Source organism: Chondrus crispus, genomic scaffold (assembly GCF_000350225.1).
Source record: "Chondrus crispus Stackhouse genomic scaffold, scaffold_425, whole genome shotgun sequence".
In the NCBI taxonomy this organism is placed as follows: Eukaryota; Rhodophyta; class Florideophyceae; order Gigartinales; family Gigartinaceae; genus Chondrus; species Chondrus crispus.
This window is the reverse complement of record NW_005179323.1, coordinates 1-66,213: the sequence shown is the minus strand read 5'-3', so window position 1 is coordinate 66,213 and position 66,213 is coordinate 1. Positions and strand designations below refer to the sequence as shown.

Here is a 66,213-nt window from a genome sequence, read left to right as displayed (position 1 = left end):
GCTAGTGCTCGGACCGACAATAGCTCTGGCAATGGGGCGAGTGCTGAAAGGAGGCGCGGAGGTCGTCGTGGTCGTGGTCGTCGTGGTTCTCGCGGTGCTCGTGGTACTCGTGGCACTCGTGGTACTCGTGATGGCCGTGGTGGTGGTAGGGCGCGTGCTGCGAATGATGGGAGTGAAGGTGGAGAAGAAACGGCTTCCGTCGCAGGCAAGGGCGCCAGTGTTGCTGCACGCGGTGCGGCTGAGGATGCTGCGTCCATGGGCAGAGCAGCGGCTACGACTGCGATGCCCATATCCGTTGGACCAGTTGTTCTGCGCGTGCGCAGTCCACCTCGACCCCGAAAGAAGGGAGGCCAAACGATCAAGAGAGCAGCATCAAATTCCGCTGAGGAAGGAACCAGAACCCTAACCGATACGGAAACAGCAGGAAGGTCTGGTTACAGGCGGGAGGGTTCAGACGGTGTTGGAATATCGGAAGAAGCTGCTGACGTCATAATTGTGGACTCTGACGAAGAGGAGCGTGCTGCGCAGGACAGGCTTAAGAATGACAATCCCCTGCTGGCTCCTGAGGTAGATTTGAACAACTACCGCCAGTGTATTCTCGAAATCAATGTTTCTTTGATAAGTGAGCGAAAGCAGAGCATTCGTTTGGTGGATGAGGAGCACCTCAGAGAGATGCGCCAGTCAATCAAAGAAAATGGATACATGACCAGCTCCGGCACGCTATCGGTAACACTGAAGGAGGGCAACGGGTTAACCTGTGCCTTGGCTGAAGAGATGATTACGAATGGGAAGATCACCAGGGAGGTGTGGTTGATTGATGGGCGGCACCGGCTCATCGTGATCATCAGAGAGAGAATCCAAACTGTCAAAGTGACGCTGTGGATTCCTCGTCGAGATGTTCCGTGTCTCCACTCTGCGGAGATTGTTAGCATTGGTGCCTTTTTGAACAAGAGTACCTCTACGAACAGAGAGATGACCTTGCAGGACCAGATTCATGCTTGTGTGTCTTTAGCAAGGACGCTTGATGCCAGAGAAGACGTTGATATTCGCGCATCTAATTCTTCCCATCTGGCGACTGCCCTCTTCGCCGGAAAGACTTTGGGGAAGCAGAAGATGAGGCAGTTGCAACGTTACGGAATGATTGGCCTGAAACTTGCTCAGAACCAGGTCATGTTTGATATCTTTTTAGAGGAGACGAACACTCAATTGAATTTGAATCTTAGTCACGTGGCATCGGATGTTCTCCTTGGTATGGACTTGGAAGGGTTCAGGCTTGGACTGCAGTGCGTGAAGCAGAGAATTGAAACTGCAAACCAAACTGGATGGAGGGCCACTGGAAGGTTTGATCGACTAAGCAGAGCATTCTACAATGCAGTGGCCGAACAATACGGTGAGGTCAAAAAAGCTGCAGAGTTCTGCGGGTGGCCCGTCCGTGAGTTTTTGCAGCGTACGGTAGGAAAGACGAAGGTAACAGTTGGAGAGAGCATTCGGACGGGCATGGGAAGGTTTGACGAAGGTCAGAAGATGAAGGGCGTTATGAAAACCAAGCTGACGAATCTGAAGAAGCGTCTGAAGGCATTGCCTGGAGTCGAAGACTACGAGGCTGAGTCGGAATCAGATTCGGAGGTGGAGGGAGGATATATAACCCTCACTAACTCAGAATCGTCAGGGAGGAATGATGGCGACCATGAGCAAGAATCGGAGTCGCCTCGAGGAACACCTCCCAATTCCAAACCAGGAGATTCATTGCGGCCGAAGCAGACTCCGGACCCTGCCCAGAACTCTGAGCTGGCTAAGGAGCCGAAACAGCCACAAGGGAATGGGACCAAGCAAACTGAAGGCTCCAGTCAGCGACCTAAGCGAAAGAGTAAAAAGCGGAACTACAGCGAGCGCGGGGAAGATGAAGAGGATTTCGAGCCCGACTCCGGAAGGGGAAGACAGAGAAAAAATCCGAAGATAGCGGGGACAGGGAAAGATGATGTCAATCCTGCTGCCACGGATGAGGGGTCCGGGTATATGCCGCGAGATGATCTGGTGCGTGCTCTAGAAGGCTTGCCTGAGAACGAGGTTATTCGGATTATGGATGCCCTTGGTCTTGATGTCGTCTCTCGTCCGGAAAAAGAAACTGTTCGAGATGAAGGGAAGTTTGCCTCCACGGATGGAAGCGGCTTTAAAGATGAAGTTGCAGCTGTACTGCCGATAGGGTATGACGACCCGGTTCCATACGAAGGTTTAGAGCATCCGCAATGGTGCCGGTTTGCTTTTCTATTCCCTAGTCAATGGCCAAAGAAGAACCCTATTCGTCATGCTATGCCTTTTTTGGAGACGATACTCGTTCCGCATGAACACCGGGCGAACGTGTTTTTTAACAGTGCAGCCGATGTGCTTCGAGATAATCACCACTTGGTCTTCTGGCGTGCAGCGCTGAACTACCTCGTCGATCATCCACAAGAAGAGGTCGTTCCCGATGGCGATGAACGCTTTACTGAAGTCCCCAAGAACCTGCTTCCTTGGGCGTCTGCCATTGCAAATGACTACGCTGCTCTCGCATATTTCGCTGAGAAACGAGGAGAGCTTGAATCTCAGGGGTACTGCGTTCTGAGCAACTTTCTGGATGATGGACGCAACCCGGAGAAGGTGGGGTCGGTGACAATACCGCAGATGGATGGCGACCGGCATGTTTTCTCACGTCTTCGGGCTGAAGTGCAGGCCTCTTTTCCTGGCGCTCAGGCTCTGAGGGATCCCGACAATCGCACGGTGTGGAATTGGATTGTGAATGAGGGTTTCGATGTCGATGCTGTGAAGGGTGAGAAAGGGATTGCTCGCTACACCACTACCAATTTCGGAGTGACTACTCATCTAGAGCAAAACGCAAGCACGGTGCTGACTGCTCGGCTGAGAGCGCTTTTGGACATCCGTATTTCGCAAGCGCTGGCGGCGTTGGTGGTATGGAAAAATAAGAGCGGTAGCGAGGAGATGTATATTCCGAAGACCGGTGGGCGGTGGTTGCTGACGGCGAAAGGGTGCAAGCGCCAGGCACTGCATACGGATTTTCCTTCTATGAGCAGAACGGACACTGTTCGTGGCAAGAGAAACCCCGGTTACTTTACTATTACCACAGGCAGTTTAGAAGTGCCGGTCTGGGTTTGTCCGTTTTCGCATAAGACGGTATCGATGGCCCCAGAACGAGGTATTCGCGCTATGTCGAAAGGGAGTGTGGCAGGAATCCTCAGGATACCCCCGTACTCTATCTTCGTCGGTCGTGGGGACATGTTTCATGCTGGTGCCGGATATGGAGATTCAGCAGGGGACGGGAGCTGCCTTCGATATCACCTGTATTTCGTGCCAATGAGCCATCGCTTAGAGGATGGTGTTCATATGCTCCAAAAGTTTGATCCCATTATGAAGACCAACCTGGACGACGATACGGACGAGGACGTAAATGAAGGTGAGGATGATGCAACCGGCGAGGTTGTCGGCGAAGGGGATGTGGATGGGGATGACGGTTATGTGGATGATGTGGAAGCCGATGGGGAAGGGGATGATGTTGTAATGAAGGAGGGAGTACCTGCTACTCAGCCAGTGCAAATTCTCAAAGAGGGTAGCTCGACCGCGAAAGCTGCTGTTGGGCCTTCAGGTGGGAATCCTGTCCAATTGCCAATCCCTGATACCCAGGAACAGGAGGTAACACCAGATTTAGATGAGTATGAGGAGAAGAAATCTGACTAGGGTCGAAGTAGGAATGCCTTGAAAAGTTGGTAGTACTTGTTGTAAAAGTAGACCCTGCGCGCAGCGGAGAGTAAACCTCGCGCCTTACCGGTGAGGGTGTCCTGTAAAAGATATTTTCTATTTGGGAAGTCAGGGACAGCGGAAAAGAAGGGGTTCAAGAGCGTCTACATGGGGATTTAAAGGCAGGCTCTATACCCATGTCCGAACAGACGCGCGTTCAGGTGGGCTGAAATTAAGCGCAAATTTACTTCGGTCTGACGGAGTGCGCATTGGCTAGAAAAAAATCTGGAAAAATTTCAATGCGCACAGGGCCAAATTTGATTATTTTATCATACCGGATGGACGTCGAAAATTGCCGACATGCATCCGACCGCAACGGTTGGCCGGATGGACGTCATCCTCGCTGTCATGTCGCGTCATTGATCCCGTTCGTCGCTGTCACGATATCATTCGCGGTTCCCCTATTCACGCCCCTGAATCCCGACGCGCATCTACTGGCTGGCGCTCCTCGTACCGCGCGTCTATTGGTTCACTACTGATCTCACTTACTCTATCCGTTCCACTCCTTCCCCCGCCCTGAATGACCACATACTGTATGAGACAATCTCATCCGCACGTTCTCTGGAACCACACCGCTCCCCTTCCGTACTCCTGTTGCCCCTCCTCCAACGCGCCCGCCCTCTTACGACTATCCCTGTCCGTTTAGGGAATTAATGGGATTAGGCGGAATCACAGGTTTACGCATGTTGATATAAGGATGTAGGGACCATCTATTCCCATGTCCGAACAGAGGGGGAAGAGGACGTATATACTATAGATTAGGGCATTAGGTACTTAGGGGTGGTTAGGAGGGTTAGGAGGGTTAGGGGTGGTGAGGAGTGGTTAGGAGATTAGGAGGGTTAGTAGCTTAGGTGCTTAGGTGCTTGGGTGGATTAGGGGGTTATGTGATTATGTGATTATGTGCTTAGGTGATTACGTGATTATGTGATTATGTGCTGAGGAGATTACGTGATTACGTTCTTACGTGATTACGTGATTACGTGATTACGTGCTTACGTGATTACGTGCTTACATGCTTAGGTGCTGAAGTGCTTACGTGCTTACGTGCTTAGGTAGGGATGATGTACTTAGGTTTACTTTTGTGTACTTATGGACTTAGGATGCTTCGGTACTTTGGTGAGGGGGTGGGCTTAGGCTGGTGGGCTTAGGTTGGGAGGTGGGCTTAGGTTATGGTTGTGGGCTGAGGGTTGTGGGCTTAGGTTGGGAAGTGGGCTTAGGTTGTTGTTGCTGGGCTTAGGCTGGTGGGCTTAGGTTGTACGAATGGGCTTAGGCTACGGGGATGGCGACAATAAATACCTATGGGGACGGCGGTGAAATCCAATCCAGTGTAAGCAGTGCAGTTTGTGGTCCCAGTGTCCCAGTTGTCCGAGTTAGTGGCTGACAGTGTCTGTGGTTGCGAGTTCGATTCTAAGTCCGGTCCGAGTCCGATTGTGGGGGCCCTGTCAGGAGCAAGTTGACTGACTGAAGCGGGGAGTGTGCCACGTAACGACGGTGTGGTTTAGAGTAAGCTTTCTTTCTGTAAGTTGCGCAGATGTTGTTTTGTCATAAGTTTCTGACGGCGTTACGAGATTAATTTACTAATTTCTACTGTATGATCAACTGGAAACAGCGCTTGATGCGCAATTTACACCATTGCGGAAAGGGTGAAAACAAACCTGTACGGTGTGGGGTGTACTGCAATCAGCTCTTCCGCTTCAATACTCAATTTCTTCTTTTTTTATTTTTTATTTTTTATTGTCACCCACCCACCCGCCGCTGCCGCCCCCGCCCGCTGTCCGCACATCACCCCGCACCCCACCGTCCCGTCCCGTCCCGCCTCACCGCGCCGCGCCCCCCGCCCCACCCCGCCCCACCCGCCCCCGTCATCGTCGTCGTCGTCGCATCGCCGTTGCCGTCGTTGCCCGTTCTCCTCATCGCTCGCTCGCCCTTCGCCTTCGCCCGCCCGCCCGCTCGCCCGCCCACCCGCCCGCCCGCGCCAGACGTCAGGCGATCGAAACCAGTAATCGTGCAACCAGGCTCCACAGTTGCCACTTCACTGTCCGCGAGAGAGGGCAAGCAGAAGCATGCAATTTTACTCGAGATACACAAAGAACAACTCGTCAAGCATGTCCCCATCCCACTGTACACAGTGCCAAATCTCCACGTTGAAGATATTATTCTTTCGGCACAGTCAGGGTTGTCCCAGACAGATCCGGAGGGGCTGAACAAATTTTTGGAGGATACTGTCAACGACATCATCGAGAGACAGCAGGCTTTCTTTGATCGGATCGTAGCGATCTTTCGAGGTCGTCGTGGCGCTCCCAAAGACGTGGTGGTCCATGGAGTGCGGTATCCCCCACGTTCTTTCTATACTGAAAAACTTTGCTCCATAGTCCGGCAACCACTCATCATACTGCGAGTAGAACCAACCGGCAAATGGCAACTGCCCAATCCCACAACATTTGGTCAGACTTACATTGGTCGAGTAGCATCACCGGGAGATATGCTACAGTGTTACAGAAGCGAGAAGGAGAAGAAACTGAGAAGACAAAATGCAAAGGCCCCATTCCAGAGGAAGGCATCTGCGATGGCGAGCCAAGACGAGGAGGGCCTTCCTCGCAGTCGTCGCCGCGGCGCAGAAATTGTCATCGTGATAAGTGATGAAGAGGAAAACACGCCCTCTTCCGTGGGCGTGAGCAAAGCTTTCCGTAGAAAGCCTTCGCTTGGAACACCTGAATGACAACCAGATCGAGATTATCAAGCGACCCATCAAGCGATTGCTCTTCGCGCGTTTGCCCGCTTTTTTTTGCTCGTGGAGACGACGACGACGCCGCTGCAGCACTTTCATATCTGTCTGTCTCACTCAGTTTTCAGTCAATTTTTTACGCTGTCTTGCAGAACCGAGTTCTGAAAAGGACGAGGGAGGCGAAGGCGCACACGTTGTGGGAAATTCCCATGTCCAGTAGGACGAAAACAGCGGAGCAGAATTCGTAGCAAGTCATTTGAGAAACTGTTCTACACTACTGTACGAAACTGAGGACAACATATGTGTTGCGTGTCATGAACGGCATTGTATTGTACACGATGCCAATCACAGGCTTGCGGTATTTCGGGTACTGTTTCCGGATGTCTATATAACAAGCGAAGCCAAAGCCCTAGTAGACCTAAAACCTTACGACGATTACTTTATTTCCAGCTCACCATCCAACCTACCTCGTTGTCCGCGCTGGCGAGCTGCACACGCTGTTCGTGTGCAGTATTTTTTTGGGGAATGCTACGCGAAAACCCCGGAGAAGCATCACCGGGAGATATGCTACAGTGTTACAGAAGCGAGAAGGAGAAGAAACTGAGAAGACAAAATACAAAGGCCCCATTCCAGAGGAAGGCATCTGCGATGGAGAGCCAAGACGAGGAGGGCCGTCCTCGCAGTCGTCGCCGCCGCGCAGAAATTTTCATCGTGATAAGTGATGAAGAGGAAAACATGCCCTCTTCCGTGGGCCTGAGCGAAGCTTTCTGTAGAAAGCCTTCGCCTGGAACAGCTGAATGACAACCAGATCGAGATTATCAAGCAACCCATCAAGCGACTGCTCGTCGCGTGTTTGGCCGACTTTTTTTGCTCGTAGAGACGACGACGACGCCGCTGCAGCACTTTCATTTCTGTCTGTCAGTCTGTCTCAGTTTTCAGTCAATTTTTTACGCTGTCTTGCAGAACGGAGTTCTGAAAAGGAGGAGGGAGGCGAAGGCGCACACGTTGTGGGAAATTCTCATGTCCAATAGGACGAAAACAGCGGAGCAGAATGCGTAGCAAGTCATTTGAGAAACTGTTCTACACTACTGTACGAAACTGAGGACAACATATGTGTTGCGTGTCATGAACGGCATTGTATTATACACGATGCCAATCACAGGCTTGCGGTATTTCGGGTACTGTTTCCGGATGTCTATATAACAAGCGAAGCCAAAGCCCTAGTAGACCTAAAACCTTACGACGATTACTTTATTTCCAGCTCACCATCCAACCTACCTCGTTGTCCGCGCTGGCGAGCTGCACACGCTGTTCGTGTGCAGTATTTTTTTGGGGAATGCTACGCGAAAACCCCGGAGAAGCATCACCGGGAGATATGCTACAGTGTTACAGAAGCGAGAAGGAGAAGAAACTGAGAAGACAAAATACAAAGGCCCCATTCCAGAGGAAGGCATCTGCGATGGAGAGCCAAGACGAGGAGGGCCGTCCTCGCAGTCGTCGCCGCCGCGCAGAAATTTTCATCGTGATAAGTGATGAAGAGGAAAACATGCCCTCTTCCGTGGGCCTGAGCGAAGCTTTCTGTAGAAAGCCTTCGCCTGGAACAGCTGAATGACAACCAGATCGAGATTATCAAGCAACCCATCAAGCGACTGCTCGTCGCGTGTTTGGCCGACTTTTTTTGCTCGTAGAGACGACGACGACGCCGCTGCAGCACTTTCATTTCTGTCTGTCAGTCTGTCTCAGTTTTCAGTCAATTTTTTACGCTGTCTTGCAGAACGGAGTTCTGAAAAGGAGGAGGGAGGCGAAGGCGCACACGTTGTGGGAAATTCTCATGTCCAGTAGGACGAAAACAGCGGAGCAGAATGCGTAGCAAGTCATTTGAGAAACCGTTCTACACTACTGTACGAAACTGAGGACAACATATGTGTTGCGTGTCATGAACGGCATTGTATTATACACGATGCCAATCACAGGCTTGCGGTATTTCGGGTACTGTTTCCGGATGTCTATATAACAAGCGAAGCCAAAGCCCTAGTAGACCTAAAACCTTACGACGATTACTTTATTTCCAGCTCACCATCCAACCTACCTCGTTGTCCGCGCTGGCGATCTGCACACACCGTTCGTGTGCAGTATTTTTTTTGGGGAATGCTACGCAAAAAAACCGGAGATGTCATGGTCATCTCCCTTTTTCGCGTGATCCTCCACGTCGGCAGCACCAGTGGCTACGGCAAGTGCGCCGACTAGACTCCTTGCCGTGTCCACGTAATCGGTATGGTCAATACCGACGTAAGTCGATCGCAACTGTTCGGCGCTGGTGTTCATTTGCTGCGCCATAATGTCGAGGAAAGCAGCTTCGGTGAGAGTTGGAAAGATTTTCTTTTCGCGAAACGACTTCATCATCATGGTGCCATAGCTACTTCGCAGGGTCATAACAGTGCAATCCACCAACGTAGGCTCAGAGACACTCAAAAACCGCTTGAATGTCTTGGTAATTTGGGGAGAACGCAACTCGACACCACTCTCCGAATGGACAATGAGGGGTTTGTTCGACATGTCGCTCTCGTCAAGGCGTGCGGCCTTCAAAATTTGAGGACGGACAACAGCACAGTGAAACTTAATATACGGCAATATGTACCCAGGAAAAAGAACATAGGGCATCGCCAGGCTGCGGCGAGTCTTCTCCCGCACAGTGCGCAATTCCAGAAACCCTTTAACTCTCGCCATCTCCGACATGTCAACCAGGTCGCTGTCTGAGGGAACCTGCAGTTGGGTATATACTTGCGGACGCTGTCCACCGCCGGTCAGGACCAAAACGTTGATAATGTTAATGCACCATTTGTTTTTGAGGCGGCCATCTGCAAACATTGTCTCTGTGGCGGAATCCTCACCTACATCCGCCCGGAAATCGTCGAATGACGTCATGATATCGTCCAGGGACTTTCGAATTCTTTGCTTACATCTCCGAAAGTCGTCGGGCCAAAATAAAGCGGCGCGCTCTACTCTGTCATCAATCACTTGGCGATCTGTCGTCCTTTGGCGTCCCAATGCCTTTTGCACGTTGTATATCGCGCGGAGATGTATCCGCGAACGTTCAGCATCAGCTCCCAAGATTGCGTCCCTCCCCTCAAAGTAAATTTTTGCGTGCTCCGCCACTTTCTTCAGGCAGAAAACTTTCGTCATGACAGTTGTACATACAGTACGAATGCGGTAGTGCGAAACTAGTAGTTCTACTGTGCTCCGGTCGCAAATAGTCGTGAAGAGCACGCCGGACTCCCACATCGATTCAACCTCAACCTTTTGACACATGACGGCCAAGCGCAGCAACTGCCCTGCCGCCATGCACACTTGCTTCCAGGAACCATTCTAACCGCCTCCTGCAATTTTTGGCTCATACTCCAAATGGAATATTTCAGCGAGGTCGTCATTATTTTTTTCAGAGACTGGCACTGATTTGTAGGCGGGACGGCCTTGTCCAACTACTGTCTGTGTCTGGAGGGTGGCTTCCTGCGATGAGAAGAAATTCGGATCACACCGTACCAGGCTGTGGAGAGTGCAAGCCCAGGCATCTTCAGTTGACAAATCTAAAGCTCCAATTGTTCCTGACATGGGTGCGCCCTTTCTACGGCGATTGCGGCCTCCACTGACACCGACGGGTCGCATTTGAGGACGCACGCGCGAGACTCTTGCGGCCAAGACATCTGAATGTTGCCTCTGAACCGCCTCTATGTCAATTCGTGCCGTTTTGAACCGGGGGGGGCCTTTCTGCGTGTTGTCATCGTCATTTTCGGAACACACGGGGCTGTCGTCCGCAAATAAGGGAGGGGGGGGAATGGTGGCTGCACTGTGACGCAGGGCTTCTGGCTGGAGAGGTGTGACTGGAGAACACAGGTCCGGTTGACAGGAGCTCTGTGCGTGGGGTGTAACGTCCTCTGCCGTGCGTTCCACACGGTTTTTGTTTGTGGCGTTTTTTGCCTTTTTGTTTTTTTTGCGAAGCTTTTTCCCTTCGGATGTGAGCTGGGCACTTTCCGATCCATTCGCAGCCTCTCTTTTGCGACCCATGTTCAAGTAATGTGCGGGATGATGGGAAAAAAGTTGGTGTGGAGACGGGCCGGAAAGTGGATCAGGGGGTGTGAGGGGGGGTGGTGGTGGTGGAACGGCGTTAAAGTACAAAGGATAAGGAGCTGCAAGTGGTAGGGCATATAGAGTACACGCGGGATTAATGCAGTGAAAGGCCGCAGAGCTGGTCGGGGTCGCCAGGGAAAAGGGCGGGCATTTTTGAAAGCAGTGGGATTGTGCACCCACAGCAGTCTCAGAAGTCACCCAGCCACCGTCATGCTACAGATACACGACTTGTAGTGAGAAAATAAAGCAGCACGCGACTTGTTGCCGCGATGGAGCCAGCAGATGCCACGCTTGTAAACTTTGATCGCTCATCGTCGTGGCCGCACGAGCTGGCCACCGTAACATTAGTACGTGATCCGCATGATCTGTCTTTACCCGACGGTACACTACTCCCATTCCCAGCCGTGTAGCGCCACCAGATCATCAGAAACCGTATTCCATTAACCGTTACACACAGAGAAAATGCGATACTGTGTGGCGATGGGTGAACAAATTTCACCCATCGCTTATGATCAAGCATCGCTTGAGTACTGTAAAGGGGACAACGACAAAACATTATTATGAAAAAGGTACTCTTTCGCGGAGTGGGGGTTGTTTTCCGTCAAATCGGATGGGTTGAGGTCGGATGAGGTCGAGCAGACAGGAAATGACTGGCGAGTAGCGCGATTGAGGATACAGCTGGCGCCGCGAAAGGAGTGCGAGCAGCTACAGGGTACGTGTATTTACTCGTGGTCTAACGAGAACAAATGTCACCCATCGTTTATGATCAAGCAACTTGCTGGATCATAAACGACGAGTGAATGATTGAACGCTTGACTAAAGGGGACAACGACGAAACAATATCATAGAGAAGGCACTCCTTCGCAGAGGGGGGGAGGGGGCTTTACCCGTATGCAAAGAGCGCACTCTCAGACAACGTAGAGGGATGTCAGCGCAAGGGACGTTCTTTGGCGTTCGCACTGGCGTTTACGACTGTGAATGGGCACTGCAATGAAAAGAGCGTGAAGAAAAGGAATGGAAACCCTGCACGACCTGCATTGTCATAAGACTGTACTTGAATTAAAAAACCTTACACCGAAAGCTGTATGAACGAAAATAGTCACTTACTGTAAACGCACAGTGTATCACCCCTCCATCTCCGTCTCCTGCATCATTGGGACGCCACGTCTTCACCCAACGCGCCGCCACTCCAGCATTCCCATGGGTTGAATCCCTATCGGCGCGATTGCCGATCCTCCCCGCACCAAAAAAACCCTCCATCCCTGACATGGAAGCTGCACCAAAAAAACCCTCTATCCCTGACATGGAAGCTGCTGTCTCCCACCGACGTGCGAGTCGCGGCAGGCTTCCCACAACCCCGTGCGGCGCCATCGCCGGCTCCACCTCCTTCTCCGCTCGCAACGCAGAAGCCGACTGGAAGGCGTTTCGCCCTCTGCAATCTATATACCTAGACTCCGAGCTCGCCGTTATACGTCTCGCTGTCGCCGGCCACCCGATCTCCGACTACTTTCAGCGCTGCAAAACGGCGCGTCAGGCCCCGTCTCGTGACCTCGCCTACGAGATCGAGCAGATGTTCCCCCTCGCCGCTGCGAGGCACGTCACTCGTCTACGCCAGGTGCTCAACAAACGCTCTGTGCCTCATGAGCATACTGCTTGGGTAAAGAAAGCTATCATTACCATGCTGAAAGCACCCATAGCCGCGTTTCTCGAAATTGCGGATATGCTCGCGGAAAACGCGATGCAGAGTGTTGGCAAGCGCAATCATCATCAAAGGATACGTGCCGCCCTGAATCGTATGCTCATGTATCTGTCAGACTGCTGGCGGTATACGATGGATCATGACACCGCAAAAAATGCCGCCCAGATGCTCCAGGTTTTCAGCCCAAGTGATCCTGAGGCTCATTTCAGATTAGCTATGAATCTTGCCATGTTGTGCAACGGAAATCAAGCTATTCGCCCTTTCTTTCATTACTGTGTCTTTCTTGCTAACAGAAAAGTATGCGTCATGCATAAAGAAGCTACTGTGGTGAACAAGTTTGTGCAGGGGCTCTCGTGTCATTACTTGGTTGAAACTCCCGACCGACGCCGCCCTGTGCTAGAGCTAGAAAAGGAACGCTTCTTTGCTCTCCTCATCAAAACCTTGTGGACTCTTCTCGGAAACGATTTAAAAATGGGGACAGACTCTGTGCGACGAATGCTCCTTTGGGAATCCGCTGAATCCTTCATGCAGCAGAAGCGGAGTGTATCCGCCGAGGAAATGAGGAACGTCGTCGGTGCTATTATGTTTGTGCACCACAGATGCAGCGCAAAGGGCAGTGCCGGAGAAAAACTGCTTCCGCAATGGGATCTCGCAGACTTTCTTGTCGGCCGCTTCCTTCACATCGCATGCGTGAAATACTCACAGACACTGCATGCGGTGTACACTGCGATGGAGAAGCGCAAGAAGAATCGTCGAAGAACTATGCAAAAAAACGGCGCCTAGGAAACTCAAATATTGCGGACCGTGACAAGGATGTGGCCCTGGGGTATGAAATGTTCACAGAACACGTGAACATTGATGCAACTGCACCCTCCCTCGGAGCCATCAGCGTTTTAGCGCAGTACTGGTCTAACTCGCGTGCTGCTCCCTCTCCTGCATTAAAAATGAAGCCTCCAGATCGAACGCTTAAGGCCCTGCAAGATGTGAGCGTGGCATTTGAGAATATCGAAAAGCTGACGTGCACCGGCCCTCTCGCCAACCACATTGAGAATAAAATCCGCGGTGGGCATGGGGGACGCATCCCTGCTATGCCCGAAGACTTGACGTTCTGCCATTTTCTACCGTGTCAGGATCAGGACATGTTCCACCAAACAGCGTGTCATGAGGTACCTCTGGCATCCATTCTTGAAAAGACGGAAGAAGGGATCATCATGCCAGCTGTCAAGTCGATGTGTGATCAATCGAATGAATCACTCGTAGCCATGACTGCGCAGCTGCATTTAGAGGAATTTAGTCTTCTTGCAGCGAAGGAAGTCATGAGTCCAGACAGTGCTGTACGGCTCGACCGTCCTGCCGCATGCCACTTGGTGTGTATGACGATCCGAAAATGTCGGATTCAGATGCTCGTCAAGGACTTGAAGAAGAAGAAGAAGAAGGAGGCAGGGGGCGGGCATATTCGGAGACTATCAGAGGAATCGAGTTGTGAGCAGGCCGAAGAGGAAGCCGGCGGCACTGCCCAAGAAGGCGAACCGCATCCATCACTGGGACCGCCGAGAGCATCCATTGCTGAGCTAGAAGATGACATTCACGAAACGATTACCCCGGGCGGACTCGGTGCGCAGGTGAGGAAAAGGCAGCGCGTTTCGGGTACTTCCACGGCATCTCTCGTGCCGTGACCTATGCCCGTTTCCCTAACAAATCGGAGCAGTGCGCAGCATTTCTTGGGAGACGCTACAGTACTTTATAATTAAAATTGGAAGCTACAGCTCGCATTTAGAAATAAATACTGTAGTGTCCATTAGGTCCAGCTGTGCACTGCGGTCAACTGGAATTAGGAAAGAGACAACAAATGCAACACATGCTGGGTCGCGATCCGTAACTGATGAAATACTACTACTACACATTGCATCGCTTTGGCGGAGGTAAAGAAGCTTTTCAAATTGTAAATGCGACTACAGTACCACACGAACGCCAACAAGTTTTATGCGGAGAAAAAATACACACCCTACTCTCGAGATTCCAGTCCGTCTGTCCGTCCAGGGGACCACAAATGGTGAATCATTCGTTCCAAACTCTGACCGAGGACACAGAGATAGAGAGAATCAAGCCCCAGTCTCGGACGGTCTCTCATAACACCCGACTTCCCATTATTCACCGCAGAAACATCGCAAACCTTCACGTTGTCTACACCTCCTGGATAATATTCCGAGGTCGTACTACATCCCCATGAACTCCATCTCCTCATTGGTAAGGCCAGGTCCCATCCCGACAACCTTTTCCCTCTACCATATCACCTTCGCCAATTTCACGGTCCTGCCTTCCTGCGCGTCGCTAATATTCGTGTAGTCGAGCTACTACGGAGAGATTGCTATTGAACGTTTCTCTTTGAAACGCACCGAAAAAAGACGAATCGGGTTCAGAGAATCGAACCCAAAAGAACCATGACGAGGTTGGCAGTCTCGCAAAATGGTTTCTTATCATTGGTGGCATCGCTTTTGTCACGTCCCTCTTTCAGGTCAGGTTGCAACTCATGGTAGCACATCGCGTTTGTGCGAGACTGAGAAGGAAGTTTTTTGAAAGTCTAATGTCTCAAGATTACACCTGGGTCGATCAGAACGATGGTGGAGAGCTTACCGCACGAGTAGCGGGTGATGTCAATTTGATCCAGGCGGGAATTGGAGATAAAGTTACCAGTGCAATTCAATTTACGTCCATGTTTGTCCTTGGCGTCATCGTTGCCTTTGTGTATGGCCCCCTGCTCACACTCGTCATACTCTAAAAGGCTGAGAGTTATTTGAGGGACCCTGTGATGAGGTCTGACGATCATTGAAGTCACGACAAGGCAGCCAAGTAGGGTTGCGGCAGGACTCATACGTCGCAAAGTATTTCCTTGACGAGTCCTTGTTCAAATGGATCCCACCCTCCGTACCCTGTCCGTCATGGTCAGAGGACTGCACCGAGCATGTGACGTGCGCCGAAACGCGACGTGATGCTCTACGAAAGCGGTTCGAATTATTGAATGTGCTCTTGCGTAATTAAAACAACACTGGACGCTTACGCTGTGCTACTACAATTGTATGAGTGGAAACGAATGCATGATCAGATCCCCTTGAAGTCGAACGATTGAGCATCTTCGACTCAGAAATCAGGCCGATGCCAGCGTGTCGGCTGCGATCACAACATCGTTGGACACACCCAAGCATGAAGATATTTTGAAGAAGACGTACAGTACACACGCATTGTTTGCTATGTTTTCATATTATAATTTAGCTCAAAACATGATCACTGTGTAGAGAGGATTATTACGTCATGCTCAGCACACTGCGGAGCATGACGTCATGGTCACGTTTTGTAACGCAAATTGAGGCACAGTACAGTGTATCAACCCTCGTGTTTCACGACAAATTTAACCTAAAAACATTGATTCGTTTTGTATCAGCTAAGGGCACGACAAGCAAAGTGCCAATGGCGGTACGGCTGCAAGATGATCATGCTCCTGGGGCTTTTTTTCTTCATATTGTATTTTTAATTCAAATCCTCAACACTGTAGAAACTGGCGGGGTAGAAACTTGAATATTACGGAATACTCTGCAGATCATTGCGTCATGGTTTGTAAAGAAAGTATTTGAAATAAAAACATTAATAATAGCAATAATATGTAATTATAATGTATCGATAATGTATACATGAAAAAATGTCTCAAATAATATACGAACAATGACTCCAGGGACTCGAATACTCGACGAATTTCCAGTGACACAAAATTCACATGCAGGAAAGCATTCCGCTCTGCCAAACATACATAACTGCAGCTCCACATAGAAAGCTGAACAAATGTCGGTCCGCTGCATCTTAATGAGAATAACATTTAACTAAATTACCAATGGTGCCGTTGAGCTACAAAATGTCATGATATCACGAGAGGTGCGCAAATTTAAATTCTATTTTTAAAGCCTGCAAGGTTTTTCGTACGAAGTACGCCACGTACATGTACGAGTGCATGAAAAAGACAGCCAGCACCATACCTCCATCACGACATTCTCATCAATACTTGGACTGGTTGTGGTTATAGATAGGAATCTAGTAAACATTAAATATGCAAAACATCCTTGCCCCGAGAAATGGACCTCTTAAAGCCCATTTCCTCGCACTGCTGTCGTCTTCTGACGCCTCTCTCTGTCATCGTTGCTCTTCCATTTCGATATGTCTCTGAATAAGATTTTTGGACATCACGCGGTTTGCATCCGTCTTTTACAAGTTCAATCCTGAATAAGTCATAGCACTTCTGCATCACTTTGAGAATGCTAGTACGGACCATGAATAGCTTCTTTCTTAGAGTATCCAAGTTGCGGTTTTGCTCGCATAACGTACACTACGTGTCATGCCCTCTCATTTGCCAATATTAATAAAGTTTAAGAAAACACGTCAACTGAGCACCTTCTCACTATCCCCTGTATGACTGAGTGTCGGATTACAACGTTAACAAATGATTTGTGGCTACCAAAAACCCATTTATCCGCATTGATTGGTATGCAAAGTTCTGGAACTAACAAGTACCCAAATCATTTCCTACTTCTTCCATCGAATTCGGCAGGAAATCTCTTCACAGGAAGGTCAAATCAGCCTATCGGAGGCAATAAAAAATCGGCGCAAATATTTTGGTCCGGGCCAGCAAAAAATGTGTCATAAATGTAGCAACGCTTGTTGATTTCATGTCGCGATTTTGCACATTTTTTACCAATAACGCCATTGGCTGAAAATCGGAATAGTTATGGCACAGCGTCTCTGCCTGGCCTGTGGCGGTAGATGACTGGCTGGCGCTGCACACGGGTAAGTCTCGCAGTGCCAAACGCCATTGGCTGAAAAGCAGCATAGTTATGGTACAGCGTCTCTGCCTGGCCTGCGGCGGTAGATGGCTGGCTGGCGCTGTACACGGGCAGGTCCCGCAGGGCCAACCGCTTTTACATTGATGCAATGATGAGACGGTGATCATCGCTGCATATGCGCAGCCACCGACGACCATGTTTTGCTGCTCCAGGGCAGTGAAAATATGTCTCCATTCGCAGCTCCAATGCAACACTACACGTAATGCTCCGACCTACTCTCAGTCAATGAAATGTTAATCCAGTACCTTTCTTGCAAAGGTGACATCACCCCGCCGGTCCAGAAACGGTCCCAACCCGAAGGATGAAACCGATAGCGGTTCCAGCGGCGTTCACATCACATTTATTTGTAGCAACCAAAGAGTATTGTTACGGCTACATACACTACATCTACCCCGTCCAAATACCGGAATACCGCAGCAGTGGTTCATTGCGCTTCCGTTAAATACAATAATCAACGCCAAGAAACATAACAAGAGAGGTCAGTTACGGTCACAGTACGTCATGATGGTGGATTGGAATTCTGATAGACCAAGGAGGGTGTACTGATGGCTTACCTGATCCTGAGTTAGAAGACGGGCGGGTTGACCTGCAGTGAGACAAGGAACGCTGTGAGGCTTGGTCAGAACAGTTCTTCGAAACTTTCAATGTGTTAGAGAATGTGCGAACTTACGTTACAGCGTTGTAGGTAATCGCAAAACGGCATTGCCTAGAGAAAGCGCTCACTTACCAAACGTCTGCAGCGCACTCGTGTCTCCGCATGACATTTCAACCAAACACGCAACTCGCAGAAAGCAAACTGTCAGAAACGGGGATGCGCGGTGGGTCATGACTGTAGCAGAAGTGGCGTCACTTACTATGGATGATATCTCAACCAAACACGCAACTCGCAGAAAGGAAACTGTTAGAAAAATGGATGCGTGGTGGGTCAGGACTATGGGAGAAGTGGCGTCACTTACTGCAGAAGATATCTCAACCAAACACGCAACTCGCAGAAAGGACACTGTTAGAAAAATGGATTTGTGGTGGGTCAGAACTATGGGAGAAGTGGCGTCACTTACTGTGGATGACATCTAAACCAAACACGCAACTCGCAGAAAGGAAACTGTTAGAAAAATGGATGCGTGGTGGGTCAGAACTGTGGCAGAAGTGGCGTCACTTACTGTGGATGACATCTCAACCAAACACGCAACTCGCAGAAAGGAAACTGTTAGAAAAATGGATGCGTGGAGGGTCAGAACTGTGGCAGAAGTGGCGTCACTTACTGTGGATGATATCTCAACCAAACACGCAACCCGCAGAAAGGAAACTGTTAGAAAAATGGATGCGTGTTGGGTCAGGACTGTGACAGAAGTGGCGTCACTTACTGTGGATGATATGTCAACCAAACACGCAACTCGCAGAAAGGAAACTGTTAGAAAATGGATTCGTGGTGGGTCAGGACTGTGGGAGAAGTGGCGTCACTTACTGTGGATGATATCCCAAACAAACACGCAACTCGCAGAAAGGAAACTGTTAGAGAAATGGATGCGTGGTGGGTCAGAACTGTGGCAGAAGTGGCGTCACTTACTGTGGATGATATCTCAACCGAACACGCAACTCGCAGAAGGGAAACTGTTAGAAAAATGGATTCGTGGTGGGTCAGAACTGTAGGAGAAGTGGCGTCACTTACTGTGGATGATGATATCCCAAACAAACACGCAACTCGCAGAAAGGAAACTGTTAGAAAAATGGATTCGTGGTGGGTCAGAACTATGGGAGAAGTGGCGTCACTTACTGCAGATGATATCTCAATCAAACACGCAACTCGCAGAAAGGAAACTGTTAGAAAAATGGAGTCGTGGTGGGTCAGAACTATGGGAGAAGTGGCGTCACTTACTGTGGATGACATCTAAACCAAACACGCAACTCGCAGAAGGGAAACTGTTAGAAAAATGGATGCATGGTGGGTCAGAACTGTGGGAGAAGTGGCGTCACTTACTGCGGATGATATTTCAAACAGACAAGCAACTCGCAGAACGGAAACTGTTAGAGAAACGGATGCGTTGTGCGTCAAGACTCTGGGAGAAGTAGTTTCACTTACTGTGTGGATGATATCTCAACCGAACACGCAACTCGCAGAACGGAAACTGTCAGAAAACGGGATGCATGGTGGATCAAGACTGCGGACGACGGGCGTGCAGAGAGTTGGATCTGGTCCTGGAACTATATTGCTGCATATATATATGCAGTGTTCAGAAAAAACCGGTAGCTAGATATTTCAAACTGTTCATGGGCACGTGTCGTACTGAAATCTCAATTTGAAACTACCGAATTCGGTATGGCATGGCTGTCCTTAACGACAGCCATTCATTGAGCTTTTGCATGCGGCATCACATCAAAATGCGAGTAGGAGCATATCCTTTTTACCGTTTCTATTCATTGAACCAAGCTTTAATATTAACGGCACAACCGTATGCATCGCCAAATGTAACAAAAGACCTTCTTTCGGCTGTAGAGCAGTAAGCTTGCTGAAATCTTGTTAATGCCGAGGTCCATGCCAAACTTCACTGCAGCCCCACTTCTAGTTGCGGACCTGGTCGAAACTGTCACAGATGGGGCGTCAAAGCAAGAGTCGTTGGGTTCTTAAAAAACGCGGACCTTATGCAAAGCGTTCCGAAGATGTTGCATCACAAGGGACTACTTCGGGTGGGCACGCACCATCTTCTTCTGAACCTCAGCTTGAAAGAAATCGAAAAAGAGCAAGGCCATGTAGGCAACTGTGTACAAAGCCAGCTAAACGTCCAGGAGATGGGTTCATGTTACTAGACGGTCAGTCAGAATCCTACGCTTCCCTTCTGAAAGACGGGCTTTTAAGCGACCTCCAAGAATACCAAGGCGTCATGCATGACGGTGTGGAGGCACTTCCATCAAGTCCTCACCCCGAACGAAATAACACGATCTGTTGTGAAGAAAGCAAAGGAATTTCTGGATTAGACATTGGATTGAGCGTTGAGCAGGACAATGCCTACGAAGCTGAGGAGTCTGAGGAGCTGATAGACAGCATGTTCGAAAGCGCTTCTGGTGGAATTCGATTGACCTGGACAAATATTGCATCACTGATAACAGCAACTGGGAGCACGCGTCTCAGCGAGACTGCGTATCAGACACTTGCCAACTTTAGGAACTGGAGACCGAATGAAAGGCAGCTCACTCTCAAACTGCCAAGTACATCTACTCTGAAGAGACGTGTTCGTCCATTTGCGAAATCCAACTTCTTCGTTCCTTGTCATGTAGAAATGTTTACTGTGGATTTGTCGAAGTCTGGGTCGAAGGCTGGCGTTGGAAAGTATACCTCACAGGACAGCGCTCCGACCATGATTGTAAGACCGAGCAACTGGGCAAAACTTGACTTTTCGACAGCAAAATTGCGGGAGATGGTGCAAGGAAGACGGCATGATATGGATCCGTCAATCGAGATACCGAGGTTCTCGGATATTGAGGACACTCCAATAATCAAGGATAGGGCTGGGAGTCTATCTGTTTATCGGATTCCAACCGAAGATGGTGTGACAGTGAAACTGCGAAAAGGGCTCCTTCTTAACATTACGGTCGAAACAAGTGACGCGGTGAAGGGCAGATTGATGCAAGCCCAGTTTGCAGTAACGTCCTCAACGAACATGAGATTTCATGCAGTTGTATCTTCCTTCTTTGTTTACGATGAGCCAAACTGGACAGAACCGCAGGCGGAGTCCAATTCAAAGCGTACCAAAACGATGAAGACGAAGAGACCAGAATCTCGGGCATTCCTTCCCAGTGACATGGTCGTCGAACTTGCACTCCTAGGACAGCCAGACGCCGAAGATTCGGAAGAACCAACGCAAACACCCTTCCTTGTGTATAGGATGTGGAGAAGACAGAACTGTGATGACGACTACGCCACCAGCTTGGTTGTATCTTCTGAAAGAAATCTTTCGAATCTCACCGGAACGAATAGGGGCGTTTACAACCAGATGTTTGACAAAACCGTAGTGAAACGAGTATCTGCCGATGATAATCCAATGAACAAGGGTCATCGCGTCGATGCGGAAAGCAGTGGACGTTTGGAAGATGGAAGAAAGTACGTTGTGTATAGAATGTTTCTGTACTCTGATGGATTTACGCCGTACATTGGAAAGAAAGGAAGCATGGGTGGTGTATACATGCTGCCAATAAGTATGGCTCCGGAGAACCGCAATGGAGCAGGAGCCATCAGACCTATCGGGCTAACTCCTCCAGGGGTATCTACAAACGAGGTACTGGCGGCAGTTATTGATGATATCATTGAGGGGACAGAAAAGGGATTTGAGTTGACCACTGCAAAAGGAGAGAAGGTTGTTCTTTTTCTCGATGTCGTCGGGTACGTTGGAGACTATCCTGCAGTGTCCCACACTTTGGACCTACTAGGGCACTGCTCCAATGTTCCATGTCACTTATGCAGCTATGGTAGGTACGACAAGTCTGGATTTCAAGGAAGCAAGTATTGTTACACAACCCGCATCCATTCCGACCATCCATCTTTCGCGAGAGATGAGAACCGGGCTACTGCATTGAGGAGATCCAAGTTATCCAGGGAAGAGTTGAAAGCCCTCGGAATGGATGACGCAGATACGTTTGAGACAAGTTTGCAGGCACTTCATCAACTCTCTGAGAAACTGCGACAAGTTCGCGCTCGTGTGCCTCGTGTACTCGGCAGTAGCAAACCGGTTGTTCCTTCTGTTTTCGATTCGTATCGCTCATGCGTTGTGGCTCCCGATCATCTTTTCCTCGGGATTGGTCGCGACATCATGAATCTCTGTATAACAGCTACCAAAAGATGTACGCAAAGATGCCGAGGCAATTGCCAAGATGGCTTTGAAGGATGGCTATCTCATATATCAGGAGAGCCTAATCAACCATGACAAGCATGTGCTACATTCAATGACGATATCGTCTATGTACTGCCTGCTCTTGGTAGCATCACGGGCGATGAAGAGTGCTTGGTACGTGAACAAAATCACAGGCGAGAGAGAGAGCGGAAACTGTGCTACTATCGATGAAGCTCTCGACCTCCTCGACCTGTTTTCCTCTCTCGTGAGCAGAACGCAGTACTTTCCGGACTCAAGGATAGATGGTAAGAGGTCATTAGACACACACAATGAAGAAGGAGGAACCAAGAGACTTCTGGAGATTCGTAATATGGCACTTCGTTACCTATCTCGAGTAGATAAGCTGTGTCGCACAAACAGCTTTGCCTCCACTCATTTGGACAAACCAAACCTTCACAGATTGTTGGAGTTCTTCACACATACATTGCCACTGTTCGGTAGTGTAAGACATGTACAAGAGTTGTTGTTTGAAAGCGCTCATCAGCCATTGAAGAGGGGGGTAGCTCAATCCAATATGAAAAACTCACAATTACAGGCTATGGAACATCGTCTTGCCAACGACTGGAAGACTCGTCTGGCAATTGAAACTGAAGGCATTGACACTAGTGAGAACGGCTGGAGCTTTGAGACAGCGAAGTCGGTTTTAAATCTCTTGGGCTACGACAGTTCTGGGCTTCAGGATGCGGGAAGATTTCTACAAAAGCTTCAGGACTGCTTCCCAACTCCTGTTCTGCAGAACCTTCGATTACATCGGAAAGGACTCTTATCGTCGTCTCTCAGTAGGAAGGACTGGCGCGTAGACAATTCAGTAATTATGAACCTCGGAAACACTGCAGACGGAGGTCAACATTCGGAAATGTTCCAATCAACTGACCTTGCATTTCTGTTGAAAGCAAGGGAGTTTTTAGAGCATTTATGGAAACAAAAGCTACGTCTTAGAAGTGGCCGGCCGGACCATGGAAATTCCGTAACCGTACAGATATATGGAACTGCCAAGTGGTGCAAAATAACAGACGGGCGAAAAAGAGACCAGACATCTGTTTTGGCCACTATATCTTATGGGAGCGTGATTCAAGCCTTGCATTCTTCTGTAGTTTCGACCGCAGATCCTGATCTCACATTCACTCTTCATGAGAACAATGATTCTGAGCATGATGAGGACAGAAGGTTCTGGATGGTGCTGGCCGTGGTTCAAGTCCGGATTCTGGACGCTCGTGAGAAAGAAAGTCAAGAAACAACACGATATTGCGCAGTGAAGGAGTGCGAAGCTGAAGAAGATGGATACGGGGTGATGATACAACAACGAAACGAAAGAAGAGCGCTGGTTGAGCTTGGAAGCTACGTTCGAAAGGCATTAGTTATGCACTACTGCGAGCAGGACAGCGCCGAAAGCGACGACCATATGTGTCTCATATGCACATCAAACTCAGCAGTACAACACAGGAGTCTCCCAGACGGTGGAATTTATCAAGTGTGGGGGCGAAAGGAAGGGTATCCGCCACGTCAGGCATAAGTATATGTGCGGAACAAGAACTCTGGTCTTTATTCAACAGTTTTTAGTACTACCACACAGCTCTGCATACTTTTATGCACTGACTATAAGCTCTGCGCCGGCCTCTATATCCGTAGTTGCGACATATAAACTGTATCGTTATTGCAAACAAAATTCAGGTCTGCTACCTTTGTGGGCTTGTTGCAAGGGGGCACGTTATGTATCCCCGCCTTTCGAAGTCCGTGTCCCTACACCTCTCTAGTTCCTGCAGCCAGTCTGATCCTTAACTTTTTCGTTTTCCTCACCATACACCCACTCTCGTTGTCAACCGGTGCACCGTCATTGCTGTATAAAATTTGCAAAATTTGGGTGCAAATTTTGAGAGTTAGGACCGGTGATCAGTGAGGAGCTGTGATCAGTGGCCACTGATCACAGGCCGGCAGGGGGTGTCGTCCGACATCGTCATTGCTGTATAAAATTTGCAAATGGGGGTGCAAATTTTGAGAGTTAGGACCGGTGATCAGTGGGGAGCTGTGATCAGAGGCCACTGGTCACAGGCCGGCAGGGGATTCAGGAGTAAGGAGTAGGATGGTTTTTGTACTTTAGGGATTCGCAGTGCCTCGGAGATTTAGAGGAGTCGGGGAGTAACTAGGATTAGAAGATTCGTGGGATCGGCTGTTGGAAACGTGATATCCCTGTTTCGGGTTCTCCAGGTACGAATAACGTCCGGGGAGGGCATGTTGTCCTTCGTCTGAAAACCGCGTCGACCATCATTGGCAATGCGAGCCATGATAGCTCGCAATGTACAATTGTTAATTGCAAATCCCCGGGAGGCAGTGTATTTAATGCGCTGCTTAATGATTTTGTCCTCGTCCGCTTTGACGACACGGGGGGCTCCGGGACGGTTGTTGGCTGGGTCAAGAAGGCGGGACAGTTTGTCGTCGTCCTTGGTCTTGAGACATTTTGTAATCGGTCTGCTGTCCCACGACTGATGATCATCAGTGTGGTTCGCCTCACAGTCGACTGTGAGGCAAACCACATCGGCAACCTTTTTTTCATCTTCAATAAATTTACCGCTGTCTGCCGTTTGTCTTTGGCCCTTGCGTCCCGTCTGCCCCTTGCTTGGCGCGCACTGCCTGACGACGCATTCCAATCGACATCGCAGGGGGCGTGAATTGTCCATAACTGGAGGCCAATCCCGGGAGCAGGACGAGAAGGTGTTGATCGTCGATCAATTACTACTGTTTGGCCTTTAACGGTGCTGTGTGCCCGCCATTTTTTTGGCGGGACGGGGAGAAGCGAGGAGGTAACATTTTGGGAAACTGGAGGCCTGTTTCGTGAACATGACGAGAAAGTGTTTGATCGTGGATCTAATACTACTGTTTGGCCTTTAAAGGTGTTGTGAGCCGGCTATTTTCTTTTTTGGCGGGATGGGGAGAGGCACGGAGGTAACATTGCGGGAAACTGTAGAAGAGGTGAACGCTTAGGCCCCGGAGCGTTTCCCTGAAGTCCAGGGATGAAAGACTGCACCCATTGTCCGCACTGGCAGCAACGAGAACTGAATCATCAAATTAGCCTTTTTACCAAATAATGCTTTTAGGGAAGGGTATACCGCGCAGGCCTGCATGCGCAGACAAGTTTCTTTGGAATGACATGTAATGGCTGTCGCGCGACAAGATTTACAAAAGCTGTATGGCTGGCCAGCCATACTGGAACTAGATTAATTTTTGTTAATTTTTTAGAGGTTGATTCTAGTATGGGTAGCCACCCATACAGCTTTTGTAGATCTTGTCGCGCGACAAACACATCACACGTGTGGACCCAAATGCAATGTATTACACGTGTGGATCGATATGCAATGTTTTACACGTGGCGACCAAAATGCAATGTATTACACGTGGTGACCAAAACGCAATGTTTTACACGTGCGAGAAGCTAGTGGATGATGATTGGCCGATTATGATACGGAATCGTATACAGTGCCTCCTACGATATAGTGCTATAGCGTGACATACCTCTAGCTATGGCACTATTGGGGGGATGGCACTATAGAAAGGAGGCTCAAATACATATATTTGGGGACAAAGCACACTTGTAACACAAACCCAACAAAGCCTGCATAACACAACATGCTTTGGTCAGGGTCTCCTTTAAGACAGCATAGATAGCTGTACTGCGTACTGAACCATGCCGGATGATACACGTGTGAGCTTGTGATAACCTGTGCCAGAGGGCGAGCCATAGCACTATATAGAGGGAAGCACTACTATAGTAGGCACAATTGAGCGACCCCCTCCTGCAACCGGTCCGTTCTGCCCAGAGAAAACCCCCCCTACTTCGCCTGCATACACTGTAAGTCTGCAACGTGTGCGGATGTTCACACACACCCGAACACGTGCAAGGCCCAGCAAGAGTACCTTCCTAGTAAACCTTTTAGAAACGCAAAAATCGCAGCGAGCAACGACAAAGTGCTCAAGGCAACCCTGCTTTCTACAAGAGCGTTTTCCGGCTACCGCAGAGACATTTGAAACAGCTTCAACCGTGTTGTACTTCACTGTTCGAGTAGAATCTTCGTTCCATCCTTCAGCATGGAGCCAATGACTGACCGCGGCTTTCCAAAAATGCCAGAACCAGGCGGCCGAGCCCATACTTTGGAGTCCTCAGCCTCGATGTGCTGGACTCTTTTATTCCTGGCTTACTCTTCTTCGACATTTGTCAACGAATTTGGACATGGATGGCAAGCAGCTTGGACGGTGCTATTAGTTTTGGTTCCAGTTTGCCTCGCCGGTGCAGCCAACATCATGGACGGTCGCCGCCGCGCAGTCCCTATATTGGCAATTTACATAGCGTATATCCTCATCCCGTCACTGCTTCAGCTCACAAAGCCAGACGACCACTCATCGCTTCGCTCCGAAATGGCCGACCTGATTACCGTTCTTTGCATCTGGCTTCCACTGGAATTTAAGCTGTTGTCATCGGACATATCACCGACTGGAAAGGTTACAGCCTGGGGCTTGTTCACCGCAGCTTTGACAGTCGTGAACTGCTTCACAATTCTACGCCCTTTTCAAAGCTGGCCCACGCTCGTGACTTGGGCTACACTTTCAAGGTAACCCCAGTCGATGTGCTGATAGCGCTAGCTGTGGGTGCTGCCTCTGATCTCATCACCGTTCCACTTGCCGCCCTAACCCGGTTTGCTGACGTCAAGACGCCACCTCGTTTAGACGCGGCCAAAGAAGCCGCCACTTTACTAGGCATATTCATGAACGGCGTTACCGAGGAGCTTATATTTAGGGGTATGATTCAGAATATGTTGGAGCAACGCCTAGGCCACGGGTCCATATCTGCACTACTCATCGCGTCTGGTGCCTTCGGCATTGCACACTTAGGGAAATCAAAACTTGGATATGACCCGCCAAACGTTCGATACATGGCCTCCGCCTGTGTCACCGGTGTTGCGTGTGGGTTCGTATGGCGACAAACAGGAAAAGTCACAGCTTCCGCGCTGACGCAGGCCACGTCGAATTACATTATGTGGCGCGTCGCGTTAAGCAAAAAAGTTGGCCAGTAGACAGCGTTTTTTCGCAGCTAGAGTCCCTGTATAGCACTTGACAATGATTTCCACTCTTAAACTCACTGAGCACACTCTAATGCTAGTCTAGTTCGTCCCACAGGTCATCGTGCTTGTCAATATCGACCCATTCTCGGGTAGGGTTTTTCGTGTAGAGCGTGGCATTGAATTGTCCAGGTCGCCCATATGTCTCTCCATTAGCACCTTCGAAGCGAAACGGGTTACTTGACATGAGCACGCAGTTTGACTCCTCGCCGGGAAAAGCCGGAACAGAGATTCCCTTTTCCAAAAGTAGCTTTGAGGAAGATGTCGACCAGCTATAAAGTGGTAGCCCCCGGCAAACACATTTGATCCAAGCTTTGGTGCTTCTAAAGACACTAGCACTTCGGGTTTGATAAACGAATCTGCTGTCACATCAATTTTTCTTGGACCCGTCGAAAGATCCCAGCCAGATGGTACATCAAGGCTCACAATCGCAAGCCGAGTTGAGATTAGCATCTCGTAAACAGTCCAGTACTGTTGTCGAATGTCCCCCCCATCAAAGCCAGTTCCAAGCAAGGCATCTACAACGATGTCATAATAAAACTCTAGCGTACTGGGAATGAAGTCGTGCAAGTCGATTCCGGCTTCATCGCAGACAGATCGGAAATTAGCATGCTTAGATTGCTCTGCAGCATAGACCGCTGGTGCATAACCTCTCTTCTGCAGCTCTACAGCGACTTGCAATCCAATTAAGCCGTTTAAACCTGAGCCGCAAGCAATAAACACATCTGATATTTCTTCTGAACCATAGCATTGTTGTAATGCATCACAAAATCCACTTGCACAGGTTCTAGCCATAACCACAACGTCCCCACCTGAGTATGTAATAGCATCATTAATGGCTTGATTTGCCAATTCCGGGGAAATATGAGTCTGCCGGGGTTTGGAGTTATCTCGTTGCTTACTGCTTTTGTCCACTTCCATTTGCATCGATATTCTGCCTTGCGACCTTCTGTGTCCTGCGACTCTGAAGTGCTTGGCACGGGCTCTCTTGGAGTTGCACAGAAATGCGTGAATTCATGGGTCTCGCCAATGGGCTCGAGACTTCAAACGCTGTCTTCTGAGAAGCCATGATTACACACGGAGGGATTTCTTCTAATGCGACCAGCCTGGCCTATTCCCGAAACGATTGATTGGAGGTGAGAATGATGCAAAGCAAGCAAAATGTATTCTGGAGTGCAGCCTTTCTAGGGTGACGCTTGAATGCTTCAAGACTCCAGTCTCACGAAGCCTCTATGACTGTTTTCTGACTGCTGTGCACGTCCTAAAGCAGGAAATCGAAAATTGTGGCGGCAAGACGTACTTGAAGCTGGAGCCGAAAAGCTGTACTTGGTGTCCTCAACTGCTTGTGCTGCAATCTGCACTGATGTGTGCCCTGGGACTTTGCTTGGTCAATTTGAGGTCGTGGGATTACTCAAAACACCGGTCAATCTCAAAAGAATGAAAAAATTCAATTTCAATGCCACACCAACCATCTTCCGTAATTTTTCAACGAGACGAAGCCCAGTTTTGTGAGATTGCTGTGTGTCTCAAGCAGTGTTACGAGGCATTCGGTTGCCAGGTGGCGGCTGGACACGCGTACCACGGGGCGGAGCGCATCCGTATACCGCCGAAGGACGGGCAAGCGAAAGGCGGGAAGGAGGGAGCGAGACAGCACGCGCGGGGAATTGGGGGTGCCAGCCACCGGGGAGACGAAGGGAAACCATAGGCCGCACGGGGCTCGGGCTGGGGCAGAAAGACCACGCAGGTCGCCGGCCGAGGGCGCGAAGGGAAAATGGCACGAGGGGGTGGCTACCGGTGGGGCAAGGGGAAGCTGGATCGAAGGGGAAATTACGGGAGGGAGGGTTGGGGATAGCCGACTAATCCCGGGGAACGTGTACTTAAGAAGCCATCCCCGAAGATAGGAAGGGGGAGGCAGCAGACTTGTGAGGAGTAAAAGAATACGGGTGGATTCCCGTCATTACAGGTCGCTCGGTGCCCCGCGGCAGAATTGCCGCAACAGCACCCCTCAATATACTTTCCTCGCGTCTTTCGCGCTCACAATGTCAAGAATGACAAGCACCTCTAGCTATGGCACTATTGGGGGGATGGCACTATATAAAGGAGGCTCAAATACATATATTTCGGGACAAAGCACACTGCTAACACAAACACAACAAAGCCTGTATAACACAACTAAATAATTAGCACTATATAGAGGGAAGCACTACTAAAGTAGGCACTATTGAGCAACCCCCCCTGTAGCATATAATGGCTGTCGCGCGACAAGATTTACAAAAGCTGTATGGCTGGCCAGCCATACTGCAACTAGATTAATTTTTGTTAATTTTTTAGAGGTTGATTCTAGTATGGGTGGCCACCCATACAGCTTTTGTAGATCTTGTCGCGCGACAAACACATCACACGTGTGGACCCAAATGCAATGTATTACACGTGTGGATCGATATGCAATGTTTTACACGTGGCGACCAAAATGCAATGTATTACACGTGGTGACCAAAACGCAATGTTTTACACGTGCGAGAAGCTGGTGGATGATGATTGGCCAATTATGATACGGAATCGTATACAGTGCCTCCTACGATACAGTGCTATAGCGTGACATACCTCTAGCTATGGCACTATTGGGAGGTTGGCACTATAGAAAGGAGGCTCAAATACATATATTTGGGGACAATGCACACTGCTAACACAAACACAACAAAGCCTGTATAACACAACTAAATAACTTCATCCTTTGAATACTGAACCATGCCGGATGGTACACGTGAGCGTATGATAACCTGTGCCAGAGAGTGAGCCATAGCACTATATAGACGGAAACACTACTAAAGTAGGCACTATTGAGCGACCCTGTAATATGTAATGGCTGTCGCGCGACAAGATTTACAAAAGCTGTATGGCTGGCCAGCCATACTGGAACTAGATTAATTTTTGTTAATTTTTTAGAGGTTGATTCTAGTATGGGTAGCCACCCATACAGCTTTTGTAGATCTTGTCGCGCGACAAACACATCACACGTGTGGACGTAAATGCAATGTATTACACGTGTGGATCGATATGCAATGTTTTACACGTGGGGTCAACCTTGAAATCAAAACTTTCACACTGACAGTGTGCATTTTGTGATGGCAGTCTGCATTTTGTGATGGCTTTGTGTGAGTTGTGTGGGGGCATCACGAAGATCACATATAAAAGGCTCTCCATCTCAAATGGCAAACAAACTGAACAACGTCACACAAAAAAATATCTCCGTTTCCAGCTCTCTACGGCTAATTTCCAGAGACACTTCCCCTTCCCTTCGTGTTCGCAATTGCGTAGGTTGAACCGGAATGTACTGCACGAGAAGGTCAGTGGGACCCAAACCTACTGCGTACTCTGTATTGGGGTCAAAAGACGGACAAAAGACGGGCCCAAGGCACTTAGAAAGGGCTCGCGCCAAGTGCAGTGGTGTTCTACATGTAGGCAAGCTATCTGCTGCAGCTGCCGGACGGTCTGGCATTCTCGCCCTACACTGAAGCACCATGGGCCCTCTCCTGTCCATGAGAGGGAGTTTGAATCTGGGCGACGCACTTTTCAACGAATAAGGCAGGCTTCACAAGCCCGAGAGTGAAGGCCGTAAAATGTCTGTAGAACAAGGCTATCAGCTATGCTTTTTAAATGGGTTTGTGATGGTTTGTTGATGTTGGAGATGATTGTGAGACAATGGTGTGAGAGTCACAAAACAATTTGTGTGTGAATCACAAAACAGTCAACAAAAGAGCACTTCAAGATGTTGACGTCACAAAAATAAAGTGATTCTAGTGGTGACAGTGATTCACAGAGGAAGGGCACTGATGAGGACGACATCCAAGAGTAGGTACTGGGTAATTCATACTTTCAATAGCGAGAACAGTATCATCATCACTCTGTAGTGACACTTCTATCTTCATTGCACAATGAAATCTAAAGCAACTATGATTAAAAGAACAGTAATTCAATGACACATGACTGACTTTCAAAGCAATCCGGACTGGATGATGTCGGTACCTTTGGAGCCCATACCCAGCTGTTCACTTGCACGTCTAAGTCCCATGGTATTTAGATGCTGCACAGAGCCGTGCATCTTTAAATGTGACCGTTACAAAAATATCGATTTCACAAAAAACACATATGTCTATATACTGACTACGTTCCAATTGGAACCATTAATGGTTACCCCCAACTCTTTAGTCTTCGGTATATATTTCAAACAAATTTCTCAAGTATCACTTTCCAAGGGAAATTAACAGAGGACGATACCATCCACCAGTTGATAATGGTATCAGATCTTTTCAATGGCCTCCAATTCGGGAGTGATATAGAGGTCTACTATACCTTGGAGAATGAAGAAGAAAGCAAGGCATGGTTCCCAGCAACAGTCATTAGTCTCAACTACCTTCATGAGGATCGTCGAGAGGTGCTCAAAGGGACCATTCAATACAAGGCAGCGTTTGGATTCAGGGCATGTAAAAGCAAGGTTACTTTCAAGGAGGGAAACGAGTTTGTACAAGATGGACAAAAGTTTAGCTGGAGACTCAAAGATACATCCGTGCGATTGGATAACAGCGCAAGCTCAGACGTGGCAAGCGCATCGATGGATGCAGATGATATGGACTATGCTCCAGGTAGTGCCATGGTAGAAAAATGCAAGAAGGTTAACCACACGACGACTGTCTCACTTGACCAGAATACAATCAAAGATACACGTGAGCTAAATGCTCTTTCCAGACGCCTTCAGTATCTTGAGGAAGTGGTGAAAGGACAGCAATCCTCGATTACGACTGCACTATGGACTCAGAATCCGCTCCTCATTTCTGATGCAGGCTCCAATATTCCTCTTAAGTTTATTTCGTTGCGTCTAGAGCATTGGTTACTCAAGACACCGACACGTCCTACCCCAGTTGAAATAACCCGTGGGACGAAGTGGTTTGTACAAGACTCATTTAAGGCGCGAGCAGACTGCACATTGCTCCAGTTTGATTCTATATCCGAAAGAGTCAAAGCTCAGCTACGAACAAAGGTTTCTATTCTTCCGGAAGATTATATGTGCCGGAAATCAGTTGTGAAGGAGACGAGTATATACTTTAGGAGCTTCCTAGACTTGTCAGAAGCACTCGGACCAGCATCACCGCAAGTTGTCAGAGACGTGATCATCGCAAAAAGGCTGGAAAAAGGTACCGACAATTATGTATCTGCCAGAGTGATAGGCTGTATGGCCGGTCCCAACACCGAATCTCTTTCTGACCCGTGCTATATGACAATTGGAGATTCTCTTGCTGTTATAAGGGATGACGAGGATGAACAACGGCACGTTGTATTTCGTCGGGATTGCACTTGGGATTCCATAGAGCAGACCTACTCCTATCCACTGGAAGACATAAGACTATCAGAGCTTAACTTCCAAGAACGCATTTCCAAGGTAATGAGTGCTGAAAAAGTGGTCAGCGGACCATCGGACCGGAAGGAGTCGTTCTACCTGCGATGGAATCTTCAATCCAATCCTTGTCAGTCTATATTTGCTGATGTAAATCGCAGCGACGTACTAGGAGTACTTCAAGTGCATGTCCCATTCATCTCTATCAAAGGGTCTGCCCATGTGAAGCAATTCATCACTGTTGCCAAAGTTCTGGGCCTCTTTAAGTAAACTCAATTCATTCATGCTACAGCAGTCTCCCGCTTTACTCATTTTTCACTTTGGTGAACTAAGAAGTCTCACTATCACATCAAATACGACCCCTTATAAATCGAAGTCGTGGACCATGACCACATCCTCATCGTCTTCGACTTGATCCGCCTGGATTTCATCCTCACCATCCACCACGCTCAGATCATCATTATCCTCGTGATGTGAACCTGAACGGACCGGGGGATCGTGCACGGAGTTGTACATATCCACGGACATCACTAGCTTCTCCTTCAAAATATTGGACAGTTGCTGTGGAAGCTCACCCCGCTTTTCTCCCTGTCCTTCAGTCAAAAGATCTGAGTAGAGCGATCTCAGTCGCGACCGCCATGATCCATTGTGGTGATCCTGGCCATCCACTTCATGCAATATCTGCTCGTTTCGAGAAAATGCACACCTCGCCTCGATCACCTTCATCAGCATGATCTCCCGAAACAGGACAGCAGTCATGTAAATCACACGAAAGGATTCCTTGGATATTGAATAGAGGTCTTCATCACTGCCACACCTGGTAAAAGCCACCAAGAACTTCAAGGCGACGTGCATGGCATTGAGTCGGATAACAATTTTTCGAGTCTCCTTCCTTCCATCCTTGTCTTTCGTCTCAACGTCATACGTAGTGATAAATATGAAGGGATCGCTTTCAGAAATCAGCTTCTTCCATGCTATCAAATTCAGGGGGTTCACCTCAGCGACCGACTTCATAGCAGTACGACAGGTTCCGTCTGGGATATCTTGGAGGTTCATGTGCGGGCGGGGTGGATTCTCATACTGGAATGAGACTCCCACTTCACTTTGGAAAACATATGAGAAGTTTTGAAAGAAAGATTTCCGCCCAAGCTCCCTGGACTTGTTCAGAAACTGATTACCTATCTTGAAAACGCGGCGAACGATCTCAACCCTAATGTCTTCGTCCTTGATGAATCCAATTGGCTCATCTTCCCCCATCTTATCGCTTCGACGCCGAGCCACACGCCGGGCCTTCTTGATGGCCGTTGAAGCAAATTCTTCGTTGAAGAAAGACTCGACTGTGATCATTGTTATGTAGCCCGGCCTCAGCCAAAAAGGTTTCTCAGCGGTCTTCAGCTTCCCGCGGATGTTCGGATGTACCATTTCGAGTGACTTCGTCCCAATACTCGGATTGTTCATTGCATTTGCAATCAAGCTCTTTCCCCAAGCCTTTCGCAGGACCAGATACTGACGAGCTTGCTTCGTACCCAGCAGCTCCTCGGTTTTCTCCTCGCTTGGGTCCCTTTTCCACAAAAGGACCTCGACAAGTAAAAGTCCGAACCCCAACACTTCGGAACTATTGACGCCCAATTGAAGCTTGGAAAATTGTGTGTCACGACTCACACCCTCTAAGGATTCACTCGCTTCCTTTCTCTGAGGAAGAACTCTCATGGTGCAATTTATCAACGCTCTTGTGAAGATAATGCACATGAATTTCCCTGCGAAGATGTCCTCCATAGGCCTAAGGAGGTCGTTTAAAGAGGCCTTCTCGGCTGCTTTTCCTGTCTTCGGCAGGGCGGAATTCAGAAGAACAATGTTCACGGCGTCCTGGCAGCGTGATAACGTCCGCTCTAAGGTTGAGACACGAGAAGATACAGCCTTGATTGCACCCAGAATTTCCTTTTTTTCAATGGCGAGCTGCTTCTCCAAACGAGCATGCAGTTCCCGCATGACTCGAAGTACTCCGTGGTTAGAGTCTTCCCCAAGTGCTCGAGCCAAATGGGGGCCCCGGGGCTGACTCGGCAAGGAACCTGCCATGCACTCACGACGCGTGGGAACGACGACGTCTTCCACATCTTGAGTTTCGGCGACCCCGTCCATCTCTGCTGCACTAGCCTGCACACTCTCGGCGACGTACTCCTCTGGCTCGCGTCCATGGAGCTCGAGCAACTGACGGTTCGCCCGTTTCCGTTCTGTGTGTTCATCTTCCTCGCCATGATCTCCATCCCCGAACAAAAGGGAAAAGTCTTCACCCGGAGACGAACCGATGGCGCGCTTGCGCTTGCCCGCACGCGGAGGTGCTGCATCAGACGGACCACTTCCCTGACTTCGAACGGGAAGCGAGCACGTGTGAGATGGCGGACTGCCTTGGGGTGTCCTGACTGTATTGCTTGAAACCCGCCGGGATTCCTGCCCAGCCGCTGCGGGAGTAGCTTCGGCCGCAACACGAGGAGATGACCGGCGTTCTGCAGGGACCTGAGCCTCAGGCGCTTGGCTGTTAGACTTCCGAGATGTCAGAGGTCCCTTCTGCTGAGACAAGCGGCCTCGCTGATTGCCTGAAGCAGCGGGTTTCATGGCTGCAGAACGCGAATGAGCACGCCCTGCCTTCTTCCCAGACCTTTTTCGCGGGGTCATTGAGCCTCAGTAGGAACACAGGATGCGCAAAGTCGGGAAGCAAAGGAAAAATGATGGCGAGAGGACTCAATCAGTTGAGAAAACGTGAAAAGGTCGATGAACGCCTCTGGTACTAGCGCGGGTTAGGCATGAGCTTATTCTGGTACGAGCACGTGAAGGTTAAGGACATCACGGGCAAGCGCTGGTTTAGTAGGCAGCAGAATAGCACATCACTTTGCTACATCGAGGTATCAAAAAAACATTTCCGTTACAACTATGGTACTCCAGCAAAAATTCTGGTCCAGTCACTGGCCGGAACCAGAAACGCCCCTCATCCCCGTGCTGAATGGGAACGGCCAAAAAAGCTGGCCAAATATGGCTGCCCGCGAACCAATGACCCACGGGCCACCGTTCATTGCTGGCAAAAATCCAGCATTTTTTGGCCCCAAAAATAGCAACATCATTGCTTTTATTAAATTTATCATAAATCTGACCTTCCTGTGATCCTGATTGCGCTTGCGCGATCTGCGCGGGCAAGGATAATCTTTTCCTTCGGAAGTACGTGACGGCCGCGCTGCGGGGCAATTGCTCAATAGGCTTCCACGTCGCGTCCTCGGGCGTATAACCGTACCATTCCACCTTCAGAATTAATTTCTCCTCGTCGTAGCCGTGGTCCACGATCTTGTCGATTACATACTCCTGACTCTCAGTTCCTTCTTCCTGCGTGTCCAACTGTCGTTCCCCCTTCCGAAGAGCCAGCGGCTCATCCTCATCTCTGGACTTTCCGAACTCTGGTAGACCTGGAGGTGTCTCCGCTGTCGGCGTTTGACCGACTAAATTATCCTGGTCCCCTGACGTAGGCGCACGGGTGTGAGGACGTTCGTCGTCCTCCCGTACCTCTCCTTCTTCGTTTAGTTCCGGCTCTCCCAAGAACTGTAGCGCTTGACGTAGGCCAGTTATTGGCGCATAGTCCATCGGGCTTGGGGCTAACTCCACACTGTCTCGCGATACGCGTTCCTCCTGATCGCCAATGGCAATGACTACCGTATGTTGGTCCGATCTTCTGACCTGATAAGGTCCTGTAGCGACTTGTGCCAGCTTGTGTTTCGGTTCGCTAACCGTGCCCTGCTCCTTCTGGAGGAACACGTAGGACCCTGGTGGGATCTCGTATTGCGGTTGTCGAAGGCGTGCGTCGAAATTTCGCTTGTACCGGGCTTGTTCCTTTCGCAAACTCCTATCGGCGCTTCGCATTAGGCTCTCCAACCACGACTGCCATTTCAGGTAGTACGCTCGATTCGAGCTAAATCCTTCCAAACTTGGCTGTGCTTGTAACGCAATGCTTCTCGGCGCCCGAGCTAACACCAGCTCGAAGGGCGCGATATTCGTAGTTCGATGAACTTGCGTGTTGTATGCGAACGTCACAGCGTCGCTAAATAGGTCCCAGTCCTTGGGATGCTCTCCAACGTATTTTCGCAACGCGGAAGTCAACGTGCGGTTAAACCTCTCAACTTGGCCGTTGGCTTGCGGGTGGTACGTAGTCGTAAACACATTGCGTATGCCGAGAATTCGGCAGACATTCTGAAAGAACCGGGGCGTGAACTGTGTTCCATTGTCGGACAGCAGCTTGACCTGCGGTCCGTACACGAATACCCAATGGTGAACGAAGGCTTGTGCGATATGCGCAGCTGATATCTTCTTCAACGGTACGGTTCGTACCAGTTTCGAGTATCGATCGCTGATCACGAGAATATACCGATTTCCTCGCTTAGTTGTAATTAGCTCGCCGAGGATGTCGATTGCGACAAATTCCAGCGGAGCTTTGGGCGTGAACAGCTTCATTTCCTTCGTGTTTTTTCTTAACTTCACCCTTTCCCGCGCACATGCGGCGCAATTCTTCGCGACTGCATAGCAGTCTAGGGCCATCGTAGGCCAATAAAAATACCTTCTCAAAGTCTTGTAAAGTTTCCTGCCTCCCGGGTGGCCTGCCAATTTTGCGTAGTGGCTCAACCCTAGGACGCGGTCCCTTAACGATTGTGGTATTACCACTTGTACAAACTCCGCCGCGGTACGGCATAGAGTTCCTTCGAGTTCCTCGGTCTCCGTGCTGAACGTTCTCACCTTTCCGGCGTCCATTTCTTCCTTGATGCGGTTGCAGAAGGGGTCGCAGGCTTGCTCGCGAATGAGCTCCTCCGGAATGACAGCTTGGAATTGATCGAGGCGATCAGGGGCGGTCCCCCCCTCAAGAGCGAGGATGTCGTCTGCCGCGTCAAAACTTTCCTCGTCCTCCACTGTACCCTCGGCCGGTTCGGCCATAAAGCATGGGATTTCGTCGTCGATTTCGTCGACGGTTTCTCCTGCCGTTCGCAACCTTGACAAAGCGTCCGCCTGGCTGTTAGCCTTTCCCTTTTTGTACTTGATTTCAAAATCGAATTCCGAGAGGCGTAGCCTCCATCGGATTAATCTCCCGCTGGGGTCAGTTACGTTCATCAACCACCTCAATGAGGCATGGTCGGTATGCACAATGAAGTGCTCGCCATATAGATATGGTCTTAAAGTCTGTACGGCCCAAATTACCGCTAGACATTCTTTTTCTGATACAGAATAGTTTCTCTCGGCTGCGGCTAACGTTCTTGAAAAGAACCCGATGGGTTTGCGTTGCGCATCCGGGTGTGTTTGAAATAGTGCAGCGCCTATTTGGTAGTCGCTTGCATCGGTATCTACCGAGTAGGGTAGGTCCTTCTTCGGCAGCGCCAACACCGGCGGTGCCAAGATGGCGTCCTTGAGCTTATGAAAAGCTTTCTTGCACGGTTCGTCGAATCCTTCCAACTGGACCGGTTGTCCCTTCTTCAACAGTTGATTGAGCGGATGCGCGATTTTCGCATAATGCGGAACGAATCTGCGGTAGACATTACAAAGTCCCAAGAAGCTCCTGAGCTGGGTCTGCGTTTGAGGGTACCTCACTTGTTCCAATGCGACGGTTCGCGCAGCGTCCACTTCCAATGTACCTGGCCGAACTACATGGCCCAGGTACTTGATCTTTTCGACGAAAAATTCACACTTGCGAAGCTTGAGCTTCACACCTGCCTTCTCCAATACAGAAAGTATTTCATCCACGTGCACGATGTGCTCCTCCCACGACTTGCTAAAAATTATTATGTCGTCAAGATACACCAAACAGCACTTCCAACGGAACGGAGAGAGCAGGATATCCATTGCTCTCTGAAACGTCGCTGGCGCGTTAGTTAGCCCGAAGGGCATTCTTGAGAAGCGATACAGTCCTGAGTGACACGAAAATGCGGTCTTGTCGCGGTCGCGCTCAGGGATAGGCATCTGCCAATATCCCGAGATCGCGTCCAACGCGGAGAAAACCTTGGTGTCACCAAGCGAGTCCAGGCACTCATCCATGCGCGGTAAGGGGTACGTGTCCTTCACCGTCACTGCGTTCAGCCTGCGGTAGTCTAGGCAAAAACGCATTGACCCGCCCGGCTTGGGAACCAGCAACACGGGCGACGCCCATTCTGACTGCGCTGGTTCTATCACTCCTGCCTCCAACATCTTCTGCACCTCTGCATCTTCTACTTCGCGGGCTTTAGGCCCGGCCAGATACGGGGCTTGTGCGATGGGACGAGTCTCGGGGATCAACTCGATCCGATGGACGGTGGTATTAATTTCGCCAAGCGTCCCATCCCACATCCTTGAATACTTCTTCAACATCCGACGGAACCGCTCGCGCAGCCGTTCCGGCACGTGGCTCAGGTCGAGGTCCTCCACGTCCGGCGGTGGCGGCTCAATCCTGCGTTGCGGCTTCGTAGCTGCCGACGCGGAGAGCTCTGCCAACCGTTCTTCTGGCTGGTCCTCGCGCGCTTGATCCGACGGTTCGCATCTTGTCTCGCCCGTAGGCGTCTTGGTGGAATTAGGAAAATTTTCCTTCTTCCTTTCTTGAATTCCGAGAACCTCACCAATGGTGGTTTTGCTCTCGAGCGCGGCTCTCGGGTGCGGTAATAATTCTGCCACCACTTGGCCTTTTTGCACCCTGACAGGGTACGTCCTAAAATTCGCAACGAGTAAACGAAATGGCCTGTCAGGCTCAACCTGAACGACACCATTCGTGCACGTCAACCCGTGCCTTTCGTACAACGACGAGTACGGCTGAACCACGACCAAGCCCGCCCTCTTCGAGGTGCATTCCACGACGCGTTGCGTCCCTGGCTCGATAGTCGTGGCTCTTCCCACTTTTACCTTAGGGGAAATTCGCTCCCCCTTTCCATCATTCTCGTCCTCTCCCGCGACGAGATTCTTCTTCCCTTTTCTCGTCGAGAACCGCCTAACTATCGGGACCTCCGAGAAATCTGCCAACTCAACCGTTTTCTTCCTTGGATAAATTGCTTCCACAAACCGGTCACAGTAGTCCGCGCCTAGAATTAGCGGGACGGCTAGTTTTTCGCATACAATAAACTCGGCTGCGGCCACAAATTTTCCAAGCTTCACAGGCATTCTAATTGTGCCGAGAGTCCGGAGTGGCCTATTGTTCGCGTCGCCGATATCTTGGGTCGGTCCGTAGGACACTAGAGATTCCATTCCAGCTGGGAGTTCCGATTTTCGCACAAGGTTTGGTCCCGCGCCGGTGTCGAAAACAGACAACACCCGGCTCATCAATCCAATTGTGGGTCCGATGTCCGCGTAAACTTTGTAGTTTTTTCGCGCAAGAACCAAAACCTTCTCGGGACACTCCCTTCGCTTAAACCTGTACCAGGGTCTTCGAACTTCTTCCAGCGGATGATCTCGGGCTTGGCTCAAAATTTTCTTGACTTGAGCTGGCCCTTTGGGCTTATCCACCAATACAACAACCTCCTCCTCGAGGCCTGATTTTTCCTTTAGAGACGGGGAACGGGGCTGAGCCCCGGGCACAGTACGTCGACCCTGTGCCTCTCGCAACTCATGCGAGATTCCCCTCTCTAGTTTTCCTGCCGCTGCGGGATCCTTCTCACATCCGACGGCGCGGCCCCCGCGGTGGGCCCTCTGAAGGGTTGGTTCGACCTCGGCGTTGAAGCACTCGGCGTGCTCGCCGTCTGCGAATCGAACCAATTCTTGACCTTCAGGTAACTCGTAGATGGTATCCCTAACCTCTCCATCGGAGACAACGCCTCATAATTTTCCAAAACTCGGTGCATTTCCCGGAGGGAAAGAATGCACGTTGGCGCGGCGTGCCCCTTTTCATAGCAATGATAGCACACCAGACCGTGCGTCTTGACGGGATAAGGCGTCCTAGGTCCTCCACGGGCCGGCGGCCTTCCTTGACGTTGCGGCCTTCCCATCCAGCCTGGCCTTCGAAACGTCGTACCCTTGTCTTCCATCGGAATGCGCGGCGCCGGCGTGTGGCCGCGCCTCCGAAACATCATCACGGGATCCGTGGGCTCTGAAACTACTCCGTCGTGTATGCAGGCGTCGGTAAAGTTGACGACCCGCTGTCCCCGTAGTCCTCGTGTCCGTAGCCCTCCGATGGCTCAATGAACTCGCCTTCGGCTACTAACGCTCCTTCGTAGTAATTTTCGCTACTTCCATGCGCACCGCGCTCATCTGACGCGGACATGGACTCGGCTAAATGGACTGCGGCGTGACTTTTGCGACCGGGATAAGAAGCCCTCGGCTTCTTACCCGCCCTAATTGTCGACGGCGTCTGAATCGTGACCTTCTTGGTCTTCTTGTCCTTAGCGCGGCTCGCCGAGCCATGCGCCTTCGCATAATTCACTAGTCTCAAAAATGAAACGTCCCGATTGTCTTGCTGGTATTGAGATACCATCGGCTTGATACTCGAATCGAGTCCTTCAATAAACATCTTCATCTGTTCTTCCATCGAATATACGTTTCCACATCGATTGCTTGCGTCCGTCAGACGGATATAAAATTCCATCTCGTCTTCAGACGGTCTTTGCTGAACTTCTCGCAATGCGAGCACGGCTTGACGGATCGCCTCGTCGGTTGCGAAACTCCTCAACAACCACTGTACGGCCTCCGGCCAAACGGATATCTTTCCGTGATGGGCCCCGGCCGTCTGAGACACCGAAGTGTACTGTCTCAAGGCGATGCCGCTTAAAAATTCAGGCAACAGGCGGATCGCTTGCCCCTCGTTCATTTCTTGAGTATCGAACTCCTGAACTAATTTTGCCAAAAAATCCAACACAAGGACCCCGTCTTCACCTGTGAACGTGTTGTCCTTCTTCACCTTAGGTGGAATATCTCTCCTGATTTTTCGCACGGCGGTCCGCCGGGAACTTGACAAATATGTCTGCGGGTTCCGCAAGCGGTACGGTCGGTACGAAAGTAACTTCGGGAAGAGGTAGTTGGTCGGATTCAGCTCCTCCAACTCCTCCCATCGCGGCACGCGCCGCGTTGCGACATCTTCGGGCTCCGCGTCCTTGTCTCTCCGCGAGGCGGATGAAGTGACTCCGCCTCGTCTGGAGGAAATTTTCTTGCTTGACGAAATTCCGTTTCCGTCTTCTGAACGGCGTTCGGAATCGCCCGAATGGTTCGACGAACCGCCGTTACCATCTTCGGAGGGACCAAGCGACTCCGACTGTGAGTCGCGGTTCTCCGGATCGTCACTACAGTGACCCTTGCTTGCACGTCGCTTGTCCTTCCTCGAGGGCTTCTACTTGGAACTCCGCTGCCGAGCGGGCTTGTCCTTCTTCGACCGACGGTCGCCCTCTCTACCCGAAGGGAGCGGCTCGTCGTCCGATCCTTGCGAAGCTTGATCTGCGGCCTGCTCGAGGTCCTTGAGACGTTGCGCGGCGCGATCGAATCGGTCATCGATGCTTGTTCTAAATTTTCCTAAGGACTCCAAGGCTTGATTCGCGTCGCGCCTCGCGTTCTTGACCGAAATTTTCAACGAGGCTAGGATCTCCAGCTCCAGACCGTCGGTCGCATCTCCTCGCTCCTTCTCGACGAGATCCACTCGAGCCGATAGCTCTCCGAAAACCGTGTGGAACTCGGATGCTTGCAACTCTAGTTGCTTCCGGACGAGGGCTAATTCAGCCTCGAGATTTATCTTCGCTTCTTCGCGAATTTCGCTGCTCATCTTCTCCAACTTCTCGTCGAGGTCAGTCTTGTCCGCGGCTATCCCCGTAGGGGATTCTTGATCTCCGGGGTCTGTGGCCGTATTGGCCTGGCTCCGGGTGCGAAGACCCCTCGGGATCCTCGACGCTCGTGCCGATCCGCTTCTACTCGCCCCGGGACCGACGTCCCCGGGTGCGCTTGTTGACATCGCTCGTTCGAGCGGACCTACGCAGCAAAAAAGTTACAAACAAAAAGAAAATAAAAAAAAGAGTCCGTTACCCAGACCACTTCCTTGTCGTAGATAAAACAATTTCTAGGTCGGGAGACCACTTTTGTAGTGCAATGCGCCTGTCGGGCAGAGACCGCGGTCCGATGGTCCAGCAAAAACAACAACAGCAACAAAAAGAAGAACTGCCGATGGCACAGCGCTACGGAGTGTCCGACTCTCCCTTCTCCGTTTAAACGAGCTTGCGACTCGTAGTAGCTCAGATCCCTGATGGAGGGGGGCACAGAGAAATAGCCCGGCCCGGGATCGGTGTGGTAGAGACTTGCGAAGAGAACTGCTCGACGAGTGTGGGGTGGGGCGCGTACGTAGATACCCCGGTTCTGTAGAAGTATGACAATTCCGTTCTCGGACGCTCTACAGTAGCTAGAGTGGCCTAATTTACAGGTACCATACGTTGTGTAGTGAACACGTGCAAGCTGCAGTGACAGCACACGTGTTCTAGTTTACAGGTCCGTGTACACGTGGTGCCAGGGGCACAGTGACACACGTGTACACGGGAGGTGTCTCTTACAGTAGTTATGATAGCTACTGTACAGTAGTCGTACAGTAGCTTGAGACCCGAGGGAGGCAGACGTACTAGAGAGGAACTGCCTCCCTCCCGGAGAATAAACCAGCTACCCCATCCCCTCTGAGCTAGCCCCCAACTTCCTAATTAGGACTCACCTCCCGTCTTCAGGGGTAGCATCTTCCTTCGTCCGTTTCGGTCTCGCACAAGCCACCCTCCTAGTGAGGTTGCTGGCGTTGTAATTTACCGCTACCGTGGACACCCCCTCCGTGACGGATTAATACCGAACCGGAAGGATCCATATTATTACAACTGGTCTCCGAACCTAGAAAGCTTCTAGGAATTCACGAGATCCGATTCGGAATGGAGATTGAAGACGGTTGCAAATTGAGAGACAACATCCTGCAAAGGTCGAGGCCACCAGGCTCAAAAGAGCACGCTCCATGCCTCCCTTGCAGAGTTCCCGTGCTAGGAACGTCATCCCGCTCGGAAATGCGCAGCCTCCCGACGAAGGCCCGCACGGCTTACAGTGAGAAGTTGACCTGCAAAAGGACGAGATCGCAGACGTGTGCGACGTCCGCCCCTTCGCTGGAAGGGGAGCTCCTCAAAAGACGCCAACACGACCAAACTGGAGCAAAGCCGGTTACAGTGGTGGCCGATTGCCCAGAAGGGATCATGCAGCTCAGATGCGCCGCGAAGATCCCAGCCACACCGGGCCACCGCGGCCAAAGGTCCATATTGGAGAAATGGATAACGTCCGAGTTGGACCGCCGGGTAACGGCCGCCGTGGAGGCGCAATTGACAAGCACGCTCCGAAAGATCGTTGAGGATCACAGCCGGACCCTCGTAAGGAGCGCCGTGGACGAAGTAGTCGGACGCGGCCCCTTTTGGGACACGATCACTTCAACCGTGGCGGACGTTACCCGGGCAGAGGTGCGCGCTCGAGCGCCGCAGCTAGAGCGACTGCCTCTGGCGACAACGGACGTACTACCGCCGTCGCTGACGCGTGGGAACGCGCGGCCGCAGTACCCTCATATGGGACGTGAGACCCCGTGGGGTGGAGAAGAGCGCGATGGCCGACTTCAAGCCCAAGACATGGGACAGCCACCCACGTTTCCGCCCGGGGCCGGTCGCGTAGTGCTGCCGACGCAGAAGTACCGGAGAAAGGTCGAGGGCAAGGGATACGAGACCGACGGATCGGAAGCTAGTGACTCCACGAGGGACGAAACAGACTCCTCGGAGGACGATTTTGAAGTCGACGTGAGGCATGTGCGTCGGATTCGCCCCCTAAACGACCTCTTTAAAAAGGTCATGGATTACCGCCGATATCGGCTGCACAACCGTTCGGGACGATACAACGCCAAGGTGGCCAGCACGGTTTCGAGGGCCGGAAAGCGGATGGCCCTACAGATGAAGGGCGTGACCTTCAGTGGAGACGACCCGATTGCGGTGCTAAATTTCCTCTCCAGGTTTACGGCGGCGTGCAACCAGAACGGCGTGCATGAGGGAGCGGCCGTCTGGTGCTTCCAGTTCTTCATGACTGGCACGGCCTTGGCAAAGGTGCAGTCCCGTATTTTGGGAGAATTCGGGGTGGTCGATGCCCGCAGGGACGAAATGTTATCGTCGTACCCCGAGGCCGTAAACTACCTACTCAGGACGTTCGCGACAAACGAGGTCATTGCCGAGGCCTACGCTGAGGTGACGGGCTTTATACAAAGTCCTAGGATGACGGAAGCGGAGTACGGAGACTGTCTCTGGAAGAAAACACTCCGTTGCGGAAATGTCTTCTCCGATAATCGGCTCAAGTCGCTCTTTGTGGAAGGGCTCCTTCCGGCCATCCGTACTCAGATGCGTCATCATCTTACGACGCACCCCCGCGTAGCCTTTACAGAGCTAAAGCAGTACGCTGAGGGCGTCGGGATCGCCTACAGGGGTGGGAAAAACTATCCGGCGGTCACGAGAAGCCGGTACCACCTTCGACCCCGAACGGGACGTCCGCATAGTAGTTTGCTCATTTCAGATGAGTCGCCCGAAACGTGTCCTGTCAAGGAGGCCAACGGTGTTTGTGACTCTCCTCTCGGTATGACCGTGGAAGCGGCGGCTGTGCAGTCGCCTGTAGGGAACCACACCACGGATACCACATCCTGCTCAGGGACGAAAACCCCCAGGGACGTAGGGAGTACGCCACAGAAGTCTAAGACGTCCCTATGGAAAGAGGAGTACCCAAACGGGGAGTGGCCCTGGCGCGACCCCAGAGGGGATGTCGGCTTTCGAAGCCCCCACTCGAGGTTAGACCCATCGCACAGAGTCGACCGTTGTCGGATATGCCTTTCCGTGTACCGGCCGTGCTGTCACGGACTCTCCAAGGAGGATCGAGTCCGGATGCTCGCCCTTAGGGAGCGGAACTTCAAGGCGAAGGGGTATGCGTCCGCTACAGTCCATAGCGAAAGCCATCGGAAACGGCGGACCAGAAGATCCCGTAAGGGCAAGAAGGTCCCCACCGATTCGGAGTCCGAAAAAGTACCCTCGAGGGAAGAAAGAATTAATGCCAGCGAGGTGGTGGTGGCAGCGCCCGAAAAGGACCAAAGCCAGGCCAACGGAGAAGACCCTAAGGGAAATAGGGGCACTATTCCCTGCGGGGCTTGTGACGAGCCGCCCGGAGGCGCTCCCGAAGACAACCGTTTGGGACGAAATCGCGAGACCGGTAAACGTATATCAAGGTCCTCTCAAGGAAAAAGGGCCGAAAAGAAGAGAGGAAAGTCAAGCCCGGGGCCCACTGGTGGGAAACTGTCCCGCTCGGGTCGACGGAGAAGTTCTTCCGACGACGAGACCCCCTGCCCTTTATGCCTCTCTCCGAGCCGGCCTTGCTGTCCCGATTTAACGGAAGACCTACGAGTTCGGTTACTTTCTCACCGAGAACGCAATTCCTTTCGACAGGACATTGCGCGTCTGGTCCGGGAATTAGAAGCGTTAAACGGCCGCAAGGATGTCGCTGGACCCGCAAGGGAAGAAGAAAAGCCGAGGCCGGACCACACTGTAGAGGTTTGTCTCATCCCTCGAGACAGGTCTTTGCCGAGACTAAATGAACGAAAGCGGTCCACACCCGTCGGGGCGAGATCGGAACCACAGCCCCGAGGACGTCTTGACACACGGCACTCGAAGCCCCATACGGGACACAAAGGCTCGACCCTTTCAGGGGGTTGGAGACGAACCCCCAACTGGGAAAAATACGAGCCCACAAAGGGTACCCCTCGTGTGCCTCGAATTCGTCGCGGACGGCAACGCCCCCACGCCCCCTCGAATTTACAAGTGAGGGGGCGCCACCAAAAGTTGGTCCGTTATGGGCAGGGTTGCTTGACCGCACAGACCGAACTGCAAAGGGAACCTAGGAAAGGACAGTCCGAAAAGGTCCTTTTAATAGGGGGTATGCTCCGCCAACCGCAGTTCACTCCCAAGTTTCCGAGATCGGACAAGCCCAAAAAGGCGAACAGACCACAACGGACGTTTAAGAAAACCCCGAAAAAGAACAGGGCACGAGGCCGGACTCGGAATATTCTTAAGTCCCGAACGGGTGAAACTTTCAAGGTCGACGGAGCGTTGGAGAAGCGACCGCACCTCTGTCGTTGGCGGTCAACTAATCCCGTACGCGTCGCGGTTGCCGAAACGTTACCTGGGAAAGGACAGAAGAAACCCAGAAGGGATTTTATTACAGTTCCCCCAGGGTATGTAGTCCTCCTGGTAGACTGTACCACCCGTCTCGGAAAAATACTGACGTCCTTTTAAAAAGGATAAGTGGTCGACCCCTGGTGGTGGACGGCAGTCAAGTGGGAATCTGTCAAAAAGGGGAGAGGAACCCCAAAGGGGCGAGCTCGTATAACTGACTATTTCCCGTACCGCCCGGGTCGGTCGTCCCAGGTGGGTTCCGAGGTGAAGGACGTGGAGTCGAGCGGCGGACTTGTAGGCGGTAGGGAGGCCGCCGCGTCCGTATTTATAGCCACCGTTCGCGGAATTCGTCCCGGCGGCGGAGGGGTGCCCCAGTGGGTTTCGCCCTGAATTACGTCCGTGGAGGTACTGTGCGCACTTGTCGGCCTGAAAGGCGTTGCTCCGTAGCCCACGCCCCTTCGGCGGCGGGCCTGCCTCCTAATCATTGCGTGGGAGGGAGTCGTCCGATGGCGGAGAATAACGCAAGGGGCAGGAGAAGCGACACGACCACAGGACGGGCGGACGCGAGAGAGGTGACCTGCTCCCCTCTGTCACACGGGAATGTGCCGGCCTTCCTCAAAGGACAGAAGCAGCAAGGACTCCCGAAAGGGCACGGAAGGCTTGACGGGAATAGACCGTGTGTCCGAGTTCGGAGGAGTACCGTGAGGTCCAATGCCGCCGTGCAGAGGCGTCGCGGAGGCGAACCGACGCCTAATCACGACCCGAAGGGAGTTCACACCGGGCCGGCTTGGGCCACTTTCGCAATGGTCCCGTGGCGTCGGTTACGTCCGTACAACGGCCGCTTGAAGGAGGCTAGCGGGCGCGGGCCACGAACATAATGGCCGCCCCGAGGACGTGGCGCACTCAAAGAAGAGGGGTAAGGCTTCCGAATTTTTAAAGTGAGATTCGGAACTGTGCAGGAGCCCAAATAGGTCAGCCAACCCGCTTGGGATATACCTGTAAACCCTGTCGGGAGAACGGCGAAAGACCGACAAGACGGACAATTACGGCCGAGAAAGACCCGTCCGGACGGAGCCCCCAGGGAAAACCCAATCGAGACCACGTTGGGAAGGTCCCCATGACGAGAGAAGACCCCTCTGGGAAAACTAATGGAAACCCGGTCGGGACGGCGCCGAAGTCTAGAGCAGCAGAAGGGGAAAGGATGCGAGCAAGCTGACGCAGCGGTCATCCCAAGGAGGGCGACAAGCTCCAAATTCCGCCTCCAAAGGTCGCGTCAGAGGCAAGCTGGTGGACGAGAGTGGAGCGCGTTACGTGAAAAATCGACCAAAAATGGTAATGCCCAATGGGAACGCCCAAAAGGAAATTGGTGGCGGTTCTAAGAGGCGGTTTGAGGCACGACCATTTTAGGGAATGTCCAATGGGAGCTCGTTAATTTACGATGACAAGCCTCGAAGACGAGAAATCCAGGCACGTTTTACTGGCAAAAAGGCCGTTTTTTATGGCAAAGGAAAAACCCGATCGGGCAGTCACTAGCCTAACGAAGGCGAAGTCCCGACCCCACATGGATATTAATTACGCACGAACGACCCATCATGGACGCAGCGACGACGATAGCCGCTGGAAGAAACCCTGTACGGGAGAGCGCAGGCACCGGGCGTCGCCGAACAGTACGAAGGAAGACAACCCCGATGACGGACGAACCCCATTGCGGGAGACCATGAACACGTCCGGCACCCTCGCGCCGCACTGCACCCGGTGCACGGCTCCCTGCTGCAGCCTCGCTGCCCGCGCCCGCGCCCGCGCCGTCGACTGTCGCGCTCGGAAGGCCCAATTAGGGAAAATGCGCTCACCACCGCGCCTCCCCACGAAGGGTCTCCCTCAGCCTGTCTCGGCTGCGCGCGCTGTATGCGCCCATGCGTACAGTATGCCGCAGTTGCGACACACCCGTCGCAAATTGCGGCGCGTGCCGCCGCCCGCACAGGGGGTACCAAGACCGATTCGGAAAATCTGGGAAAATTATAGGGCACGGGCGACACGTGGATGCTACTGCAGTGGCACCGTGCGCCAAAGGCTGGCAAAGACCGATTCGGAAAATCTGCGAAAATATTGCGTACGCGCTACACGTGGATGCTACTCTCGTGGCACTGCGCACGCAGAGGGCGCACACGCGTTTTGGAAGTGAAATTTAGCTGCCTCGTGGCCACATCGCCACGTGTGTTAACGGACACACAGTGCGCCCCGGGGCGTGGCGCAGTCCAAGAAGAGGGGAATGTAGAAGTATGACAATTCCGTTCTCGGACGCTCTACAGTAGCTAGAGTGGCCTAATTTACAGGTACCATACGTTGTGTAGTGAACACGTGCAAGCTGCAGTGACAGCACACGTGTTCTAGTTTACAGGTCCGTGTACACGTGGTGCCAGGGGCACAGTGACACACGTGTACACGGGAGGTGTCTCTTACAGTAGTTATGATAGCTACTGTACAGTAGTCGTACAGTAGCTTGAGACCCGAGGGAGGCAGACGTACTAGAGAGGAACTGCCTCCCTCCCGGAGAATAAACCAGCTACCCCATCCCCTCTGAGCTAGCCCCCAACTTCCTAATTAGGACTCACCTCCCGTCTTCAGGGGTAGCATCTTCCTTCGTCCGTTTCGGTCTCGCACAAGCCACCCTCCTAGTGAGGTTGCTGGCGTTGTAATTTACCGCTACCGTGGACACCCCCTCCGTGACGGATTAATACCGAACCGGAAGGATCCATATTATTACAACTGGTCTCCGAACCTAGAAAGCTTCTAGGAATTCACGAGATCCGATTCGGAATGGAGATTGAAGACGGTTGCAAATTGAGAGACAACATCCTGCAAAGGTCGAGGCCACCAGGCTCAAAAGAGCACGCTCCATGCCTCCCTTGCAGAGTTCCCGTGCTAGGAACGTCATCCCGCTCGGAAATGCGCAGCCTCCCGACGAAGGCCCGCACGGCTTACAGTGAGAAGTTGACCTGCAAAAGGACGAGATCGCAGACGTGTGCGACGTCCGCCCCTTCGCTGGAAGGGGAGCTCCTCAAAAGACGCCAACACGACCAAACTGGAGCAAAGCCGGTTACAGTGGTGGCCGATTGCCCAGAAGGGATCATGCAGCTCAGAGGCGCCGCGAAGATCCCAGCCACACCGGGCCACCGCGGCCAAAGGTCCATATTGGAGAAATGGATAACGTCCGAGTTGGACCGCCGGGTAACGGCCGCCGTGGAGGCGCAATTGACAAGCACGCTCCGAAAGATCGTTGAGGATCACAGCCGGACCCTCGTAAGGAGCGCCGTGGACGAAGTAGTCGGACGCGGCCCCTTTTGGGACACGATCACTTCAACCGTGGCGGACGTTACCCGGGCAGAGGTGCGCGCTCGAGCGCCGCAGCTAGAGCGACTGCCTCTGGCGACAACGGACGTACTACCGCCGTCGCTGACGCGTGGGAACGCGCGGCCGCAGTACCCTCATATGGGACGTGAGACCCCGTGGGGTGGAGAAGAGCGCGATGGCCGACTTCAAGCCCAAGAGATGGGACAGCCACCCACGTTTCCGCCCGGGGCCGGTCGCGTAGTGCTGCCGACGCAGAAGTACCGGAGAAAGGTCGAGGGCAAGGGATACGAGACCGACGGATCGGAAGCTAGTGACTCCACGAGGGACGAAACAGACTCCTCGGCGGACGATTTTGAAGTCGACGTGAGGCATGTGCGTCGGATTCGCCCCCTAAACGACCTCTTTAAAAAGGTCATGGATTACCGCCGATATCGGCTGCACAACCGTTCGGGACGATACAACGCCAAGGTTGCCAGCATGGTTTCGAGGGCCGGAAAGCGGATGGCCCTACAGATGAAGGGCGTGACCTTCAGTGGAGACGACCCGATTGCGGTGCTAAATTTCCTCTCCAGGTTTACGGCGGCGTGCAACCAGAACGGCGTGCATGAGGGAGCGGCCGTCTGGTGCTTCCAGTTCTTCATGACTGGCACGGCCTTGGCAAAGGTGCAGTCCCGTATTGTGGGAGAATTCGGGGTGGTCGATGCCCGCAGGGACGAAATGTTATCGTCGTACCCCGAGGCCGTAAACTACCTACTCAGGACGTTCGCGACAAACGAGGTCATTGCCGAGGCCTTCGCTGAGGTGACGGGCTTTATACAAAGTCCTAGGATGACGGAAGCGGAGTACGGAGACTGTCTCTGGAAGAAAACACTCCGTTGCGGAAATGTCTTCTCCGATAATCGGCTCAAGTCGCTCTTTGTGGAAGGGCTCCTTCCGGCCATCCGTACTCAGATGCGTCATCATCTTACGACGCACCCCCGCGTAGCCTTTACAGAGCTAAAGCAGTACGCTGAGGGCGTCGGGATCGCCTACAGGGGTGGGAAAAACTATCCGGCGGTCACGAGAAGCCGGTACCACCTTCGACCCCGAACGGGACGTCCGCATAGTAGTTTGCTCATTTCAGATGAGTCGCCCGAAACGTGTCCTGTCAAGGAGGCCAACGGTGTTTGTGACTCTCCTCTCGGTATGACCGTGGAAGCGGCGGCTGTGCAGTCGCCTCTAGGGAACCACACCACGGATACCACATCCTGCTCAGGGACGAAAACCCCCAGGGACGTAGGGAGTACGCCACAGAAGTCTAAGACGTCCCTATGGAAAGAGGAGTACTCAAACGGGGAGTGGCCGTGGCGCGACCCCAGAGGGGATGTCGGCTTTCGAAGCCGCCACTCGAGGTTAGACCCATCGCACAGAGTCGACCGTTGTCGGATATGCCTTTCCGTGTACCGGCCGTGCTGTCACGGACTCTCCAAGGAGGATCGAGTCCGGATGCTCGCCCTTAGGGAGCGGAACTTCAAGGCGAAGGGGTATGCGTCCGCTACAGTCCATAGCGAAAGCCATCGGAAACGGCGGACCAGAAGATCCCGTAAGGGCAAGAAGGTCCCCACCGATTCGGAGTCCGAAAAAGTACCCTCGAGGGAAGAAAGAATTAATGCCAGCGAGGTGGTGGTGGCAGCGCCCGAAAAGGACCAAAGCCAGGCCAACAGAGAAGACCGTAAGGGAAATAGGGGCACTATTCCCTGCGGGGCTTGTGACGAGCCGCCCGGAGGCGCTCCCGAAGACAACCGTTTGGGACGAAATCGCGAGACCGGTAAACGTATATCAAGGTCCTCTCAAGGAAAAAGGGCCGAAAAGAAGAGAGGAAAGTCAAGCCCGGGGCCCACTGGTGGGAAACTGTCCCGCTCGGGTCGACGGAGAAGTTCTTCCGACGACGAGACCCCCTGCCCTTTATGCCTCTCTCCGAGCCGGCCTTGCTGTCCCGATTTAACGGAAGACCTACGAGTTCGGTTACTTTCTCACCGAGAACGCAATTCCTTTCGACAGGACATTGCGCGTCTGGTCCGGGAATTAGAAGCGTTAAACGGCCGCAAGGATGTCGCTGGACCCGCAAGGGAAGAAGAAAAGCCGAGGCCGGACCACACTGTAGAGGTTTGTCTCATCCCTCGAGACAGGTCTTTGCCGAGACTAAATGAACGAAAGCGGTCCACACCCGTCGGGGCGAGATCGGAACCACAGCCCCGAGGACGTCTTGACACACGGCACTCGAAGCCCCATACGGGACACAAAGGCTCGACCCTTTCAGGGGGTTGGAGACGAACCCCCAACTGGGAAAAATACGAGCCCACAAAGGGTACCCCTCGTGTGCCTCGAATTCGTCGCGGACGGCAACGCCCCCACGCCCCCTCGAATTTACAAGTGAGGGGGCGCCACCAAAAGTTGGTCCGTTATGGGCAGGGTTGCTTGACCGCACAGACCGAACTGCAAAGGGAACCTAGGAAAGGACAGTCCGAAAAGGTCCTTTTAATAGGGGGTATGCTCCGCCAACCGCAGTTCACTCCCAAGTTTCCGAGATCGGACAAGCCCAAAAAGGCGAACAGACCACAACGGACGTTTAAGAAAACCCCGAAAAAGAACAGGGCACGAGGCCGGACTCGGAATATTCTTAAGTCCCGAACGGGTGAAACTTTCAAGGTCGACGGAGCGTTGGAGAAGCGACCGCACCTCTGTCGTTGGCGGTCAACTAATCCCGTACGCGTCGCGGTTGCCGAAACGTTACCTGGGAAAGGACAGAAGAAACCCAGAAGGGATTTTATTACAGTTCCCCCAGGGTATGTAGTCCTCCTGGTAGACTGTACCACCCGTCTCGGAAAAATACTGACGTCCTTTTAAAAAGGATAAGTGGTCGACCCCTGGTGGTGGACGGCAGTCAAGTGGGAATCTGTCAAAAAGGGGAGAGGAACCCCAAAGGGGCGAGCTCGTATAACTGACGATTTCCCGTACCGCCCGGGTCGGTCGTCCCAGGTGGGTTCCGAGGTGAAGGACGTGGAGTCGAGCGGCGGACTTGTAGGCGGTAGGGAGGCCGCCGCGTCCGTATTTATAGCCACCGTTCGCGGAATTCGTCCCGGCGGCGGAGGGGTGCCCCAGTGGGTTTCGCCCTGAATTACGTCCGTGGAGGTACTGTGCGCACTTGTCGGCCTGAAAGGCGTTGCTCCGTAGCCCACGCCCCTTCGGCGGCGGGCCTGCCTCCTAATCATTGCGTGGGAGGGAGTCGTCCGATGGCGGAGAATAACGCAAGGGGCAGGAGAAGCGACACGACCACAGGACGGGCGGACGCGAGAGAGGTGACCTGCTCCCCTCTGTCACACGGGAATGTGCCGGCCTTCCTCAAAGGACAGAAGCAGCAAGGACTCCCGAAAGGGCACGGAAGGCTTGACGGGAATAGACCGTGTGTCCGAGTTCGGAGGAGTACCGTGAGGTCCAATGCCGCCGTGCAGAGGCGTCGCGGAGGCGAACCGACGCCTAATCACGACCCGAAGGGAGTTCACACCGGGCCGGCTTGGGCCACTTTCGCAATGGTCCCGTGGCGTCGGTTACGTCCGTACAACGGCCGCTTGAAGGAGGCTAGCGGGCGCGGGCCACGAACATAATGGCCGCCCCGAGGACGTGGCGCACTCAAAGAAGAGGGGTAAGGCTTCCGAATTTTTAAAGTGAGATTCGGAACTGTGCAGGAGCCCAAATAGGTCAGCCAACCCGCTTGGGATATACCTGTAAACCCTGTCGGGAGAACGGCGAAAGACCGACAAGACGGACAATTACGGCCGAGAAAGACCCGTCCGGACGGAGCCCCCAGGGAAAACCCAATCGAGACCACGTTGGGAAGGTCCCCATGACGAGAGAAGACCCCTCTGGGAAAACTAATGGAAACCCGGTCGGGACGGCGCCGAAGTCTAGAGCAGCAGAAGGGGAAAGGATGCGAGCAAGCTGACGCAGCGGTCATCCCAAGGAGGGCGACAAGCTCCAAATTCCGCCTCCAAAGGTCGCGTCAGAGGCAAGCTGGTGGACGAGAGTGGAGCGCGTTACGTGAAAAATCGACCAAAAATGGTAATGCCCAATGGGAACGCCCAAAAGGAAATTGGTGGCGGTTCTAAGAGGCGGTTTGAGGCACGACCATTTTAGGGAATGTCCAATGGGAGCTCGTTAATTTACGATGACAAGCCTCGAAGACGAGAAATCCAGGCACGTTTTACTGGCAAAAAGGCCGTTTTTTATGGCAAAGGAAAAACCCGATCGGGCAGTCACTAGCCTAACGAAGGCGAAGTCCCGACCCCACATGGATATTAATTACGCACGAACGACCCATCATGGACGCAGCGACGACGATAGCCGCTGGAAGAAACCCTGTACGGGAGAGCGCAGGCACCGGGCGTCGCCGAACAGTACGAAGGAAGACAACCCCGATGACGGACGAACCCCATTGCGGGAGACCATGAACACGTCCGGCACCCTCGCGCCGCACTGCACCCGGTGCACGGCTCCCTGCTGCAGCCTCGCTGCCCGCGCCCGCGCCCGCGCCGTCGACTGTCGCGCTCGGAAGGCCCAATTAGGGAAAATGCGCTCACCACCGCGCCTCCCCACGAAGGGTCTCCCTCAGCCTGTCTCGGCTGCGCGCGCTGTATGCGCCCATGCGTACAGTATGCCGCAGTCGCGACACACCCGTCGCAAATTGCGGCGCGTGCCGCCGCCCGCACAGGGGGTACCAAGACCGATTCGGAAAATCTGGGAAAATTATAGGGCACGGGCGACACGTGGATGCTACTGCAGTGGCACCGTGCGCCAAAGGCTGGCAAAGACCGATTCGGAAAATCTGCGAAAATATTGCGTACGCGCTACACGTGGATGCTACTCTCGTGGCACTGCGCACGCAGAGGGCGCACACGCGTTTTGGAAGTGAAATTTAGCTGCCTCGTGGCCACATCGCCACGTGTGTTAACGGACACACAGTGCGCCCCGGGGCGTGGCGCAGTCCAAGAAGAGGGGAATGTAGAAGTATGACAATTCCGTTCTCGGACGCTCTACAGTAGCTAGAGTGGCCTAATTTACAGGTACCATACGTTGTGTAGTGAACACGTGCAAGCTGCAGTGACAGCACACGTGTTCTAGTTTACAGGTCCGTGTACACGTGGTGCCAGGGGCACAGTGACACACGTGTACACGGGAGGTGTCTCTTACAGTAGTTATGATAGCTACTGTACAGTAGTCGTACAGTAGCTTGAGACCCGAGGGAGGCAGACGTACTAGAGAGGAACTGCCTCCCTCCCGGAGAATAAACCAGCTACCCCATCCCCTCTGAGCTAGCCCCCAACTTCCTAATTAGGACTCACCTCCCGTCTTCAGGGGTAGCATCTTCCTTCGTCCGTTTCGGTCTCGCACAAGCCACCCTCCTAGTGAGGTTGCTGGCGTTGTAATTTACCGCTACCGTGGACACCCCCTCCGTGACGGATTAATACCGAACCGGAAGGATCCATATTATTACAGGAAGTACGGACTTCCTCGATGTATTCGGCTATGCGTTCGAACATCGCCGCCGCTCTTTCCTCGGAGGAACCGAGCGACGGTTCGCGGTCACGAGGACCTGCGTCGCCGTCGCCCGACGAGGCGGATGGGGACTGCGCAGCGGCCGGACTCAGATCCGCCGCTTCGGAGCGGATCGAGGGCTCAAACTCTTGGCTCATCTCGACGCGATCGGTTCGCGGAGGGAAGCGGAAGTCTTCTCCGAGATCGGACTCTAGGGTCTTCTAGGTCGGGAGACCACTGTAGCATAAACACCCCCAACGGAGAGGGGTGTATGCACAGTTCGACGTAGACCCCGTCCGAACGGGAAGACGGGGGTGAAGCGGGACACCAGCTAACGGCACCGGGCAGCGGGCCCGGGTAGCGTGGTAGAGCGGGAACGGGGAGGACGCCGGTACGCACGAGCGGTTCGACGCCTCGACGCCCCGGCGCGGTACTGGGTAACGATCCAGTACCGACGGGCGGAGGCGGAGCCAGCTCGTGGGCGTACCGCGCGCGTCCTCAACCCGCGCTCGGTGCCGCTCTAAGGTAGTTAGCGAGCGCTACCTTAGAATAAGCGGGAAGTCGGACCTTGACGGTCGGTGGGTGACAAGTCCGTGCTTGTCCTCCTCCACCGCCGCCGGTCCGCTCCATATTTAATGTACACAATAACCTATCATAATAGTACAGTACCGATGTACTGTAGCGACGTACTGTAGCGGTCGGTCGACACTGTAATACTGTCAGCCATCGGGGCTGACAGTACACGTGTGTGCGCGCACTTCGTTCCGCGCGTACACGTGTACACGTGCCCCCTGTACTCAGGGGTACACGTGGTGGTACTGTAGAGCATCGAGCCCTACAGTAACCGATCCGATTCTGAGTTGATCTAATCTAAGATAAAGCCCCAGGGGGGGGTTATACTACAGATGGCAACGCGAGACCAACAACGGTATGCTTGGGGACGTGGGCCGCGCGGCTTCCGAAGTTGCTAACGAGCACCGTAAACGGCTCGCCTGGGAGGAAGTCCATGACTCCCTGGGCCATCAGGCATAAATTCTTATGCGCCGTTTTGGGGTGGTTTTGCAGGAAGCAAAGCCCCCAACCGGTGTTGCGACGCGTACCATCGCTTGGGTCATCGGGGGTATCGTCACCCCCTTGACCACGCGAATTTTCCGTGACGGTACGTTCGTCGGGAACTGCGCGCGCTTCCGGTCGGCCGAATTTTCCTCCTGCGGGAGCTGCTGCGACGGTCCCCTCGAGGCCATCTTGCAGTCATGCCTCGAGGGTGTGACTCCCGTCAGCGCTACGGACGGCGCATGATGGAACAGCAACTTCCTCTGCGGTGGCAGGATCGCCTTCACGTGGCGATCCAGGAACGTGGTTCCGAGGATACAGTCCACCGCGAGGTTGGTGACGACCAAGAACGGTACGCGCGCGACGAACTTACCAATCCGGACGTACAGCTTGAGCTCGCCGAGGGCCTTCATCGACCTATTCGAAGCGTCGATGAGCGGCGGGCTCCGCGCGGACTGGATGGCAGCGCGCCACGGTTCTGCCACACAGCGTAGGTGGATTAGATTGGGGCCGGCGCCCGAATCTAGAACCGGCGTGATGGTGCGCATCATCGCGCGTCGTTGTCCGACCGTTGCGGTGACCTTGTAATTTTGCTTCTTGAAGAAGCAAATTGCCGCTTCGTCCGTTCGGCTCTGCGATTGCGCGCGTACCGAAGCGGTCGACGGGGTGCCTTGTTTATTGAGGCTTGGCACGGGGAGGATCGTCGACGCCTCTACGCGTCCTCCCCGGCTTCCCCCGTCAACCCAAGGTCCTCGGGCCCCTCGTCCGTCAGCGGTAACGCGGGTTCTTCCGATTGGACGGTCTCGCGCGGCTCGACCACGTTGATGCCCGTGGGAGCCTGCGCACGCGAATTTCGCCACGCGGTCGGCGGTTGACGCTCGAACGGCGAGCCTGGGCGGAGACCTTGACGGATCCGAAGCTTTTGGTAATTGGCCTCGCGGGCCTGCAAGAGCTTCGAACGCAGCGCGCTATCCGCCACCACAGGACATTGCTCCTGTCGGTGGGTCAGGTCCAGACAGAACCGACACGGCGGGGGTCCAGGTAATCCTTGATTGAAGAACCGGACCCGCTGGTTCTGTACTGGCCTTCCGTATGGATATGCGCGCGCGTCACTTTGTTGGGCGAGCGCCATCGGTGCGCCCGCCGGGGACGAGGCAGGTGACGGATGGTAGCTAGTCGGCGGCGAGCTAAGCGAGCTCGGCGTCGCCGACTGGTCCGTCACCGCCATTATCTCCTCCGTTTCGGTTCCGGGCGCTGTCGGGAGTTCAGACAGGGACTCGACCGACAGCACGGGCCTTGTCCGCGCGTTGCGCGTGAACCTTCTCACCGAATCGGGCGGTGCTTGAGGCGACGCGAGCGAGGTCGCCTGTCTTCGAGCCGAGCGGTGCGTTTCGCCTATCGCTTGCGCGTAGCGTGCCACCGCTTGGTAGTCCACGCCCGGATGCGTCGCGAGATAGTTCCGCACCTGCGCGCACGTCGCTGGCAGAAGTCCCTCAACGAAAAGGGACTTCAAGCGCCTGTCCCAAAATACGGTTCCGCAGCGCAACGCCTTGTCCCACAACTGGTTACTGTACACCTCCTCCGTCATATTAGAGCTCTGACGGAAGGAGGTGACATCACCGACCGCTTCGGAAATAACTTCGTCAGTCGCGTACGTGCGCAATAAAAAGTTAACAACTTCCGCGTAGGTTTCGAGCATATCGCGCTGCTCTGCATCGACCGCCATGGTGTTCCCGTGTAGCCTGGACTGGAGCAAGGCGTGAGCCTGCCCAGTCACATAGAACTGGAAACACCATACGGCCGCGCCTTCGCTGACCCCATTGTGGTCGCAGGCCATCTTGAAGCGCGCGAGAAATCCTAGCACCGCGATTGGATCTTGACCACCGTATGTGTGGGTTTTCAGCTGGACGTCTAACTTCTTCCGATATCGGTTAACTCGCCGCGCGGTACTCGCGTCGTAGCGCGCGCTGCAATTTTCCAGCCTATACGTGCGGTAGTCGACGGCCTTGGTGAACAGGTCGTTCAGCGGTCTGATCACCGGCAACCGTTTCGGATCCCGCCTCGGGGCAGACCGGCGGTCTCTGCCCCTGCGATGGCGGTCTCCTTCTCCGCTGGGGCTACTGCAGCCCTCCGGATCGGAGTCTTCTCGCCGGAACCGACGTCGGTCGCGCGCATTGCGGCCTCTGCGGTCGCCTCTGCGCGATCCGTCCGACTCGGTGTCCTCGTCATCGGAGGGGTATCCACTTCCTCCGGCATCGCGGTATCGCGTGTAGCGTCCGTCGCGGTTATCATCAGAGGGGTAACCGACCCCTCCGGCATCGCGGTATCGCGCGTAGCGTCCGTCGCGGTTCTTGCGCGTCGCCCTGTGGCGACGTGTTGTGTCTTCTTCCTCGGAGGGATTTTCTGTACCCTCCCAGGTGTAGCCTTGAGGGCCGGGTGCGCTTCTTCTGCTCGACCGGTACGGCTGTCGCTTTTCTGTCGCGAAGCGCCCCAGGCGGTTTTCTGTCCCGCGGGGGCCAGCCGTATCGGCGAGTACGGGAGGGCCATTTTCTGTGGGCCCTCCTGTAGCACCATAAATTGGTGGGAGGTAAATGGTCTTACCCTCCGGGTGAGGGGCCATTGTACCGATCCCGGGTGCGGCGCCGATCGGTTCAGCGTGCGTTAGCGTAGAGTCCGGAGCGGTTGAGTCGCGCTGCTCGCGTGCGTCGACTCCTGCTCCGGCAAAGGTCGTGGCCAGACGATTGGCCACGGCGGAGCTGATCGCTCCCTTTAGAGCCGTGCGGGACGGGGATTCTTCATCCACAGTGGTGAGCGCGGTCACCACCTCGCATTGGACTTGAGCGGGTAGAAGTTCGTCCAAAAGCGGTGGTATCGCGCTGCGTACGTGCGCGTTCACGAGCCCGGGCACCGTTCGGTCGAGGCATACAGGCGCTACCTGGGGGAGTTCCGTAGCGACGAACTCCTCTACCCAGGCCTGGATGCGCGGCTGAATCGCGTCGACCATCCATTGGACGCGATTCTCAGTGCCTGCCGACGCGGCCGGCGTAACATCCGATGCGGACGCTCGCGTGCGGCCCGGTCGCGGTGGCGGTCGCAGCAGGGCTTCCGGGTTCTCCACCCGGGGGCGCGGTGCGCCACTGCCACTGCGGGTGCTCAGACGCCCGGAGGCGGAGTCTCCCCCTTGATCCGGTCGGTTCATGGTCGAATACGCTTCGCGATCGAAGCGGTGATTTCTCAACCTTTTCCGTCCGTACGGTTCTGCGCGCGGTCGAGCGACTACGCGTGCGGCTCAACCTCAAGAGCTATCCCCTCCACAAGAGTACCAAATGTGGGATAACTCCTCTCCGCCCTGGGTTGGGTGAGAGGCGGAGGCTTTAGCGAGGGAGCACGCGGCGCGGACGCGACGCGCCAATTGAACCGATCGGACGAGCTCGCGAAAAGGGAGTGGCTCACTGGCCGGTTACGCGCAGTCGCCCCGTGGTGCGTGAACGGGAGCGACTCGTAACGGGTTAGAAGCCAGCGCGCGCGACAGACAACCGAAAACGGACGTACATAGGCGCAAAAGGGACGGGGGCGAGCTTGCCCCCGTTTACTGGTGGGGACGGGTGCCAGGTCTTAACCCCGCAGAGGGACGCCTCGGACACCTGTCCCAGTACAGTAGTACAGTACCTGCCGCCTAGTGCGTGCCGGGTACTGTACACAATTAAAAAACTAGCGCCATAATTGCTACTACCGCACGGACGCTGCTACTACACGTGTGCACTACTGTACACGCGTGTTGCTTACAGACTACCGCACGGACGACACGTGTGCTAACGCGCACACGTAACACGCGTAGACTACCGCTCGGACGACACGTGCACTACTGTACACGTACGCCAGATTACGACCGCTCGGCATGCGCGCGCGCTCGCTACATGTGGGCACAGCCGCCCACGTGTATACCGTATACGGCCGTCCGATGACCTCCGCGCGCTCGCGCCGGTCATTATACTACATACCGGTAATGGCCAAATGTGCATGACAGGTTATGTGCCACGTCACAGAAGCGTATTTATCAAACAATACAAAGAATTGGGGTGCCATAATGTTTTACTGCAGTTGTAAATAGTACCGATTGGAGTGAGGAATTTAATATAACAGATTTTGTTGCAGTGCCGATTATAGTCATGTAGAGTTCATTCGTTCCTACATTTTTGCAGAAGTTTGCAGAAGTACCCCAAGCGCGTTATGAGAATGTGAAGCAACTCGAACCAAATCTTTCTTTGGCTTAAAAATTGCACAAAACTAAGCGATACTATCGGGGAAAAACGATACTCTCGCCTCTTCAGTGTCCTTCCAGCGGTAACTGGAGTTGTTTTTATTGCTTTTGCGTTAACTGTCGAGCACGGGATTGCCCCAAGAATACAGTAAAGGAATGGTGTAGCCTCAAAGTAGCAAGAGAAAAAAACTTTCGCCATGTAAAGTTAAGCAAAAACGATAGTTTCGGATGTACTTTCTGCACGCTGCAGAGATGCCAAAATTAGTAATTTAATCGTATATTTAGCACGGAATCCTTTATTATTTTTTGTACCTTCTGCTTTTTTGACGCTTCATGCAATACAAACGAAGTTCGTAATCCCATATAGATTTGGTCGGTGGTGAAGCCCGCAGACTCTTCCATGACCGGTCTTGTCGGCAACCACGCCGTGTCGAGGAAGAATGCATATTTCCCCGTCTCGTTTTGCAGAAATTGCTGGTGTGGTGATACGGAACAGTCCTAGCTTGAGTGTCCGGACAGAGTGCTCCCGCTTTCGAGCACTATTCGGTATCACACCGAACGTATGTTCTCATACCTGGCATCTATTAGGACATCTTCGCCCGACTTCGTCCAGGCCCGTGCATCTTTTATGGGCTCTCCTATTTTTAAAAGCGTATGGGAGCGAGGAGACCCATAGAACGATTGCCCAGGTCGACGTAAAAACATCCCGGAAATGGTCGTGGTGCTTCGTCAACTTAATTGCGGATCTAAAAATCGTACGTGATAATCTGCAACACATTATTAATCCCGGAAGTTGACACTAACTTGAAGCATGCACTCATTTCTTATATACTTTTAATGGTACATGACACTTGTATTCGTCTGACAATGAAGATCAAATGGGAAAACCGCTTCGCTAGTAATTGTAGTAATGCGTGCAAAGTATCGGTCGACGGTACCGACTTCCGCATATACGAACCAAACCCATTCAGTCCGCAGTGGTTCTCGCATAAGTTCAGAGGCCCTGGATTGAGGTATGAGATGGCCGTTTGTATTTTGACCGGACATATTGTTTGGACGCATGGCCCCTTTCCTTGTGGCTTGTACCCACACCTTACTATTTATCGAATTGCGATGAAGTTTGCACTTACTGCCGGGGAGAAAGTGGTTGCAGGTGAAGGTTATAAGGATCCCACCTGCCTTCTAGGAAGCGATGTTGAAGGAGAACACCGTAAGATCTTGGCTACTATTCGTGCAAGACAAGAAACAGTGAACCGTCGTTTTAAGCAGTTTTATGTACTAGGCCACCGTTTCCGACACCGCATTGCGCTTCATTCTGTTTGTTTTCATTCCGTCGCAAACCTAACAATTACACAATTAATGATAGAGCAAGGAAGCCCGCTCTTTCAAATTGAGTATTCGGAATAGCCTGCTTCTCATGTAAGCCTTGGTTAAAAAATTATACTACTGTACCGAGGTATAGATTTTTCATGCGTTGTAAAGGGTATGTTGAAGTTTTCAACAGTCCCATGCTGTATCAGTAGTATCTTATGTGAAATCATATTTTAAACAACATAGGGTGCATGGCTTTGCCTGTGCGATCTAAAGCTGTTTTGGTGGCTTTCTCGCGAGACATACGGGCAAGCTTTTGAACTTCGCGACTAAATGTTTCAAATATTGGCTATTCCCGGAAACCCCGGCACAGAGACATTCCGTAGAATGTGCTTTCAACTTCAGAAAAATTCCAAAGCGCGTCAACCTATCAAAGAAAAATAGAAACCGTGGAGATCAAAGTAGAAAACAAATAAAAACCGCAGATTTTTATGATTTTTATGTGATGATAACGCTTTGTTGGATATACACTAGATAGACACGATTCTAGAGGTCTTGTTTCTCCCTACTGTATCGGGCCAGTCCCATGCCATACTCGACCAATCTCCACTCGCTGCAGGAAACATCGTGTTATTGAGGAGCGCATGCATGGCAGCAAGGTAAAATCTGCGCTACTCTTCTCTCTCCGTATTTAACACCGGTATTTAACAAGGGCAGGTCGTGAATGTTCAGCGGTCCTATGCCGTTTGTGAGTATATTGAAGCCATGTTCAAGTTGTCCGCAGAAGCGCTGCACAGTATGGAAGAAGCTTTCGTGATTTCCGCTGAGCAGAATCAACCAGCGAGTCCTGAGCAAGACAGTGATGGAGAGGCCATGTTCAAGCGAGCAAACCTGCTGAGAAACGGCGAAGACGGAGTTGAGAAGGACGCCGCACGAGCTGTGAGGCTGTATGGGAGCGCGATTGAGGAACATGGTCATGTCGGCGCAATGGTGGGCCTCGGTAATCTACTGACAGAGGGCGCGGAAGGAGTCAGCATCAATGCACAGCGCGCTGTGAGGCTGTATGAACGCGCGGTGCGGCAATACGATGATGCCGATGCAATGGTACAACTCGGAAAACTGCTGGCGAAGGGGGCAGAAGGAGTGGAAACGGACGCAGTACGGGCTGTGGAGTTGTATGAAAACGCGATAGACAAACATGAAAATGTTCGGGCGATGGTGAAGCTTGGATTCCTGCTGGAGGAGGGCGCAGAGGGAGTGGAGAGAAATGTAGGTCGGGCTGTCAAGTTGTACGAGCGTGCGATCGAGAAATCTCATGATTGCGACGCGATGTACAACTTAGCACTTATTTTGAGCAAGGGAGGGGACGGGGTGGCACAAAATTCAGTACGGGCTGTGGAGCTGCACGAAGACACGATTGAGGAGCACGACGATGTCGACGCGATGGTGCATCTCGGTAGCCTGCTGGAGAAGGGCGCAGAGGGAGTGGAGAGAAATTTGGGTCGGGCTGTGGAGTTGTACGAGCGTGCGATCAAGAAATCTCATGATTGCAACGCGATGTACAACCTAGCAGGTGTATTGCGCAACGGGGGGGACGGGGTGGCACAGAACTCGGCGCGGGCTGTGGAACTGTACGAGGACGCGATTAAGGAGCACGACGATGTCGACGCGATGGTGAATCTTGCAAACCTGCTGAAGGAGGGCGCAGAGGGAGTGGAGAGAAATTTGGGTCGGGCTGTCGAGTGGTACGAGCTTGCGATCGAGAAATCTCATGATTGCAACGCGATGTTCAACCTAGCAGGTGTATTGCGCAACGGGGGGGACGGGGTGGCACAAAACGCAGCACGGGCTGTGGAACTGTACATGTACGTGATTAATGTGCACGATCATGTTAAGGCGATGGTAGATCTTGGAGTCCTACTGAAGCAGGGCGCAGTGGGAGTGGAGAGAAATGTGGGTCGGGCTGTCGAGCTGTACGAGCGTGCGATCGAGAAATCTCATAATTGCAACGCGATGTTCAACCTAGCATATATATTGAGCAAGGGAGGGGACGAGGTTACACAGAATTCAGCGCGGGCTGTGGAACTGTACGAGTACTTGATTGAAGAGAACGACGATGTCGACGCGATGGTGAATCTTGGAGTCCTACTACTTCAGGGCGCAGTGGGAGTGGAGAGAAATGTGGGTCGGGCTGTCGAGCTGTACGAGCGTGCGATCGAGAAATCTCATAATTGCAACGCGATGTTCAACCTAGCTGTTGTATTGCGCGACGGAGGGGACGGGGTGGCACAGAATTCAGCGCGTGCTGTGGAACTGTATGAGTACTTGATTGAAGAGCTCGACGATATCCAGGCGATGGTGCATCTTGGATTCCTCCTGCTGAAGGAGGGCGCAGAGGGATTGGAGAGAAACGTGGTTCGGGCCTTCGAATTGTTCGGGCGTGCGATCTGGGAAGGCCGTAGTGGCGGCACTACCTGCCAACTCGTGTTCTTGATGATTTGCAGTTTTAGTTTTGCAATTGTGTGTTTTTCTTTGCTACTGCAATGCATGTGCTGATGCGGCTCAGAGCGTTCCAGTTAATGTGAGATAGTCGTTCTCAATTCTGCTGAATTGAAGCAATCACTACTGTAGCATGTTAGATACGGACCATCGACTACGGGTCCGATTATACCGAAAGTTATCTCCGGTTAGCACTAACCTGTTACGTGATCCTTTCCTGGAACCAGAGTGGAAGAGTTGAGGTGTAGAACTGTACTGTCAACAATATCTGGAAGGGACGCCGTTCTGCGGGATGAAGTCTGAGCTGCGAATCTATATGAGCGCGCGATCCTGGAGCACAGTGATGTGCACGCGATGACAGGGCTGGGCCTGCTATTATCCCTTGGCGCGGCGGGAGTGGAGAAGAATGTGATTCGCGCAATAGAATTGTACGAGCGCGCGATCGACGAGGCCCAGGATGCCTTTGCTATGGTCGAACTGGCGCGCCTATTGCAGGATGACAGAGACGGGGTGCGGCCGAATGCAGCGCGAGCCGCAAAGCTGCTTGAGCGCGCGGTTGAAGAGCACGACTACGTCGAGGCCATGGTGCAACTCGGGGAAATGCTAGTACAAGGCACGGGGGGAGTGCGGACGAACGCGGCTCGTGCGGCGCAATTGTACGAGCGTGCGATCGAGAAGTGCCATAACCGCGACGCTATGCTTAAATTGGCTCGCTTGCTGCGAGACGGAGCGGACGGGGTTGCGCGGGATGCAGCGCGAGCAACGAGGCTGTTCCAAGCCGGGATGAACGGGCGCGACGGAGGCGAGGCGATGGAGATTCTCGAGCGACTGGTGCAGGACGCAGCCGGGCGGCGCTGAGCCCAGCACGAGGCAGACGAGGCCGGTGCATGGGTTCCGGCAATCTGACGGCAATCTGAAAGGGGGGAGGCGGTGGACGACTACGCGGGTGACTTGTTCGCCGACGTCGCGTGCATCCGCGACGTGGGCACGCCTGCGAAGGAGAGAGGGGATGGCATCCTTGGTGTCACGCGGACGGCTGCACAAGTGTTCCGTTTCGACTTGCAGAAAACCTCGTTGATCGCTATCATGCCCTCAAGAGTAATGCCCTAGAGTAATGGCTTTGGCAATGGCACCATGGGGAGGTACGATGAGCGACGAGGCTGAAGAGGAATGCAAGACTTGGACATGAAAGCATGGGACTGCTAGTTACTCTCGTCAAAGCTGGGCCCCCCTCGACAGCATGCTGGCCTCAGGGGTGGTCTGGGTCTTCAAAAAGGAACAAGGCGGGATTACGGCGGAGAGAGGAGCAGCGTCTGGGATCAGCATGTGAGGGGACGCTGCAGCTTCTGCGCCACGTATCCAAGTGTACACGTGACATCGCCCTTGTTGAATTCTCTGCTG

The 66,213-nt window shown here is 52.6% G+C and overlaps 5 protein-coding genes; 2 read left to right on the top strand and 3 right to left on the bottom strand.

Annotated features, from left to right (window-relative positions):
* Positions 1-25,628: 25,628 nt before the first annotated feature.
* On the bottom strand, positions 25,629-25,841 carry CHC_T00001269001 (hypothetical protein). The gene has a single exon (XM_005718683.1). The coding sequence runs from the start codon at positions 25,839-25,841 to the stop codon at positions 25,629-25,631; it is 213 nt and encodes a 70-aa protein (XP_005718740.1).
* A 131-nt stretch (positions 25,842-25,972) lies between these two features.
* On the top strand, positions 25,973-27,257 carry CHC_T00001268001 (hypothetical protein). XM_005718682.1 is given in 2 exon segments: positions 25,973-26,200; positions 26,201-27,257. The coding sequence occupies 1 exon segment, from the start codon at positions 25,973-25,975 to the stop codon at positions 26,198-26,200; it is 228 nt and encodes a 75-aa protein (XP_005718739.1). The 3' UTR covers positions 26,201-27,257.
* On the bottom strand, positions 27,258-28,687 carry CHC_T00001267001 (hypothetical protein). Its single transcript, XM_005718681.1, has 3 exons — positions 28,634-28,687; positions 27,334-28,202; positions 27,258-27,282 (listed from the first exon to the last, which is right to left on the bottom strand). Exons 1-3 carry the CDS (start codon positions 28,685-28,687, stop codon positions 27,258-27,260), a joined length of 948 nt encoding a protein of 315 aa, XP_005718738.1.
* A 2,242-nt stretch (positions 28,688-30,929) lies between these two features.
* CHC_T00001266001 (hypothetical protein) lies at positions 30,930-31,061 on the bottom strand. The gene has a single exon (XM_005718680.1). The coding sequence runs from the start codon at positions 31,059-31,061 to the stop codon at positions 30,930-30,932; it is 132 nt and encodes a 43-aa protein (XP_005718737.1).
* Positions 31,062-64,554: 33,493 nt separating this feature from the next.
* CHC_T00008660001 (Sel1-repeat containing protein) lies at positions 64,555-66,017 on the top strand. XM_005718679.1 is given in 3 exon segments: positions 64,555-65,166; positions 65,167-65,670; positions 65,671-66,017. 1 exon segment carries the CDS (start codon positions 65,167-65,169, stop codon positions 65,668-65,670), a length of 504 nt encoding a protein of 167 aa, XP_005718736.1. The 5' UTR covers positions 64,555-65,166; the 3' UTR covers positions 65,671-66,017.
* The last annotated feature ends 196 nt before the right edge of the window (positions 66,018-66,213 follow it).

Coding starts and splice junctions, on each gene's coding strand:
- CHC_T00008660001 (XM_005718679.1), top strand. CDS start 65,167: ATGACAGGGCTGGGCCTGCTATTATCCCTTGGCGCGGCGGGAGTGGAG.
- CHC_T00001268001 (XM_005718682.1), top strand. CDS start 25,973: ATGTTCACACACACCCGAACACGTGCAAGGCCCAGCAAGAGTACCTTC.
- CHC_T00001267001 (XM_005718681.1), bottom strand. CDS start 28,687: ATGGTTGGTGTGGCATTGAAATTGAATTTTTTCATTCTTTTGAGATTG. Junction 28,203..28,633: donor TTCTTTTGAGATTGACCGGT/GTTTTGAGTAAT, acceptor TGCAACTCCAAG/AGAGCCCGTGCCAAGCACTT. Junction 27,283..27,333: donor GGCGACCTGGACAATTCAAT/GCCACGCTCTAC, acceptor GATATTGACAAG/CACGATGACCTGTGGGACGA.
- CHC_T00001269001 (XM_005718683.1), bottom strand. CDS start 25,841: ATGGCTCGCCCTCTGGCACAGGTTATCACAAGCTCACACGTGTATCAT.
- CHC_T00001266001 (XM_005718680.1), bottom strand. CDS start 31,061: ATGTCGTCCTCATCAGTGCCCTTCCTCTGTGAATCACTGTCACCACTA.